Source organism: Telmatherina bonti, assembly GCF_933228915.1.
Source record: "Telmatherina bonti genome assembly, chromosome: 16".
Classification (NCBI taxonomy): Eukaryota; Metazoa; Chordata; class Actinopteri; order Atheriniformes; family Telmatherinidae; genus Telmatherina; species Telmatherina bonti.
Window position 1 is genome coordinate 28,350,307 of NC_136614.1, and position 72,089 is coordinate 28,422,395.

A 72,089-nucleotide genomic window follows, 5' to 3' on the forward strand; every position below is an offset into this window, starting at 1 on the left:
CACGCACGTCCCATGCCTGTTTTGCTTCAAAAAATAGGATCAACACTAAATTTTGCACACGTGAGGGAACATCTTGTCACGCGCACATGTTGGCCATACAAGGTCAGGTGAACACCCCTGATAAATATTATTCGATCTCATTTCCATGACGGTTCTGCAGGGAAAAAAAACAAAAAAGAGGAATTTTCTGGAAAATGAGGTAGAAATTCTAATAGATAAGGTTGTAAAATGTAAAAATATTTCATCTGGTGGAGACGAGATGGACATCACCACCACCAGAAAGCCAGAGGAATGTCAGCAGGTGATGCTGTCAGCGTGTCTCATCAGCAACCGGACTAATCCCAAAAGTAAAAATGAAGTGGTCAGACAATAAAATGTTGGGAGAGAGTGCATCTTCGTCCACAGGAGGAGGATGTTTGCCAGGGAGGAAGGAGGTGCTGCTGCTGCCCACTGCCATAGATTAGAAGCTGGCAGGGAAAATGAAGGAGTCCGGAGATACGCTGGAACAAAATGCACCAGATGAAGCTGAAAGTGATTCATTCCTATGTTTCATATTACAAAATGAACGTACATAAATGAGACGTCTCTGATTCCAGTTTATTTACTGGGAACATACTGGTGTTCCTGTTTGTCCCAGCTGGGTTGCAGCGCTGCAGATGTGGTCGGAGAGGGGGAGGCCAGTGATTCCACCTTGTGCCCTAGCTGCGCTGTCCTTGCAGAGAACACAATAATTGCCACCAAGGAGGAGGTGCAGGAGATGGAGAGAAATAAACACTATCCTGACAGAAATGACACTAAAGATAAACTTGTGAATAAATCAGAATTCTCCACCTCTGATGTGTTGCATCACTTCTAGATGTAAGGCAGCAGCGTTTGATTCCAACGTGAGAGGATAATTGACAACACAATCATTCATATTGGATGATTGTGCAGGTGAAGCACTGACACCATTTAGTACCATGTTATGTAGCGCCTCCGCTATCTTGCACACATTTTTACTGCTGTACAACAGGTTTCCTCCTGTGCATCGAGGCACCTCTGCCAACACTTCATCTGCCTGATGGCTGCTACACCACGGCGTGTCTGGTTGTGGCACACATAGTTCTGTTCTGCACTCTGGGTTGGGAAAAGGAGTGAGCAGCCCTTACCTGTCATTCATTTCCCTTTGGAAGGTGCTACATAACATCGACTCCAAGCTCATCCGCAGGGGCAGATAAGCCACTGTGCGCCTTTACGCATTTGGGAGCATTTTATATCCAACCATCACTTCATGTTTTGTACATCTGCAGGTTGGGGAAACACCCTGATCAGCCTAATGATGGACGACCACGTCATTTTAATGCAATTATTCATTTAGAGTTTTATTAGTACGGCAGCTTCTGTACAACTTATTAACTGTGTGAAATGTAATACTTCATTATTTTTGTGATATTGAGGGGTAGAGGGTAATATTTCAGAGTAAAATCTTGATTCTGGAAGAAATGGCAAACCCTATGTCATAAATTTAAAAAATATCACTAAAATAACTTGTTGGGCTTGATGTTGTGCATATATCATATAAAGCATTTGAATGTCTGATTTGATTTCAGCATTGGTAATATTTCTCTCTCTTAAATGGACATTGCATTTCAGGATTAGTCTTGTTGATCATCCCAGAACAAGGCCCTGCTCTGTTTCAAGCTGACCAAGGAATGGGATAATTCAAGCTCCAGATAATCCATAAAATCCTTAGATTATCTGGCATTCTTATATTGTTAGAGCTGCTAAAGCATGTGCCCTGTGTAAGAGGCTGAAGTGAAGCTTCACTTTAGCATCTGTGAATTTTACATTTGTTTGTGTAGAGCTGTTTTCCTTGCAAGTGATCGGCGTGGGGGGTTGGGGTCAAAGCAGCCTGTAACGGGAGCAGCCAGGCACTTGAAGGGCCATGCTGTTGATAGGTCAACTAGCCACAGTACACCAAGAGGAAATCTCATGTTCCTGCCAGCCTACAAAAGTAAACAGTTTCTGTAGCCACCAAGAGCTGGCACCAGACCTCGGAAACCAGCGATATAACTAAAAGGAATGAATCATATAACATGCTCACTGCTGAATGTGAAGGTACACAGCAAAGGCAGTACTAAGAAATTTAAATGGCAACCCAGTCTTGTCACCTTTCTGTGGATCAGTGTATGTGAAAGCATTCCCACTTAATAAAAGTGATTTGGTTAAGCTTGAACTTCTGCACAACCACAGCACACGCCCCTCCATAAGGTGTAAAGAGAATTTATCCACTTTTAAAAAGCAATCTTCCCTAAAAAGTCTTACTTCATTCAATATGACAGACAACATCTTTTAGCCGCAGTGTTTAACATTTTTTAAACCTCCCCTGTCTTTTATGTTCCACTTTTCTCTCAGCTGCTCTCTTCTGTTTTCCCTGGCCCAGCTTTCTCCTCTGTCCACACATCTGCGGTTATTTATCTGTTATTCTGTGGCAGCAATGTGGTCAACATGTGTCTGGCTTCCCGCCACAATGTACTCATCTGTAGTCAACTAAGGAACCACTTGGGAACCCGCCAAGCTCCATTTATTTGACAACAAAAACCTACGATGGGGACAGATAGACTTTGTTAAATGTGCCCCAATTTTGTCCTAATGTTTTATCACGAATGTATTTCCATGTTTTCCACTTATCCCCCTTTGGATCAAAGAACACAGGAGAATAACAGATATAATGACTGAGTGGAATCATGGAGTATCTGAGGGTACTATTCAGATTGCCTAAGCCTATGGATTTGCATTGCTTTGACCTTTAAACTTTTAATCTCAGTGTAACTTAATTCAGAAAGACTATAGCTTCAGGCAACATTGTAGCAGACATACGTTTACCTAGAAACTATGATAATGTGGGCTGCTAGTAGACATATAAGAGGGCTGAAGAGGTAATAGCTCAGCATATTTTATTTTGAGTTGTTAATCGAAAATTCAATATATTTTCATATCCGGCCTTGCAGGAATTTTCTGCCAATATTATTTTTGTGCTGCAATGGACTGGTGACCTGTCCAGGATGCACTCTGCCTCTCGCCTGCTGATTAGTGGGATAGGCTCCAGAGTTCCTGCAATCCTGGTCTGGAATAAGCGGTATAGAATATAAATGAATTAATGTTTTTGTTTTGTACATCTTTCAAAACTTTGGGCCTAAACTACAACTGAAACTCAAATGTGTGAAAATGTGTTTCTGTTTTTGGGGAATCACAACACATCAGTAAATGTAGATGCATCAGTTTAACCCAAGTGGTAAAAACTGGGCTATAGTAGTTACACACCCTAAAAACATCTGTGACGGCCCAGCTTAACTGTTTTTCTTTTGTTCGTAGGTAGGTGTGCTATGGGCGGTTCCAGTGATCAGAGCATCTGGCTGTAGCGCACCTGCCTATATAAGGCTGTGAGCTGTTTTGCTCTGCCCCTCTCGCTCAGCCCACAGCTTAGTTTGATCAGACACTGACTTGCAATCACTTGACACCACTGATTGTCCACGTTTACACGCTGCATTCACATACTTTGCGTTATTTCTTTAAATAAATATATCTGTGTGTATTTACAGCGTGGTCTTCCCTCATTGTTGTCACGGCTCTCTGTGCCGGTCGTGACAAACTGGGGGCTCGTCCGTTTGTTGTTGTTGGCGTGGTGGCGTTCTTTTTGTTGGCGTGATTCTGCGCGTCGGTTTTGTTCGGCGGGGGAAGGTCTGTGGTTTGCGTGTTTTGATTATGTTTTGGTCTGCGGTTGTGGGGTCTGCTATGGTTGATTGCTACCGTGTGGGGGCTTGGTGGGCTTGATTTGGCTGGCGTGTGGTTTAGGTCTGATCTGGTGATTTGAGTCGAGTGCGTCGATGGTGGGCTGTGTGGGGCGTCCCTGACAGGTGTAGCGGCGTTTCCCTTTGGATTCGTTGCGGTTGGGGGGGTAGTGTTGTGGCCGCGTGGGTGAAGCGTTTGCTTGGGGGCACATCCGTGGTTGTAGGGCGGGTTGCTGGCTTGCTAGTCGCCTGTTCCCTCTCCAGCGGGCTTTAGTGCGTAAATACCTCCCACAGAGCTGCATGAAGACCAGGGGGAGCTTACGTAGAGCCTGGGGTAGGCAGTTTAGTGGGATTGCTCCATACGGTGTCCGGTGTTTGGGGCGCGCTCGCCTCGCTACTGTGGTTCTTGTTCTTGGGTGTTTGGTGTGCGGTTGTAAAATCGTTTTTGGTTATGGCGGATGTGGAGGCGTTTATTGCTGATCCATCTGAGGACGCTTTGAACGCATTGAGGAAGGAGCAGCTGTTGCGGTTGGCGGAACATTTTGAGGTTGATTTGCCTGATAAATCTTTGAAGGCGGACATTAAGGCTGCTTTGCAGACGACATTATTGGGTCTGGGTCTTTTGCCAATTGCTTCGGGGGACCGGGGGTATGGTTCGGAACCTTTTAAGGTCTCTGTTCCAGCGACGGGTTTGTCCTTTGAGCAACAGAAAGAATTGTTGTTGTTGCAGTTGGAGCATGACAGGGCTACAAAGGAATCTGAACTTAGGGGACGGTTGGAGGTGGAGCGCTTGCGCCAGCAGGCGGAGAAAGATAAATTGGAGTTTGAGGCGCTGCGCCTGACCCTGCGTAAGGAGGAACGGTCGGGGGATGACCGGGAATCACAGTCGCGATCGTTGTCATCTGATAACTTGCGATGGGTGCCGGTGTTTAATGAGAAGGATCCCGATTCTTTTTTTGTATTGTTTGAGCGGGTGAGTGAAATTAGGAAGTGGTCGCCAGAAGAATGTGCTTTAATGCTCCCGTGTGTGTTAACAGGAAAAGCGCAGGAAGCTTATTCTGCATTGTCACCCGATGACGGCATCGTTTATGGCAAAATCAAGGCAGCTGTGTTGAAGGCTTATGAGCTGGTGCCTGAAGCCTACCGACAGCGTTTTAGGACGTGGGAAAAGAAAGCTGGACAAACCTATGTCGAGTTTGTGCGTGATTTGTCGTCGCATTTCAAACGCTGGTTATCAGCATCTGACGTAACCACTTTTGACAGTTTATGCAACTTAATTGTGATGGAGCAGTTTCAGAGCGTTCTGTCCGAGCGTGTAGCTACATATATTAAAGAGAATAAACCCGTCACTGTTGAAAATGCGGCGGTTTCCGCAGATGAGTTCACGCTCATCCATAAGACCAGGTTTGGGAGGCGGGGGTCTCCGCCTATGCGCCGTGTTTTAACGAGTTGTGACAGACCCGCGAGAGTGGAGACATTTTTCCCCGGTACACCACATTCTACTGTAACAGGTGTAAATCGGAGCAGCAAATGTCATTATTGTCATGGGATGGGTCACTGGAAAGGTGAGTGTCCTGTGTTAAAAGCGAGACGTAAGACCGAACAGACTAATGTTAAGCCAGCTGCGCTAGCAGCGTCTGTTTCTGATGAGCGTGTCACCATTATGGGGGAACCCTCAGTGTGCGGTTCTGATGTGTCTGCTGCTTATGCTCCCTTCATCAGGAACGGATTTGTGTCGCTGGTGGGTAATGACACCAAAGTTCCCATTAAGATCTTGAGGGATACTGGTGCGTTTGATTCGTATCTGTTGGACTCGGTATTACGGTTGAATGCGGATTCTGATACCGGGGAGCGCATTTTGTGTCGGGGCATGGGTTTAACAATTTTACCTATTCCCGTGCACAAAGTCTGTTTAGATTGTGACCTTGTTCGAGGTAATGTCTCTGTCGGGGTTCGTCCCGGGTTACCTGTGGACGGCATACATCTTATTCTGGGCAACGGATTGGCGGGTGGCCGCGTCTGGACTGATGTATCTTCAGAAGTGTGCGATGGGACTAAGACGGACGTCGATGTGTCTGTCAGCTGGGCGTCCTGTGCACCTGTTGTTTCCATTTTTCCATCCGATCAGGATACTAGCTCTTCTGCTTGTGCAGTCACCCGAGCAGCAAGCAGGGCTGCAAAGATGACTTCCCAGGATGATGCGTGTGAGACCAGTTTAAACTTGTCCGATTTCCCCATATCTGTGTCTGGGGATGATTTGCGACGTGAGCAGAGCAATGATGTGACGTTAAAAGGTTTCTTTGCCAGCGCAATGCCACCATCTGATATAAGAAGTGCCGCATGTGGTTATTTTGTGCGTGACAATCTGTTGTTTAGGAAGTGGGTTCCTTTAGGCGACAAGGCTGTGGGGACCCCGGTTTTTCAGTTGCTGGTCCCCAGGGTATTTCGCCCTTTGGTGATGAAAACTGCGCATGATGAAAGTGGTCATTTTGGTGTAAGAAAGACGCATCACAGCATTCTTAGGCACTATTTTTGGCCTCGCATGAAGCATGATATATCTGAATATATTAGAACATGCCACGTGTGTCAGATGACTGGTAAACCTAACCAAAATGAACATGTTGCCCCTTTACGTCCTATCCCTGCTGTAAGCAACCCTTTTGAACACCTCATGGTTGATTGTGTTGGTCCGTTGCCAAGCTCTAAGTCTGGGTGTAAGTATCTGCTAACGGTGATGTGCCTCAGCACGCGTTATCCTGCCGCATATCCCTTGCGGTCAATAACCACTAAGTCCGTGGTTAAGGCTTTAACCCAGTTCATCTCTATCTTTGGTATTCCTCAAATCATTCAGACCGATCAAGGAACTAATTTCTCTGCTCACATGTTCGCACAGGTGTTGAAGCTGCTGCGTGTTGATCACCGCAGGTCTGCTGCCTACCACCCTCAAAGCCAGGGGGCCCTAGAGCGGTTCCATCAGACGTTGAAGTCTCTTCTGCGTGCATATTGCACTGAGTTGGACGGTGACTGGGAGGAAGGACTACCATGGCTACTGCTGGCTGCAAGGGGGGTGGTACAGGAAAGCACAGGTTTCAGTCCTAATGACCTTGTGTTTGGGCATTCTGTTCGAGGTCCCTTAGGTGTTTTGAAAGACACCTGGGTGCAGGGGGATCCTCCGAAGAACTTGGTGGATTATGTGAACGGGTTTAAACAAAGGCTAATTGTGGCGTGCAATTTAGCAAAAGAGCGATTGGACGTGGCTCAGGATATAATGAAACGCCTGTATGACCGTAAAGCTGAGCATCGGGAGTTTGAGCCAGGTGATCAGGTGCTGGCTTTACTGCCTGTTGTTGGTTCCCCTTTTCAGGCGAGGTACACAGGTCCTTTTGTGGTGGCAGAAAAAGTGTCAGACTTGAATTACGTGATTGAGACTCCTGGGCGCAGAAAATCCAGGAAGTTGTGTCACATTAATTTTTTGAAGCCTTATTATCAACGTGAGACTGATTTAGTCCTGCTGTTGCCATTTGTCGAGACACCGAGGATGACGGAGTGCCTGAACCTGAGGATGGATTACTTGTTGGTCGCCTGAGGAACTCTGCGGCACTTGGTAATCTGGAGATGCTTTTGTCGCATCTCCCAGGTCCGCAACGGGAGGAACTTGGGGCATTGATATGCCGTTATCCTGGTTTGTTTGGGGATGTCCCTTCATGTACAAGCTGGGTAGAACATGACATTGATGTTGGGGATGCATCACCGATTAAACAGCAATATTACCGTATGTCTCCTCAAAAACGGACTTTGTTGGAGCGTGAAGTCGACTACATGCTCCAGAATGATATTGCTTGTCCCTCTTCGTCAAGTTGGGCATCTCCATGTATTTTAGTGCCAAAACCTGACAACACTCCACGGTTTTGCACTGACTTTAGGAGGATAAATGCAGTAACGAAGGCAGATTCTTTTCCGTTGCCGCGAGTCGATGACTGTGTTGACCAAGTGGGCTCTGCCAGGTTTGTTAGCAAGTTTGACTTGTTAAAAGGATATTGGCAGGTTCCTTTGTCCCAGCGTGCACAGGAAATAGCATCCTTCATTACTCCCTCTGGACTTTTTTCGTATAGGGTCATGCCATTCGGGCTGCGAAATGCCCCTGCAACATTTCAGCGGCTAATGAACAGAGTGGTGGCTGGTTTGGATGGCTGTGCTGTCTATTTAGATGACCTGGTTGTCTATAGTGATACTTGGCATTCCCATCTTCAGAGGATTCGTGCACTGTTTGAGAGGCTGTCAGAGGCACACCTCACTGTCAATCTGGCTAAGTGCGAGTTTGCCCGGGCCACCGTTACTTATCTTGGTCGGGTGGTTGGACAGGGGAAAGTGAAACCCGTCGCTGCAAAGGTGGAAGCTATTGCAGGTTTTCCTCAACCAACTACAAAACGGGAGCTTCAGAGGTTTTTGGGGCTGGTAGGGTATTACAGGGGGTTTTGCCGTAATTTCTCCACAGTGGTTTTCCCATTGTCTGAGCTGTTGAAAATGAGGGCTAAGTTTATTTGGTCAGCAGCCTGCCAACAGGCTTTTGACAATATAAAGTCTCTGTTGTGTTCGTCTCCAGTGCTGTTGGCGCCACATTTTGACCGACCGTTTGAGCTCCAGGTAGATGCCAGCTTGGTTGGGGCAGGTGCAATTCTCCTTCAAAGGGATGACCAAGGTTTGGCAAGACCTGTGTGCTTCTTTTCTAGGAAGTTCAATGCATATCAACAGAACTATTCTGTAATAGAAAAGGAAGCTTTAGCTTTGGTTTGGGCACTACAACATTTTGAGGTGTACGTGGGTGCTACAACTCCTCTGGTGGTTTTTACAGACCACAATCCTTTGACTTTTCTCAAGTCCCTGAAATGTCCCAACCAGAGGTTGATGAGGTGGGCTCTGTTTCTGCAAGCCTATAATCTGGATATTAGGCATATTAAGGGGACAGAAAATCTAATGGCTGATGCTTTGTCTCGTGCCCCTTTGCCCTGAACGCAAACGTTTGACATTGTCGTTGTTTGTAATCTTTTTTTGCTGTTGTTTTCAGCCCACTCTGTTCGAAGACTTAAATGTGCTTCTCAGGTACCGGAGTTGCTGTGTTCTGATGGGGAGGTTGTTGACACCACAGCATTGAGGTTATATCTTCCTGTGTTTCAAATGTTCCTGCTCCAAGTGGTGAAGGACTTTACCTTTTTGTGGCCAGGTATTATGTTTTTGGGGGGAAGTGTGACGGCCCAGCTTAACTGTTTTTCTTTTGTTCGTAGGTAGGTGTGCTATGGGCGGTTCCAGTGATCAGAGCATCTGGCTGTAGCGCACCTGCCTATATAAGGCTGTGAGCTGTTTTGCTCTGCCCCTCTCGCTCAGCCCACAGCTTAGTTTGATCAGACACTGACTTGCAATCACTTGACACCACTGATTGTCCACGTTTACACGCTGCATTCACATACTTTGCGTTATTTCTTTAAATAAATATATCTGTGTGTATTTACAGCGTGGTCTTCCCTCATTGTTGTCACGGCTCTCTGTGCCGGTCGTGACACATCTAAGTGTCATCGACTGAAACATCAACCACACTCTCAGCTGCTTTGAAAAGAAATATCCAGCTGAGATCAGGATCTGTTTCAATGTGGAAAATTTTGTTTTTGACGAGAAACAGTACAGGCACATTCTCATTATTTCTCACAAACGCAAGCACTAACTTACAAAACCACAAAAGGTATTTACAGATTATAAAGCATATCAGCCTCCACTGGCTCTGCTTAGTGGACAGAACTCAACATTATCCAGGGGCCTTCCTTTGATGGCCTGACTTTGTATTTGATCATGAAAGCACTTTTCCAGGGAATAAACAACACTTACATGACTACTTTGGCATTGGAAAACACACAAATTTGCCTTTCTTCTGGGAATTTAAGTTGTTTTTACAGCATTTTGCTCTACAGTACTGAGTTTTGCTTGGCTCAAAGACAATATCTGAAGTGTGGAAAGACAGACGACACATTAAAAAGTCAGATGATGAATGCCAAGTCTTTATATATTCATATATATATTTATATACACATATATATTTTGTTCAGTATAATTGCAACAACATATTCATAGAGCACTGCAGTCAAACAAAGAGTGAAACACACACACACCTGTTGCTGCATGAAGTGATATGAGGCATAAGGTTTCCCTTTGTAAATGTTTGCTTTCATTTTTTTTTTCAATTTGATTAGTGCACCATGTTGAATAAAGTCATTTCAAAGCTTCAGTAAACTTTAAAAAACAAACAAAAAAAAAACTGACAAATAAATACTGTACAACACCATATATGTAATACTAGAATCAGAAATCACAAAAAGATCATGCTTTTCTCAACATTTATATGTATATTATGCACCTTCATGTAACAACGCAACATTTCTGGTGAGCTTCCCTTCACTTTTATTAGCATTATGGCAAAAATAAAGTGCCTTCTTTTAAAATTGATTATTTCAAAACTAAACACATATTTGCATCTGGAAGCAGAATTCCTGAACAAAGGTTATGAGCAAAAATCTATAGAATTAGACTGGAGAGAAAGGACAAATCCTGGATTCATTCATTAGGTCTGGTATATAATTAAGTGAGGTGCAGCACTTTCAGTCTCATGCACCACACATACAACAAAATTCTGAAATATTTGGTAGCGCCAACCTGATGGAGTCACCAGTACCAACATCCTTCATCAGCCAGGGTACCAACTGCCTTATTTAAATGGGATTGTCCTTTCTATCCATTGAAGCTCCGTGCAAAAACCCACAGACCAAAAACCAACAGCTTGAAAGTAACATGTTTCTGCCACACATTGCATCAGCAATTGTTCAGTCATAAGGGTTCCTACTACTTTCTAAAAGCACCCAAAAGCATTAACCGTTCATCATCTCCAATCTGGATTACACAGCCAGTACACTTCCATTAATCTTTACTCAAAAACACTTTGTACAAGATCCAGAACACCAACGAGGTAAATAAACAAAATTTGTTTGTCATGATCAGTTAGTCCCCCTGAGAACATTGTAGAGACATATCTATGAGCACAATCTAATCATGGTTGAACATTCCCTACATTTGTACTGTAGTGACTTGGAGGCTGGATTTACACTGGCACCAACAGTCTCACTCTTTGGCACACAGATCATACATTTTCCTGTCTGTGAAAAAAATAACTCGAGGAAACACATGAAGTCAATCTGTGTGACAAAACATATCAAGTCAATGTGCCTTTTTTTCTGTATCATTACTGTCTGAGAGCACTATAGAGCTTCTCATTATATTCCTAGGCAAGCTTGATGAGGACAATAACATGTTTTAAAATCTTTTTAGGTTTGCTTCTGGTTGATATCCCGAATTTCACAACGATTTGCATTTGTAGCCAGTGGCTGAAATATACATCATAGTGAAAGAATTTGCAGAGCTGGATTGGTCATTTTACACACTGAACATTTTCCTGAAGGACCAATACAATATTTTCTGTAATTTCTTTTTCTATGTTTTCTTGAAGACTGATCTGTATGTTTGCCTTTTGTCCTGAAAAAAGTTATTTGATCTTCATGATTGCTCTTCATAAGAAGAGCAATCAAGTATCTTGCCCCATTTCCAAAACTAATAAACCCCAATTAAGACTCAAGGAAATGACAAATCAGAATTTTGTTCTTCATAAATAATTCTGGCTTTGTGCAAAAATCTCAATTTAGCTGCTTCTTTGTCTTCCTCTTTACTTCTTAACCAGCTACAGATTAAGAATCACAGAGAAACATTTTCATATTTGAACATAATCCAGTAGACCAACAGGTGCAGAAATGATTGAACAGAACAGTAGTTTGACTTCAGAAGCTGATGCCAAGTGATAAAAACACCAGTGCTTTTTTTCCCAGTCCAGCCCTGTGCATGAAGTATGGTTTGGATCTACTCATGTGTTGTTCCCCTTAAATCCTTTGTAAAGCCTGAGGGATATTGTAGCAGCATAGTTAGAATATTCATCTGATGGACTCTGTCCATCTGCCCCATAGCTGTGTTTGTTTCCTCCAAATAACCAGCCAGTATTTCTATAGTACTTCCTACTTTAAAACCTACAGAAAGCATGATCAAGATGTAGACTGTATGTTGCTACCATCAACCACAAGCGCTCCAGGAGACCACAACAGAAGCTAGTTGTTAAACATCATGCTTACATGCAGCCAGGAGTGGAGCACATGTAGTTTGATGTAAAGCCAGATGTGTAAGAGTTTGCAAGCAACGAGACAACAATTCTTCCTTTTTATGTCCATTCATTCAAATAAGTTTTGCTCAAAATCAGGAGAAGATACCCAATCCTAATTTGAGACTATCAGACTGCATCATGATTAAGAAATCCAAATGTCTTTTATATGTGTTTAATATCTGATGTGTTGTTTTTAAGTGTTATTTTATAACATTTAAGTTAAACTGTCTCCTCTCAAATTAGGACTGGGCCCTGTAGGTCTCTGATTGAAGTGGAAGTTTTGGCTGTGGCCTCTCAGTACTCCCTGGCCTCCTCTAGTTCGTTCATGAATACATCTTCATGGGGGTTCTCTGGGCAGTTCAATCCCTTATTGGGTGGCCGCACAGCATGGAAGCGACTCCAGTCCCCTTTGCACAGAATCCAAGGCAGCACATCCACTTTGAAGTGCAGCTCATGTGAGAATTCTGTGCTGATCAGGTTAGGCGTGCCAGCGCCTTTACCTCGTGTGATCAGCCGCCCACGATCGTCGTAACAACAGTGCTGTGCTGCAAGTGTTGAGGAGTCGCTGGAAAGTGCCGAACGAATGCAGCTGCGGGCTGATGGCTTGTAGATGTCCAGCCGCTCTTTGGGGCTGCTGGCATCACGCCAGCGGAATGGCCGCTTGTGAGTTTCATCGTAGACACTGACCACAGTGTATGCCACTTCTGATGGGTAGGAGCAGGGGCAACTAGGCAATTCAGACAAAACCTGGTGGAGGTACCGTTGAAGGAAGTCACTCTTGCAATTGAGCCATTTCTCACAACTGTCCACATCTGCAGGGAAAGAAGACAAGCATGAATCCTTCTGTTGGAATAATAATAACCATCTACATAACTTTCTGAGCCTTTGTTTTTACCAGCCTTAATCCTGCAAGTAAAAACAAACAAAAGATATCTCACCGGTTCCAAATGCCTCTGTGCCATTTTCCATTTCGAAAGGAAAAGGCTCTACCACAGTGTTGACATCACCTGAAAAGAGCAGAACCATAAATCAACTTTAAATTAGACATTACATGACAATGTCAATATTCTGCCTAGTAATTCTTATTCTTAAATATATGCAATATCTTACCAGGGCAAGGCTCCAGGTCACACTTAGAAGCTTCTGTCAGAGTGCAGGAGTAGCCACAGGACTTCGTTCTTTTCCTCTCGCCATGTCCACATGTCACCGAGCAGGGAGACCAAGGAGTCCATTCATCGGTGTCCTTCTCTGTGGGGAGGTAAAAATGTAAAATATGCTTGACTACAACCCAGCATAAGCTTGTGATTCATTCCATGTTTCACTTTTATTTAGGAAAAAAAATACTGCATTTATGAGGTGGTGAAATCACAATTTTTGCCATACTATATCATACTTTTAAGCATAGGTGAAGAGTAGTAGAGCTCTGGATTTTCTGAAGTCATTTTAGGTGTTCACGAGTAAAAAAGAATTTAAAAAAAAAAAAAAAAAAAAAAAGTCAAATAAAAAAAAAGCTATCCTAGTTCCCATAATGTCTCAGTCCATACAAATGACAATTTTCTCCTGTTTTAACCTTTCCCATGCAAACCCATGATCTTTCCAAGCAAGCTTCAGTAAAATTAGAGGGAGAGAAGCTGCACTGTGGCTGTCCGCCTCTGCACCACATTTCCTTTGTGGTGTTAATAATACTAAAAACAAGTTATTCTTGATTAAAGGCGAGGTGGGTGCAGAAATACCAGTTTGGGTGTAGCAAGCACCCAATTTGACTTTGTGGGCAGTGCCAGCTCGCTATTTGGCCATACGAGTATGAAGTCTCAGGAGAATCATAATTACAGAAGAAACTAAGGTTGGCATTCTAGATTTATGTTCACTAAGTCTGTAGATGTGACCACTTAATGAACATTGTTGCCCTTTGTAGACTTGCCTGCATGCACAGAAGTTCATGCACAGATAAACGATGTACACCAGCTTCAGGGGTAAAGAAAAAGGCTTGGAGTAAAACTAGTTTCAGACACTTGCTAACAGAAGTTTTGAATCTACGGAAATTTTCTTTGAAGAATGAGGGCTTCCTGCTGTAGTGACTCCATGACTGCGCACTTCTTTTTTTCTCCTCACTCTATTGGTGATAAAGTCCATCTCACCTCTCTGTTTATCTCATTAGGGACTATATTTATCACTGAATAAGTTGTCTGTCCAGCACTGAGACACAACACAAGTTATGAAGCCCCCTTAAAACCATCGAAAATTCTTGAACTCACTCAAAAGACTGAGCCGCAGAGGGCAGTGAGAACCGTCAGGGTCCGAGGGGAGGAGGGTAAGGGGTCCTGGGGAAGGATGAAAGAGCCAGCCAAATGGCCCCTGTCATCCTGTGTTCCCAATCTGCCCTCTAATTGTTCCGCAAGCAGAGGGATGTTTTGTCCCGGAAAACAGTGCCGGCCTCACGCTGCCATTAGTGAGCGCATCGGACCCATCTTCAAAAGGCGGCCCTCTGCGACCAGCACTACCAGTGTCGACATCAAAGTCCCCATAACTCACAATGTCCTCATGGTCGAGTGCTCATGCTGCCTCGCATGCTGGCATCATTTGGCTCCTGTGACTGTGAAGACAGTTATCAGGCAGTCTCCATACCCCTCTTCTGATTTTCCCGCATTATTTCTCCATCTCGTTTCCATCAGTCGCTTTGATCATGATCTCTTTTTTAGATGATAAATTTGGCTCTTTTAATTCAATAACTTCTGCATCACCTTTTACATTTTTGTGAAAAAAAAATGTCTGATGAAGTCATATCTGATAAAATTGTTTTAACAAACAGATGAAGAGTGTGCCATTTGGCAAAACCTACCGTAGTAGCTCTGCATTGGATCCCAGCCTTCATTCCAGCGAGTATCCCAGTCTCCACCTACCCCACTGGGTAAGGGTTCTTCACTACCGTAATCCAAAGAGTAGTCTTCCTCCCCCTCTTCCTCGCCAGTTTCCCCTATCCCTGAGCGGTTGTTGCTGTCCTCGCTTGATTCTGTGTCGGTGTAACTCCAAAAGAGAGGCCAGAAAAGCTTCTTGCCTCCAAGCCAATCTACTGTAGAAGAGGGGGAGGAGGGGGGCAGCCAGTCTTTTTCACTGGCCAGGTCCATCTCTACCTCCATCTGAGGGTCGTCAACCACTTCTATTGTTACCTATGTAGGACAAAGAAACATGTTCACCCACACTGGAAGTATTCCCTTGAAAGTGAAGTGTACGGAAATGTCGAGACTTGAAAGAAAACATTCTTAACTTCTTGACTTCTTAATAATTTGTAGAAGAGAATGATAAACACAAGTATGGGGTTCAAGTGTGCTGCATTAAGTCTGCCTTTGTAGTCAAATGTATTCAGAAAATACATTTTTGCAGCTGTAGCGCTTCCCTTACAAACTTTCCTCAGGAAATCAGCCATGTCAAATCCTTGGAAGAGCATTTTAGCAAGTGAACCCATTTCCCTAGATGTAAGTCAGCCAGTGAGCATGAGCATTCAGCCAACCAAATGCTCCTATCAAGGAGAGAATGTGAACCTTTTTTCTGGATTACAACCTCTCATTACTTCAACATGACTCATCCTTGATGCTACAGTATTTCCAAGGGCTCACTTCAGCTGGTTTGAAGTCCAGGTAAGAAAATTAGGCAAAAGATCTAAACTATGTTCCTGTAATTCCTGGGACATAAATGTCAAGAAGTGCATATTCTTGTCTTAATTAGTCTGTCTATATGTTCTATGAAAACAACAGATTTAATCAGTCTCTGTGCATGAAATAGACATGGGTCTGAATCATTATTCCCCTGAACACATCCTGATTACACTCATAGAAGTTGAAAATAATAAGCGCCCTAATAATAAGTTGAACTTCTTGAATGTTTTGAGCTAATAGAAAGGAACTGTTGAGGACATAGACGTGGATGATCACAGATCTGTCTTTCCTATCTTACATTTCAATAAATCAGAAGCAAAAAAAACAGCTATGTCTCTGAGGTTAGACAAAGTGCTAATTTTGACAGATATTATGGTAAAAGTACAATAACAGATGCAGCTGAAATGCTACAATACTATTATACAACTCCTCTGTCCCAAACTTGCCTGTATGTTTGGATTCTGGGAGTTAATGTCAGCGTTGGCTAGGTCTGGAAAGTTGTTCAGGTCCAAGATGAAAGGTTTGGTCTCCTCTTCAGGCTCAGGCTGTGGAAGAACACCAACTGAGTGGTGTTGGGGATGAGACCATCTCCTCTGGTGGCTGTGAGGCTCAGGAAGAAGACTCTGAACCTGGTTCTGCTGCTCCAGAGCCTCGGAGACATACTGGACCCCACCACTATGACCTGGATGGCCATGAGCCTGATGGAAAGAGTAGGGAGATTCAAGAGTTAAACTGTTTATCTTGACCACAAATAGTGTCTCTTAAATAATTTAGGAAAAGAAAAACAGATGTAAGAAATGTGTTATAGTCTGGTTCTAATCTATGTCAGCACACTGTTCTTAATAAAAGACCAAAGGTGACAAAATCAGAAAGAGTAAACAATTTACAATGTCTTGATTGATACAAAACTGTGCTGCTTCCATGAAAAACCATGGTAACCTTCATAGCTTTGTCAGCAAATCCCTGCCTCTGAAAAAAAAACAAAAAACAAAAAAAAACCTGAGGCATCCAGCTAACCAGCCAAGTGATCAACCAGCCTTCATTTCATTTTCTTTTTTTTTTTTCCCACAATAGTCATGGCATCCAGGCTGTGGACAAAGAAGCTCCTGTGCCAGAAAGATCCTCTTTTAGCTTTAATGAGAGGGCCTGGGAGGCGTGGGACCCCTGGTCTGATGCGTCTGTGTCTGAACCTGCTGTGCTGCTGCCATTATGGCCGCCGCGTCATGTGACCTTTCAGCTTATACAGATTATCAGTAACAAGACTGAATGGAGAATGTTAACCACTGAGAGTAATGGTGATAAACAGTGGGACATGATATATATGGGTGCTGTAGCTGAAATAAAGTCACTTAAATTTTATTTTTGGTCTGTGTCTTAGGCCAAACTGGCCAACACATATGATTGGAGAAGAATTTGAGATTGGCCTTGAGCCAGTTTGTGGTCTGCCCAGTAAAAAATGGGCAGCTGAAAGACTAAAGAGGAAAAGAAATATCCAAATTCACAGGTAGTCAGTTGATTTATGGTTATGGTCTCCATGGGGTGTATTGTACGGTGACTGCCTGTGATTGATCCATAAAAGCCTTGCGTCTTTGGTCAGATGTAAGCGTGTGGATATGTAAAGCCTGTTTAGAGGAGAAACCTGTCAGGCTTGATAAATGATGTAGGTGGTCCCCCTTTCTCAGATATCTGTAAACTCATGGTGTCAAACATGCAGACTTTTAGGAATATTTCATCCTTTCTCTCTGTAACTGAATACATAGTTTGGAAAGATTTGAAGCAAACGTAACATCTAGTTCATTAAATCCATTGTGACCTGAGCCTCACTGATGCAATACCAATAAAATAACAGTCACAAAAATCTATAAAACTACAGGAATTTTCAACATTAAAATTCATAAACCTCAGCTAAACAAGTACTAAAAGGTTTATTGTAAAAGTTCTCTAACTTTAAGTCTAGATTTAACTTCACTGTTGTTTTCAATAAAAACATGGCCGTTTTAGTGCAGCTTTCAGCACCTAATAAATTGAAATAAGTACAATATTTGCATCTATTTGAAAAATTCAGTTATGGTTTAATTTTATTTTAGTGTAACTTTTGTATACCCTTTTAATTGTGTCTTGATGTGACTTAAATGTCTGTGCACTGTTTATATTTCTTTTTATGTCTTCTATTATTTAAAGTAAATTTGTTTTTTGTTGTTTTTATGTACACAATATGCTATTAAAAAAAACTTGCCTTGCCTTGGGAAAAAATAATAGCAAACAATTTAACTACTATTAGACATTTTCCTCTGTTGATTTACTTCTTGCCTTATATTTCTGTGGATAGGTGAGCTCAAAAGGTCAATGTGGTGCATTATTGTGCAAAAAACTAAATAAATGTTTGAAAAAAGGTTGTATTTCTTTGTATGAGCATACTGGCCAAATCTTCCTTCTGTCATGTTGCTAATGATGTTTGGTGGAAGATTTGGACTGGATACCTGGTCCATCAGCATCACGGTCAAATCAGCGAAACTGTGATCATAACGCTCACACACTTATCATAACAGACACAAACACAAAATGACTAAGTCCAGAGTCATGAAAGAGGCCACATACTTTCACACCCTCCTCATCTCGTGTTGTTTCACATCTGGATCCTGTATTCTTTCGCCCTGTATATCACTCTCCTCCTCCTTTCTTCCTCCCCCTTGTTCTCTGATCCTACTCTCCTCCTCTTGGTAGTGAGGCTCCTCTGATCAAAGGCCCGACGGCTGATGGCACGCGGTGCATTTAAAAGGGAAGCTACATGGATGCAGTGGGGTACCTTGGTCTGACTTGACACAGCTTCCTGCTTTCTAGTGGCATATAACAAGTAGATTCATATTGTGTGAATGTAATTGTTAACTGCTAATGATGGCACACATTCAGGTTGGAGAGAAGAGGTCGGGACACTGGATGAGGCCAGAGGGGGCTGAGGTGAGGGGTAGGGATGAGATCCGGTGGGATTGGGGGGCGGGCTGGGAAGGCATGCAGAGTGGCAGCCCTGATTTATGTGCATGCAGATATCAAAGGCCCCTACACTTGGCTGTTTCCAAACCATTACAGAAGAACAATAAACTATGAACGCTCTTTGATCGCCATTTTTTGCAAATGGAAACGGGACAACAAATGCATGCCGAGTGGAATCGGGGCGAGGCTGTGGTGACTGGGGTGGTTAACGGGGGGTACAAAGCAAAGAGTAAACAGGGCAAACAGGTCCGAATATTTGGGAAAGAGGCCATGCCGACACAATCCTCCTCTGCCGGGAGATGGGGGAGAAACCAAAAACAGGAAATTCCACATTAACACAAAAAAGAGCCAATGTAAACAATCAGATGAATGACACTTGACCTGAGCTCCACTGTGAGAGATGTTGAGGGGCTTGCCTTATTCTGGTTACATAAGCACCTCGTTACTGGGCACCGTTTTTTTTTTCCCCTTTCTGATCTACTTCTCTGTCAATCTCCCTTTTCCATCCACATCATATGGACACACACCCAGGCAGGTCACAGGCTCATCAGACTCATCCCTTAATCACTGTTGGTGAAATGATTAAAAAAATAAAAAATGACCCAAGCCAGAGTGAGATTTTTATTCTCTCTTTTAGGAAAGATTTCCTTCTTTACTTCCTCTCTGTTTTCTGTCTCTTTCTTTTTTTCGCTTTGACATCAGTCAAACATGATGAGAGGAATAGTCTCAACAGGGCATCCATGGGAGGCCACACAAGATGGGGAGTTCAAAGGCAAAAACTGAATCCTGACAGACAGACACACACACACAAACAGACTTTGATATCCAAATATGTCTCTGTGTAACACAAACATTCCCTTAGACACACACCACACACTGCAGCATGTGGATGACGGGAGTTTGGATTTATGATAGCAGGGTGTATGCCCAATGATGGCAAACGTTACTATACATGGAGACAAAATAGGAGCACAGGGACAGATGTGGAAATCCACTCATTTAGGCAAAAAATTTAAATATTGGTTGTGAATAAATGTTGGGGGAAAAAGTTAGAATAGTAATAATATAAAATACAATTTGATATTTACATTTCTTCAAGCCCCTGTTCGTTGGGGGATGCTTGACAGTAATGCTGCTAATGACTGGACTTCAGAGGAAATACATGACTACAGTTTCCACATTCCCCCCCCCCCCCAATAAGATGTTGTAAAACTAATATTAGCTCATTTTAATGTCATATTCTTCAAAAAATAGGATATTAAAAACACAGGAGATAACATTTAAGAGGTAAATAACAAAAGCTTAAGCTAGCAGCACGAAAGAAGAAAAAGAAGAAACACCTTCAGTCGGCAGCAGGTGTGTTTTTAAATCTGATGCCCAAGTTTCTTAACAACTGAAAAATGAAAAAAACAATCAAATTTACTGCTAAGAAAGGTATAGCTTACTTTGTGGGTGAAACTCTTGCGTTTTGTGGGAAACCCAGATCCCAAACTCATGAGAAGTATGGACCAGAGCACGAGTAGCATCTGAAATCTCCTCGCCACCTCTTGGCGCATCTTCTCTCACCTCAGTGTCTCTCGTGAAGCTTTGAGGGGGAAAATAAAAACGTTTTTTTTCTTTAGGTGAGCTCACTGTTTGGGTGAAATGCCCGTGTCCTCTTTGTTTTCCTTGTAAGTCAAACTTAAGCTCGGGATAAATGCAGTTTGAAGCCTCGTCTGGCTCAGAGCGTTGCACTTTATGAAGATGCGCACCGGCGTCCAGAGGTGTTCCGCGCACTATCCATGTCTGGTACCAGGGTCTCGTGCAGCAACTGTCAGTCTGTGAGACGGCTTTAGCTCACCACTTCTCTTCCCCATAAAAAAAAACACGGTTTGAGGGTGCTTTAAATACCAAAAGAGGTTTAAAAAAAAAAAAAAGACACGCAGAATCTGTCCGTCCGCACCGGTGCTCGCTTATTCAGCTATTTTAAACCGTGACTCACTTGTCGTGAGTGGGTGGGCGTTTTCTTCCAATACATTGACATCTGGAGTTCATAGTTTGCTTTTTCTGATAGATTTTTTTTGTCTGATGCGTTAATCCATTAATCAAGCAGAAGTTCATCCAACGGGTTTACAACGCAAGTGTGTGCGTTTCGCCCCGCCAAGCGGCCTCGGTAGACTGCTTTTACGCACGCCTTCAGAGGTTTCATGCTGAGGGAGTTAGGGGTGGGATTGCTCGCAGCTGTGTGGAGGGGGGGGTGCAATGGGGCCACTGAGGTACTTGATAAGGTGCAAGGCTTAGTTTCGTAGAACTGACCGTATGCAGATTTTTCTTTAAGGTGGTTTTGTCGGAATCTCAGCGCTAAATTCATTCTGAAGGCTGCAGTGAATGACAAGCCAACGTGGAATGCTGTGTAATTCGGCATGCCAGTGACTTCTCATTTACTAAGGCTTTGTTTGCTGTGAGTATGAGTTGTACCTTCAGCTTGTGTGTACTAGGGGTAAATAAACAAACCGATTCAAAGACCGCTTTCAAATTGGATGATTTAATCTTTGCGGCACTCTTTCCAACATCATGGTCAACAAACAGCAGGGCTTCACAAACTTCTCCAAGAGGTTTAACTTCAACCCAAAGCAAACTCCAAAAAGGTGGGAAAAAAAACAAAAAAAAAACAAAAACCAAAAACCAGCTGATAAGTTTACACTGATCACAGCAGGACAGTTTACATTAAAATGTGTTGTAGCTTAGGAGGAGGATGTCACCATGCATCAAAGAGCCGCAAACATTTGAACAATCTCCCTGGATGTGAAATCTGCATTTTCAGTGAGGAAAACCTGGCTGTGAAAAAACAGCCATGTTGCTGTTTGCAATTACATTTCTGCCTCCACAGACAGAAATGTAGAGACCTACTGCAGTCTGCTTGAGAGGAAACATTGACTACAAGAAAATTCTTTGTTGGTGCACTTTTTAGGAAGTGCATCCAGATTTCAGTCTAGATTTCTACATTTTATGTTTCATTAATTAAAAGCAAATGCATCATGGACTTATTGAGACCTTTTTTTTTTTTGGAGAAAAAAACCCCCAGTGGCATTTATCTTATAAAAGTATCATTGCAGTAATAAGAGAGGGGAAAAAAAACCCCAACAAAAAACAGCTGTCACGATGCACTTAAATGCCAAAAACAATCATTTATTGTTTTTGGCATTTAATATGTTGAGTTTCATCACTTTGAAGTCTTTTCTTTCTTTTAAGAAGGGGGGGATTGAAACATCACCTAACAGGAGCCAGTTTTCTGAATATAAGACACAGCTTCATGTTCACATCAACAGAATGAGCATAAAAACACTCAAATCAACATAACAGTGGTGTGTGTGTCAAGAAATGTATGACCAAAACAAACACTGAAATCTGAAAACAGGCTGATATGGAATGTTGTTCAAGAGAATCACAGATGGTAAAATACAAAGAAAAGAAAAATATTTCAATTTCTAAACTTTTCTTCTTTTTTTTTGCAAATGACACTGCATACTTCATCTGGGCATTTAATGTGCCCGTCAGTGGTGCAGCGCTGAAGTTAAGACATGAAATCAGTTCAAATATCCTCTTCACTTGGGCACATTTGGAGCTGCCTTTCCAACAATAGTGTATAAAAAAATTTAAAAAAAGGAAACAGCTAAAGGATAACAAGCACATTATAAATAAATAAAGCCGTCTGTACGTCAGATGAGCATCGTCATACATACAGATTTAAGTTGCAGCGTGTCTTCATGCTCAGATTACTGATTCACATGAAAGCACTTGAGTGAGAATGAGTAGAGGGAAAACAAAATGCATGTAGATCATTGGCTTTTAGAAATGTTAAAGACACTAGTCTCAAACTTCTGAGTGCAGGTGTAAACAGTAAATAAGGCTGAAATCTATTCTTAGAAAATGAGCAGTAAAAAAATATTTGTCAGTCTTGCTCCCTGGAATTCTTTCCCCATTACACGTTTTCTTTCAGAACATCTGTTTTGCATTTTCAAGAGAAAAAATGTAGAAAATATATCTATACATTTATATCCTTTGGTTAGGGAAAGGAACCAATAATCTATACTCGCCATTCAAGTAAATGTGATTAAGGAAATCCATAGTTGATAACTGTAAGACAAATACCATTCAGATCAATAAATATGAAGAACACATGCTTACGCCTGTCAAATAACCTTGCATCTCTTTACAACATTTGGAATACTATTCTAAGGCAGTATGATAAACATTGTGATAAATAATATTTACATATGTCATGTTTTCTTGTTGTGTGCACCACAGCGATGGCTATGATAAGATTCCTTTTCCTCCAGGAGCTTTGCTTACACTGCTCTTGGTTGTTTTGTATTACAAAAGAAACTCCACATTGTTGTTGTTGTTATTGCACAAATAAAATACACATTCAGTGTGCACGGAGGAAATAAGACTTAATGTGAGACAATGCAATCAGCATAGCACATAATGCACTTTGTTACAACAGGCAGATATGTGGTTGAGTTGTCTGGGCCTGCCAGGGTTTGAGTGAAATGGCTGGACAGGTCACAAACTGCATGGGGGCAGGATGTGGGAGTTTAATGTGAGAAGATATGGAACAGTTGAGTGGAGGAACTGGCTCAGAGGAAGACAAGGGGGCGGTGGGTGTTATCAGATGCATATGCAAGCAAACTGGAGGTACAGTGACATAAGAAGAAGGCTTGATATCAAAAGAAGGATGAGGCTCAGTCCTGGAGCAGGCTCTCCTCAGACATCCATCCCAGTGAGGGAAGGGGCTGTTCATGTCTGGAGTACTTCAGCTGCAGCAGATCACCCACTTCGCTGATCACTTCCAACGCCTGACAAAGAAACAAGAAGATTGATTTTAATCCGAATCTGAAGAGACTTTATGTGCTTCAGCCAAAACCAAATGAAGACTTGACGTGTTGGAGTGAAGGACTCCACAAACAAAAGGTGAACAGAAGGCTCGCTATAAAAACCACAACCGAGCATAACCCCCTCCACTTCTTTCCACCAGAGACTGTATCAGCATTGCAACACACTGCAGGGCACCTGGAAACAATTTACCTTCCTCCTGACCTTTTTTTTTTTCCCCCTCCCAATTCCACAGTTTGAGAAGTCTTTTCCAAAGACGGAAAAAGCGGCTTCTCCATGTGCTCTACAAAAGCAGGCTGATGCCCTTTAAATGGATTATTACAAACGGTGCTGACATGCTCCTCACTAAGATGAATGAAGTGTCTTTGGAGAAACAGAGCAGCTCGAATAAAAATCAAAGTCTGAGCCACGCTGTAATTTTTAAAGACAGTCTGGCCTGCTAGATTTTTTTTAATAAAGCACATACTGGAAGCTTTTATTATTCAACAGGTACTCACACACACACACACTAACATAATAGCACATATTTCAGTCAGTCAGCAAGCAGGTCTAGTTGATGTCCATGGCGTTTGGATCCATCCACAGTTATGTGGAACATAATCTACAATCCTCACTCGTCTGTTCTGAATTTAATCCAGTGGGGAAGGAAACTGAACTTACTGTATCGAGCATCTCTCGTGTATGTGCAGCCGAGATGCAGAAGCGCGCTCTCGACTCAATGATAGGAGTCGCCGGGAAGCCGACAACCACCGTTCCAATGTTCCTTTTTAGCATCTCCCGGCCAAACGCCCTGAAAAACACAGAAATGATCATATGCAGAAGGAACGCAGATGCGGTTTTCTTTGTTCTTAAAGTAATCCCCCCCGTCTTACAAAAGAACAAAACAAAAAAACTGGAGGTTAGTAGCTAAAATAAGAAGAACATCTCCAATGCCCTCAGAGGAAAGACTTTGATTGCATAATAGAGGATAAATCACATACCCGATTTTGGCAGGCATGTAGAGCATCATGGGTACCACAGGCGAGTCATCGTTGCCATAGATAATGAAGCCCATGTCACGGAGTCTTCTGCGAAAGTAGGTAGTGTTCTCTGAAAGCTGTCGGAGGCGATGAGCACCTAGAAAAAGGTAAAGAAACAATTACTTCAGAGGAGGTTTTTCTTTTCCACGTCTACTGCATTGCACTTCTTAAATGCATGACCCTCTGGTGGCCATTGTGGCCAAAATATCTGCAACAAAAAGTGATTAGAAATAATCTTTTGTTTGTTTTTACCACTCAAATAATTTCTGACCTTTTCAAAATGACTAAACATTTAAATAGTTTTTTTTTATTTGAAACCTTACATGGCAGTTTGGTTATTTCAAGTATTGCATTATTTGCTACAAAAAAAAAAGTGGGCGATAGCTCTTACATGGTAATTTAAATCTTGGAGATGTCAAAAGATCAGCAATAAAATAGATTTAATTACATTTGTAATTCTTATGTAATGTCAGAGACTCTCGTGATATTTGTGGTTAAAAAAAAAGTCCCCATTGACTTCCAATAAAAACAAGTTGTTTCATCTCAGTCTTTTCAGTTTAAAACCATTCATCCTCTCAAGTCAGAATTTCATTTGGAAGAAAAGTCATGACAGCGTTTTTACTGGTTTCCACCAGATTCAAAGGTTTTCTTATTATATGAAGATGCAGAAAAGTCTTGTATTATTGTAAACTTAAATACTTAAATTTACCTTATATTATTATGATCATTTTTATATTTTTTTTCCCCTAGTTTGAAATCCCAACTATTTGCTAGTTTACATCTCAACAGCCATGGTACACCGTTATAGATGCTTTCACTAAATTTGCCTGATGAGGCTTCTGTTCACCACGTCTTTGTGTTTGAGTCACTATATATGAAAAGATGGACAGAGCCTTGGTGACATCACCCACGGGTTTTTGAAGAGCTGAATTGAAGCTCGGTGGGCGGTTCCTACCATCGCCATCTTGGCAGAGGCATGCGTGTCGTCTTGTCCGGAAAATACAAATATGGGCAAAGAGGTAGAACTGAGAGCAGGGCTGTGAGCGTCATGGTGGATGATTGACATCGAGCAAACTCTGAGCTGCCTGGAGCTAAGAGCTAACCGAGCTAACCTGGATAACAGGAGCTAACCAGCTAATGGAGGTAATCAGGCTAAAGCTAAGTCACGTTGTTAACCAGCTAAAAACCACGGTTGTTCTTCTTACTTGAAGCGGGAGATCGGGTACCTGTCAATCAAAAGGACACGCCCCTAAATGTGGTGAATTTTAAGATTAAATTACTTTTAAACGGGCGAGTTCATAAAAAATTCACTCCCGCTACAGTTGTCATGAAGGTAAACTTGACCTATAACACATAAAATCTTTTGAACCATGCTGTAAACATGTTTATTTCTGCTGTGAAGTTGGCCTTTTTAACATGGGAGTCTATGGGGATTTGCTCTGTTTTGCAGCCACTAGTGGATGAAGGGGGAACTGCAGTTTTATGGACTTCCGCATAGGGTTCACTTTTAACCACCAGAGGTTGCCGCTTGGTTTGAGTACAAACTAGCCATATTGTCATGTTCCAATCTTCCATGTTGCACCTGTTTAAACAGAACGCAAGTCTAGGTGATCTCACACATTGTGGTTAACCTGTCAAGACATTTAAATCAACCACAGAGAGAGCATCTGTGAGGCTTTTTCCGGTTGTCTTATGGAAGGGGATATTCATGTACAACTGTTTAAATGCAAAGTCAAACAATAAAATCAAAAGTCAAGCTCACAAATATATCAAAACAAAAAAGGAACAAAACTCTCAATATGATGCATTTTTACCATTCCCTGCATTTATTTGGAGACTGTCTTTGAAGGCAAAGTTCCTTCACTTTGAGGTCAAAAGGGCAAAACTAAACAGACATCAATCGCCATGTGTCAGTCTGATGCACGCTGCGGATTCCCTCTGAATCCTCAGTCCATGCCTCCAGAGATAGCATCTTAACCAAACAAATAACCATATGCATCACAGCGCCAACAACAACACACATCTGCCTGACTGCACTCAAATAAATCACTGCTTCAAAGGAGGCTGAAACGCAACAATGTCTGCCATATTTACCGACACACTGTTAATAAATTCACAAGGTTTGAATAATATTTAGCTTTTACCTTCTTTTCTTTTCATAGACAGTATACTTTGTCACATCATGTCTCATCAATATGTTTAATCATTGCTTCCATTTGAAACAGACCTGTTTCTACTGCCCATTCCTTAGCAACGTGAAGAAACAACAAACCTTTAGTGGGCAGCTCAGCTGTCACTTTGACTTTGTGTCAGCATCTGAGTCTTCAAAGGCTTGAATTGCAAACAGCGCCAGGGCTGCAACCAATCAGACGGCCACTGTTACTCTTCTACAGGGAAAACTTGTCAAACCAATACTCATACTGCAAGGTCAGCCAGTTTGGCTTTCCCCTCTCAGAGTGATACAGGAGACGAAAGGCAACACAAAAAAAAGGTTACCTTGGAGTCGTTATCTTTGCACACAACAACTGAATGGCCGAGAGGCAACGTAACCTGATCTTGCATCAACGTTTTGAGGGAGGCCGAATCAGTTGAGTTCTGTAAAGAGCAATGGGGTGCTGCCCTGCAAGAATAACATGACTGTCGGGTATTTGTATGTTCAGAAGAGTCCAGCAGAGTTTGGTCTGCACAGATCGCTGGTTCTGAGCACCATGCTGCTCAGCACCTACAGTGTCAACGCAGAAAAAAAAAAAAAAAAACCCAACACCCATGTGAAAGTGATAACGACCATATGTAGAAACCCTTCCATCAGTCTGGCCTAAATCTGACACAGAAAACGGAGTTTCCATCATCCTTAAGAAAAATGCACCACCAAAAACAAACAAACCATAAAGTTTACTCACTGTCACAAAGGCATTGTCCCTTATTGTCAATGTTTGAAGGAAGTTATTAAAATATGCTTGACGTACAGGATAAAGTTGCCCAACACCCTTTTAACTGTTGGTAAATAATTGCTTACTGGATATTGACACCAGCGCTTATCGAATGGCTTTATATGATAACAAACAGCCTCACTCATGCACAGAAACCAGCAAAACTGGTGCAAGCTGAGAGAAACAGAATGCAGTTGTCTGATTGGGAGTCAAATCTCAGCAATGGATCTATACTGCCACCATGTGGCTGAGCCTAGCATGTGCAGAAAGGAAAAACAACCATCATCAGTAATCGTGGGTGACATTGAAACCTGTTCTGAATCTTTGGCATTTACAAATGAAAGACAAAAGCAGACAGAAAAACCCAATAAACAAAATATGTTGTTTATATTTAAAAAATGGATTGCTTCATATTTTGGGATTGAAAAACAAACAAATGAATTGAATCAAATAATAATAATTGATAGATTTCATTTTTCTTATTGTTTTTTTTTTTTTTTTAATTTTTAAAAATAAAACATTTTATCTTTCATCTTTCTTACTATTCAGGCTTCCATTTTGATGTCTCCATATTTTATTACACTATTTATAGTTTATATATATATAGTTACACATAAAAACTTTGTGTGTCTTTATGGTGGACACGCTGACATTGTGCAGATACCATAAAGGTCAACGTTTACATTGTAGTTACATAACCAAGAAAAGTGATTAAAGCTTCTTCAAGTTCTGCATGAGTGCCAACATTTTCATTATAACAAGGTATTTGTTGATTTTCTTTAAAAAAAAAAAAAAAAAAAAGGTCTTAGTGATGGTTTTTTGGCACTTACCCAGCGATGTCCCGTCCTCTCCCATGATGATCTTCATGGAGGTGATTATCTGCTGAGCCACAGGAGGGGACATAGAGGTGGCATACAGGGCACTGTGAGAATGGCAGCGCAGGTAGTCGATCAGCTCCTGAAGGAGAAATTGATCAAATAATTTGTTGTATGTCAGTTATAATAACATCAATCATAAATAGCAGCAATAAATATGTATTTTCCTCCAGCATAATGACTCCTTATAGTCAAACTGAATAAATCAACTATATGGTTCTGTTAAATGTGTGCAACTGTGTCAATGAACAATTTAAGTCAAAGTATTCTAGCTGAAAAGCCTTGTCCAATATAAACTTAATATTTTCTGCTAAAAAAAAAAAAAAAGGAAGCACAATAAAAGTAAAAGGAACTGAACTGTGTTTGCTTTTTCCTTAACCTCATCTGGCTATAGCTGCACAAAATTAGAGACTTAGTTCCATCTTTACTCTACTTCAGATTGAATCAAGCAGTGGATCAAATCCTTCCCAGTACAAACAGGAAACTGAATGAGTTGTTACTGTAGATGTGACTGGCCAACAGTTTCAGTAAATGACACACCAGCGGATGGAAAATTGCTTAAACTCCTGAAAATGAGTCAGAGTTTTCTTTTGTAATCAATGTGCCTTAATACTTCTCCCACCAGGGAACTGGTTCACTTTCTTCTGTTTTGCTTTTGTTGCCGGCTTCTCACTAACCTTTTTGCCTCCAATGTATCCACCAGCAGCTCCAAAGCTCTTGGTGAATGTCCCCATCATGATGTCAACATCTTTGGGATCCAGGCCAAAGTAATCAACAACTCCTCTGCCGTTGGGTCCAAGGGCACCGATACTGTGAGCTTCATCCAAGTACAGATATGCTTTGTAGCGCTTCTTCAGAGCAATAACTTCAGGTAGACGCACAATGGATCCCTCCATGCTTTGGGATTTGAAAATAAATAAATTAATTAAATCAGATAAAAACAATAACTTGACTGATTTTCTCTCTTAATTATTCAAGTTTCCATTTTTTTTTTAAAATGTCCAAAAACACCCTGTTTCAGAAATTTCACCTCATAGGAAATCTACTGCTTTAGTGTAATAAGGTGGGAGAAGCAAGGAGCACCGTTTATTTAAGCAACTGAAATATTTGCTGTAGAAATTCCAGCGAAATGGAGACTTAATCAACATCACATTCATAAAAAGGCCACCGGTTCTGCCAGAAAGTTCCTCTCAGACCTCAATAAACTCATCACATTTAGAGTGAGCACACTTTAAAATGACCAGTTAGCTGGTATTTTATGCTGGAAAATGTCCACTAGGAGATGTGCATATTCTCTCGCCACAGAATACCTTTTGGAATCAGCCTGTCATATGATCTTTACCAACTGAACTGTAATGTGCTGCAATAATGTTTCAGCTGTGTAAAAGCGTCACACTGTTTTACTGCAAATTAGTTTGCTGCGACAGTAAAGACAAGGCAGTGTTCTTATCGTAAAACCAACCTCCAGGAGCCAGGACCGATCCTCACGTTCAAACATCAATATATTTGCACCATAACCTTAATGTGTTTAATGAGTTTTGCACAGACAACAAAAGCAATGTCATGGTAGAGAATGGCTCTTGTAATGTTAGCTGTGTGAAATTGACTGCATGCCCCCCTCCCCCCCCAAAAAAAACCACAATCACAGATTTATGGGACTTCAATCACATGAAAGGTCTCAGTCAAGTAGTTGGCAAGAAAAGAAGGTGTACTAATAATGTCAGAAGCATTCTCTGTGATTTAGAGAAATGTCAGGTGTATACCTGTATATTCCCTCCACCACTATGAGGATTTTCTTCCAAGGCCTGTGGGTTCTGGGCTGCCCGTGTACAATGGCATCTCTCAGCAACTTCTCCAGGCTTTGCATATCTATTAAGATACACATAAGAGTTACGGAGTTAGAGACAAAACTTATTTTCCTGACAGAAATAGGATCATTTTCTTTAAATACCAGGAAACGAAAGACAAATGTCATTTTGCACTGCAGGTGACAGATTAGGTGTTAAATAAGTAAATATTTTATGAGCACAATGAGAGCTTTCTCCGTAGCCGGGTAGTTTCGTACTTGCTATCTTGGTTTTGATCTCCATGCTGTGGTGTTTGGTGACCGGCAACGTGCTCTGTGTGTGTGTGTGTGTGTGTTTTTTTACACCACACCCACTGCTGTGTGATTCAGTACAATAAATAAAAAGACAAAAAGGTGCAGATGGAAATCCCGATCTGTGTAACATGAGTAAACAAGTGTATAAAAGGCAGCTGAAGTTTTGTAAAAGCAACACACACCCATGTTATATATATTTACTGCCCGTTTGGGTAAAGCCAATTAAATCTAATTGTTTTCAAGTGTTGAAAGAGGTTTTTTTTTTTTTTTAATCCTAAATGTGTCCTGTTTCAGCTTGTTTTGGGTGTACGTTAAGTCAGAGCAAGATTCCTTTTTATGAAACATAAAGACATAAAGTCACCCACTGTTGTGTTTGAAGACGCGGATCGTGGAACCCGATAGCCGAGCACCCAGCACGAGTGATACGTGATTCAGCTCGTCACTCAAGATGAGACAGCCCTACAAGAGGAAGACAAAGAATCAAACTAAGAGTTCAGACATGCTCATAGACAATACCAGTTCCTATAAACAGAGAGCATTACGGTTTCTACAGAGTTTTGTTTTGCAAGATTATACAGGATTTAAAATGCTGGCAGTTTTAGTGTTAAGTAATTCCTCTACAGCCCAGCATGTGGTTACTCTTTCTTAACACTAAATGTCTCCACCCAGTGTGTGTTAGGACAGTTGCTGATTTCATCCTTCTGGAAGGCAGAGAAATGTTTCATAACATGTGTAGTTAACATTATCTTACTAATAAAAAGGTGTTGTGCTCAGGGTTTTTACGGAAGGTGTTAAACAATATGAGACAAAAAATTTTTTTTTTAAAAATCGACTAATGAATAAAGCTCACAAGAGTGTGATTGTTTATATACTGTGAGCAAAAGAAATTCCCATGTTTCAGATTCAAATGATACAAACAGGCTGGCTCCATGCACTAACAACAAGCTTTCAAGCTGTTCCATCATCATGAAAATGCTTTTCTTGTGAAAACCGGGATTTTTTATGCTGTGTATATTTCACATCTCTGCTGTTGTTAACATAAATGTTGATCTTTTTGCCCCATGTGTTTTACTTGAGCTGATGAGACCCGTCTATCAGACTGTTATGTCCGTGTCTGCACAGTACAGTCTGGAAACAGAAAGAACTGATCACTTTATTGTGATTTTGAAGCCTGCTTTTGTTTACTTGATTGCTTTCATCATAAGGTCGGCCGGAGTGGTAAACATGATATTTGTCTGTGATGTAACAAACTCTGGATATTGATTTATTTCTGCTTTATTCAGACGAGTGCATGGTTTGAAAATGATTAGAAACCAATAATGTATCATTTATACAGACTGGATCTGAACTTCTTAAAAAAATAAATAAATAAAAAAAAAAATTACAAAACATCTTATAGCTAATAAAGTACAATCGAGCCTGTTACATAATATAGCGTAATGCTATGAGGCCATGTGGATATTTATTAGCAGAGAAGAAACTTTCACTGCCGAAAATTTATGAACAAAGGCACCTAAAGGGCTCAAACCTCTGTACATCCCAGTACTTATGTATTTTCTCTGTCTGTTACCACTTGGGTAAGAACAACAGCAAAACGGGATGAGAAAAAAAAAAAAGAAAAAGAAAAAAAAATCAATGCCCAATTCTCTCCGCTGAATGTTTTGAAAGCCTGTACCGGACGCTGGAGAACAGCCAAAACTCTTCCAAGTTTGGCAACACTTTTGAAAACATCTCGTTTTAACTTTACTCAGGAAGCAGTGTTTTTCTTTCACGGTTACAGGCTGGAGCAAACAACTTCTAGTACAGGAAGAATGTGCAGATATAAGCACACATACAGACACACGTAATGCTCAGGAAAAAGAAAAGAACAAAAGGAAGCAAATAAAATTCCTTACCTTTCCAGTAAGAGCAGGAATGTTCATAGAGTTGGTAGCAAAGCCCATGCCAAAGGCCATGGATGACTCAACACCCAGAAACCTGGCAACCAGTCGCTCTAAATCCTCATGGATATCCAGGTTCCCTGAAAATGGCAACACTGTTTCAATCAGATTTCTCTGCATTTTATTTCAAACCGTGTCCTCATAGGAAATCGATTATTAAAACAGAGATGGCGGAAGTGTGCATTTCCCCCCTTCGGTTAAATCCAGAACTAGCCCCTGCTTTTTCTTTGGATGGTAAGAAAAAAAAATTAAAAGATAAAAAGTCAAATTGAAGCTGTGGCAGAATAAGCACTGCGCTGAGATTCATACAACCAACAACTCATCCTTATCCCTCAATTATTCAGTCCTTGACACCTATTTTAGTCTGTAGCAACGAAAACAGGGGGAGCAGACGCTAACATAGCATTCACTTTTAAAAAACCTTTCAAAGGACAGATTGCAAAAACTTGTCAAAATCCTGTTTTATTCAAAAGATGGCCTTCCTTACCCATTTCACAGCGGGTGCTTCCTACTCCTACTCCGTACAGTTGCGTGGCTTCGACAGCAGCGTCGGCACAGGCTCCAGTGTTTTCAGCAAAGCCGAGGTAGTTGTATGAACCCATGTTGATAACATCCTTCACCACTTTACCTGTGTGCCTGACAGAAATTAGGAGTCACAGACTGAAAATTGAAGCCTTGACTTCAGGTTAATACAAATAATCATCTTCCGTGTGTGAGGCACTAAGCTCTGGTTGCTTGGCAACTCATGTTTACTGCTCAAAGCTGACCCTTTACATAGCAGAGTCGCTACGCACAGAACGTTGATAAAATACAGTGTAAACAGTCAGTCATGGAGTCCAGCTGCGTATTAGATACTTCACATAGCAATGTGATCAACCGGAATGATTGATACAGTTTGTCTCAAGAAACATTAATAAGCTCTCCCCATTACTGTTGAATAGTTCATATGAAGCCTTTACTCATAATAATCAGTTTTGCGTTCATGTACGATATGCATGTTTGGCTTTTAAATAATCAGAGAACTTCAGCGGTACTTGAGGATCATTAATTGAGGTAATCTCAGGTATAATTCAGGCTGCTTTGCTTTGCATACTAATGTTGTCATTCCCATAAAACACATTTATAATTTGTTCATGCTACACAGTTTATCATGTGTTGTTTTTACCATGGAACGCTGTCTTCCTTGTTAAGAACATGACAGATACTGGTGCTTTCAAAATAACCCTCTGAATCATGGCTTACGTCACACTTATCAGAAATACTTCAGGGTGCAGTATATGACTTTCGGAGAGCTCTATTTGTCGTTTAAAAGTTGCATCATCTTGAATCGAAACAAACTGATCATTAACTGATGTCACTTAAGTTGGCTAATTATAATTATAAATTAAAACAAATGCATATAATGATAATGATCGTATTACACAGCTCTAAGAGAAACATGTACCTCAGATTCATCAATAAATTTTAAGTGAACCACAAATGTAAAAAGAAAATAGGCTGACTGATGTTTCACATACAGACAGAACAGAAAATACATAACCTACTCAAATGTCCAGTTGTAGTTGTGAGTAACTCTCTCTACCAAGTCCATCTTAGCACCCGGGACGCTGCAAATAGGTCGGTTCCAATTGTCTCGGATCCTCATGTACAAGTTCCTTGTGTAAAAGTTCTCAAAGTCTTGATAGAGAGGAACAAAGTCCTGCAGAGTAAAGTTAAAAGAGAAAAGATTTACTATGAATAAGATATGAATTACATATGATTATGAATTCATATCATTTTGAAAGTTTAGCAAATGCACAAAGAAACACTTAATCAGGTATTTACCAGATAAATTGTGTGTGAAAGAGCAACAGAAAATGCTGACAGCTAATGATGCAAAAGAACTGGGAGATCTGCAAAACACTGTCACTGTAAATATAAAGCTATATCCTAAAACAAGCCGACATTGAGTAAAAAACTAGTAATAAGTTTAAAAAAAAAAAAAAAAAAGTATTTTATATATATATATATATATATATATATATATACACACACATATATACACACACACATACACATATGTCTTAGCAGCATTAATTAACAAAATAATACTATGTTATAGTTTCCTGTAAAGAGCTTTTATATCAAGAAGAAATAAAATGTAAAAACCACTTTACCTTCTGCTCCTCTCTCTCGCTCGCAACGTGGCACTTCTCGATGTTCCAGTTGCGGAGAAAGTCTCTGAGGTAGCCGAAGATGGTGAGGATGCCATAGCCCATGTAGGTGAGCACAGCCACAAGCAAAGGCGTTTCCTCAAAGGACTCCGTAAAGGGCTTTTTATACAAGCTGGAATTATGTGGGACATTTTGATTCTGGAGAAGAGCAAAGTAAAAACTTTACGATCACAAATACATTAAATACAGCCACAAAACAGAAACCAAAGACCAATATTTGTGCCATGTCTGGGACCATAGAGCCTTTATTCATACATCACAAGTAGTTTATTCTGTTACAAATATAGTATTTTACAAATACTCAATAGCTGTTTACTGATTAAATCTTCTATCATTAAACTGGAAAAAAAAATCAGACCACACCAGTGAACAAAATAATATATTTGAGCAAATTTACTTGGAAGGAATTCAAAGGCTAAAAATAAAGGCTGCAATAAATAAATTCACTCATTCATCAAACAAGCCCTTAGGAAAGGGGTCAAATGGGCATAAATCCAGAGTATTCTGTGAATGGTCATACTGATCCTGAATTACATAACCTTAGAAATGCAATCACACTCTCAAGGAGCAGTAAAAAGCTAAATAGTAGCATAATCCCATGATAAAATATTCAACTTTAGTTGAGGGCAGTCACTCATTACAGGCTCTGCCTTGCAGCTTAGCAAACACGCCTCATGTGACTGGTCATGCTTCTCCACGAAATACCTCTGAGCTAGGGAACAGTATTGTGTGTGTGTGATTAAAATCTGCTACACTGGTTCCTCACAAAAAGTTCCAAGAAAATGAACTGAAAGACCAGCAAGCCAGTAGCCACTACAGGCAGAGAACACATGTATATGCAGAAATATGTCTCAGTGAGACTTTAGCAGACTGATCTCACCACAGTGGCTCAACACGGTTTGTTTGACGTCATATTTGTTTAATTTTCCAAACCTGTATTCAAGAAAAAAAAAAAAACTTTGAAAAAAGCAGGTATTGGCCATCTTTTTTTTTTTTTTTTAGCTCCCCCAGCTTGCTCTGCAGGTCACTGGATAATGATCGTATTACACTGTATACACAATAAGAGAAGCTGGTGGTGTAATCATAAGGTGTATGGTTCACATCAGGTAAAACAGAGGTGAAAAATGCTGTTCAATCAACACCTAATATCACAAAATCGTTTTCTAAATGAGACATTTCTTGTGAAAAGTGATCACACAAAAGTTAGTTCTATGTTGCTTAACCAAGTTAACAAACACTAAAAATACTTCAGAAAGGGGTGTGTGAAGTTCTCAGTTGGTTTGTCAAGAGAAAACAACGATCATATCACAAGATCAATGAAATATTACATCAGATATGAATTGATTAAATTACATTTCGGTCTATTTATGGCTTCAAATATTTCTTCTTAAGTACCACAATGATTTTTTGATGCCTGTTCAACCTTTCAGCTATAATCTGTAGACCTGCCTTAACATCTTGCAGATAAAGATAAGATTGGTGCCACAGAATCTGGACTAAATTGAGTAAATCTGTTGGGTGTTTGAATCAGCAGGTCTACAACTCAGAATTCATAGAATATGATGTTTCCTTCTATGTTTGTCCTAGACTGGGGCCAAAAAAATAGAATAATTAAATGTGATTACCCAATCTTAAATGTAATACCACATACATTTCATCTTAAGGGTGTTAAAAAATTCCAGCCTTGGGAGGAACCACATCCTTTAAAAACTGTAAAACGTGACATGTGACTGCACACTAACCCTATTCTTCCTCTGGGGACACCTCCTTTAACCCATTAGGATTGTGGTCTTCTTCAAACTAGAGTCTGTAAACATAGATCTGCCTGACCTCCCCACATATATCACGGAGACAACAGGGTGTAAGGTTACAACAACAACAACAACAAAAAATTCACCACTACAATCACCCCTGATCAGGTATCATGGTCACCAACCAAGTTTAAAGCACAAAAGTTAAGTGTAGTTGTCATAAACATCGATAAAAAATAAACTTACTGTTAAAATGAGTCATTACTATAATAATACTCAACTATCTTAAGCGAGGTGATTATAAATTAAATATTAACTATGTAAAGTATTCAAACTAGATAATGACAACATTAATATCTGGTTTCAAAACAAAACCAATTGTTTAAATATGATAGGCTAACAATACGAGCTAATTATATTAATCTTAACGTCAAACAGTATTTTTAATCCAGCGTTGGTTCACATTTCCCGTGTGCCTACTGAGAAAACCACCCCACACACGACCTGGTAGTCACAACACGGGCACAGGAAAAACATACTGTTAAACCAAGATTAACAACATTAATTTATAAAATGTGTTTCAGCAGATGCTAGCATTGATGCTTATGGTCTTCCACCCCTTCCCACAGACACACTTCACGGCTGGGCCTCACCTTCTCCCTGGGGCTCCGATACTTCTGCGGTTGTTGAAACAAGCAGCTGTTCTTCACGAAGCCATTTTTACTCGCATTTTTTCCGTTTGACGTCCGGTGGCAGATATCTCCGTTTAGCAGCTTGGTCGCGGAGCTTTCTGTCATCTTCATTGGCCGGCCGCGCCTGGAAATTTCACCAAGTGCCACAACTTGTGTAACGTTAAACATGAAGCCGCGTACGAGATGTGGGGAAGACGGATTTAACGCCCACCATACGCTGAAAGAAACTAGCTTGGCGGAAATCCACGCCCCTGACTGCGTTATTTGACCAATAGTGTCACGTCGGTACATAGATCGTCTTTTTTTTTATGCCAAATGAATAACATTTCCAAATTCTCTGCGTTTATTTATTTTTTCAGATGTAAAATGTTTTTAAAAGTAATATTAAAATACTTACTTTGCGAAACATTGTGACTACAGTACCTATGTTTTTTCCTCTCTTGTCCATTTTTCCCCACACACAGTTTTCTTGGTCCTCTGCTACTCGAATTTCGGAGCAGTGTAAGACCTCTTACCTCACTTAACCTTCTCTGCTATACGTCACTTTCTCCACGGCGTGGGACGTCCGGAGGCCAAGCCCATGGAGCTAACCTAGAGTAACCTTTGCCCAAGCCAGCTGAGCAACCTTTTCCAGTGACGCTGCAACTCACCTGAGCTAGGAAGACAGATAGCAAGTGTAGTCGTCAAGGTGTCTCTCATGAGGAAAATAAAGATATGGAAGTAGGCTGTGGGAAAGGATGAATTAACAGCCAATTTATTTACATTTCATTGCGTAAAAATGATATTTAACACCCTAAAAATGGCTGCTTTTTGTCTTAATGTGTGGGTGTGGCTTTTCAATTAAATATATCATGTCGATTTACATCCCATACAATAGTATTTTACATGCCCTTCTTGTGATAGACCTTTCCTAAAAAGCATAAATAAAAGAAAAGAAAACAAAAAGAAATGTTTGGCCCAAATATGGCATAAATGCATTTTTGTTTGGCCAAAATTTGGCTGCCAAAACTCAACCACATGACCACCACATCTGGCTAATAATGAAATAGACATAATCTATGTTTACGCAAGCTTTCTTTGTAAGGACCACTTAGCCCAAGAAATAATTGCCACAATCTACATCCAGACCAACATTTGTCATCTGGACCACATGTGGTCCACAGGATACTTACCCTAATCCAAGCCAGGGTGGCAACTGACATCTGACCCACTCCCGGCCAGTACAACACTGGCCAGTACCACAGAGCCATAATTGTTAAAAGTAGCTGAGATTTGACCCAAACATGTCCGTTTTCTGTTTTTATTGGATCCCTCTTGGGCTTTATAAAAACCATGAAGTTAGTCATATTGTGTCCTATAGAATCTATAACTCTGGACATCACCCTCTTTCATCAAAGCATTTCAATTCATTACTGACACGCTGCTTATGTGTTTATTATTTAACAGAGAATATTTCCCAAACTTCATAGTACACCTCACATCAGAGGCTTGTGATCACTGATATTTTGGGTACACAGATAAGAAAAGTACCCCTGCAGTGTGAAACTGCAGGAACAACAGAATTTCCTGGAATTGAGGCCAGGGTTTTGGATTGGACCTGTAAGTTGTTCTTCCTGTCCTCTTCCTGTTTGTGAAATGTGTTCTGGTGAAACGTGCCTACTAGCACAGGCCCTTCTGTGTTGTTCTATGTGTTTCTGTGATGGTGTGATTGTTTGTAAGGCTGCAATATCCTCCCCACATTATTTGCATGTATTTGTTTGTCGGCAAATCATTTTCATGTGTAAAAAGTGAACGTTCTCTGCAGGCAGTGAAATCAACTCTACATTTCCAAAAAAGCAGTTTCTCCTGCCACCCTTCTAGATGGCACTGTGGAGCTGCAGAAAGGGTGAGCCTCTTTTAACTGAATTGCAATCCGACAAGGTTACATTGGTGCAAAGGATAATAGTTCAGTATAAAGTAGGATTGGTGTCACATTCATGATTAAGACGATGACGATAACATCTGATAATTTGATTCTCTAATCAATTTTAAACCCCCCTCTCAAGGTTTTAACCTTGAGTTTGGGAATGAAACATCAGTCTGGTTAGCTCTTACCAGTGCACACAGAGGCTGTTAATAACCTATCTATTCCCAAACTGATAGAGCTGATAAGGTTCCAGTTAATACAACACTAAATAGAGGGTAAAAGACAGAAGGGACACAATCTAATTGATACATACACTGCAATCAGCTTCAACAAACATAATTCATTCAGATGAGACAAATTTATAATAACATAAAAAGCACAGGCAATTTATTTGTTCATGGATTCATTTAAGGACACTTTGCTACTATGTTTCTGTTTGCTATGTTCAGTTATGTTTGCTTGTAGTTAATATGCAGTCCTTTCAGGAGATTTTATCTTAAATTGAACAAGGGTTTATGAGATCAGATGAAGTGACAAGGGATTAATTCCTCATATAATCCTAACAGCCTGTATTACCTGGTTTTATCTAGTTTTATTTATGTTATGAATAAGAAATAACTAAGGAAGCAATAAACCAACATATGTCAGTATCAGTATATGTGTATAGTTTTTATGTGTATGTGTGTTTATGTGTATATTTGTGCATGTGCAATTCCAAATGTACACGCAATAAGGCATTTTAAAATCTGAGTTTATATGAAATCAACCCATGTTGATTTTTGGACTTTTTTGTTGGTGTTAGATTTTATTTTATTTTTTTTGTATTTTTTGTCATAGGACTATGGATAGAAATGAGCATTTTGCTAAATCTCGTATATTTACAGCTATTTTTTCCTGTTCATTAATGCACTGTCACATTCAAATAAATTTAACAATTTATTAATCTTTCAGCAACATGCTAGTTTTAAATCCCTATTTAAACAGAGGATATAGCACATTTAAGCTTGACATGATTTGTACGGTTGTTTTAGTAACATTTGAACAAAAAGTTGCATTACAGCCAAGTATATAATGCCAACTACAGCTGGCAGTCTTTTGGATTTTGTGTGTATATTTTCTCTGTGAGGGAAAAAAGTGCTCCAATTTGCAGAGGACTGCAGTCTGTTAGTTTATCAAGGAAAGAAACAACCTTCACACTGAAAACAAAACAAAAATGCCAATTAAATTCCAGTAGGATGTAAAGAAGTCTGCAATCCCGAAACTACAGAATGATGAAGATGGCTCAGGTTCTGGTGGATATCCTTTTTAAATTCGGTATATTCAAGCTTGTGATTAGTCTTTGTAACTACTACTAACATTATCCCAAATGAAATCTCAGTAATATGCTCTTGTGCTTTGAAGCTTTAATTTTTTATGTTTCAAGGAGTTCATTTGATTATTCTTATGTAACACACTGTCCAGGACTACTCTGTGCCTAATTGAAAATTTTTCTTCTCATATCTAATTTATTTTTCACAAGCTTTTATATTTTATGAATTATTCAGGTCCCCTAATGCTAAAAGTGGAGTGTAATTTTACTCCCCCTCTTTTTTTTTTAAGAAGAACTTTTTTGTTCATCGTTTTTCTACTGAAAATCTTATTCTTTATATCGAGTAGCCGATAGAAATTAACACTCCCCCATTAAACTATTTTCATTAAAGAGAAGACTGCTTTCTTATACGTTTAAAAAAACTATTTCCACATATATTTGAGGTGGAAGTGGAACTAAAAAATTAGCTCATGATGTTCTTTTCAGTAAAATATTTAACGTTGAATTAATGCCACATGGATGTCTTTGTTTTTTAATTAAATAAATAAATAACTTAAAAATCTCTTTTTTATTTAAAACAAAACATAAATATTTTTCTGGCCCAAATTAAAAGATAACTTTGTTAAAACCAAAGACAATGGAGCACTTTTAAGTTGACTATCTTAGCCAAGTGACTGATTTTCAGTCTTCTTTCGAGGGCTAAAATACATCCTTGGCTAAATGCTAGCATTAGCCGTCTCTACAAAAAACAATTAAAGGCAGAAAAAAATTAAGCAGAAAACAACATGAAGCTAAAGGGTCATTTGTTCTAATCAAGTACGTTTTAAATTTGATACTTTAGCAAAGCTATGACACATCAGATTTAGCAGGTGAAATAAGAACACCTTGTTTGGCTAATTATGTTATAAGCATAATAAGCTCCCTGCACACTATCTGAATGCTAATACTTTGCACTTTTAGCCTCTAAGCTAAACAAAATAAGTAGAAAACACTACATAAAGCTAAATATATATTTACTTGATCAAACACAACGAGGTAGATTTAAATTTAATTCTTTACTAATTTGTAATAGTTACAACATAACATCGTTGAAAGAAGCATAGCTTGCCAGGATTACAAATGCTGTAACCACGATGAAGTGGCAGCACACTGGAGTGGATTGCTAAAACTTAACATTCACAGCTTTTTGGGAAAATAAAATTAAGCATTAAATACAAACTTCAGTACCTATGTACTAGCAAAATGCCCATTTCTAGATGCAGAGCAACATTAGCATTCATTCGCAGTCATGTTCCAAAGTGTGTCTGAAATGTTTTGTCCTCTTTTGAATCCTCTTAAAAAAGTTAATGACTCTGTTATTTTAATATTAAGTTATTTTTCCAGGTCATGTTGTCATGATGCCCTGCGATGGACTGGCGAGCTGTCCAGGGTGTACCCTGCCTGTTGCCCAAAGCCGGCTGGGATAGGCTCCAGCTTCCCCGCGACCCTGAATTGGAATAAGCGGTTCGGAAAATGAATGAATGAATGAATGAATGTTGTCATGATGTGGTGGTTTGTGTTAATTCAGATTTCCTGTTTTATTTTGTAGTTTTTCCTGTTTGGTTCGCTTGTTTTTTTTTTTTTTTTAGCTTTATTGATTTCCTGTTCATTGAGTTCACCTGGTCTTGTTTCAGTTTATTCCGTACACCTGTTTCTTGTTTGGTTCCCCAGTGTATTTATACCCCTCAGTTTTAGTTCTTAGTTGCTGGATCATTTTGTTGTGCTAGTTTGTTTGTTGTAGTCCCTGGAGATCCTTGGTTAAAATAAATCTACTAAAATCTGCATCCCTCATCTCTGCGTTTGGGTCCACACCTACACCTTCCTCACCGCCACCCCTTGACACACGTATTAGTGATGACCCATCTTTGGTCTTGCACCTGTCACTATTACATGCGGATCATGTTAAGCTGCATGATGAAAATAAATGGAAGAACACACAAATTAACAATAATGAGAGTAAATTTAACTGTTAAAAGATCACAATTATCCTACATGATGATCTATTATGCAATTCAGTTGTGAACTGTGACCAACCTATTTGTGTACATGGAAATTGCTTCTGAGGCACTAACATGTCTATATGCATTTCCCAATACCCAGCTATTCTAAGCTATGCTGTCTGATAAACAGTCAGAGGTTGTTTTTGGTTCATTTAATGGTCTTCCACTTCTGCTGTACTGAAATCAGCAAGGATCCTTTCACAGCATGCATTATGTCCCTAGAGTAGACAGAGAGAAGATGGTCCTACTGCAAGCATTCTCACACCGTGTGGTGAGAGGCCACAAGTATCTTCATTTTCTATGATTACTAAACAACTCTATTCACACAAACATATTTTTCAAGTGATTGTAGAAATTATAAAAACTCCTCTCCCATTGCATCATGAATCTGAATATTACCAATGAATGTAACGCCAATATGATTTCCCTGTTGGGTGAAACATTATTATAATATCATAATTGAAGTGTCTTTGTGCCACAACCGATGCACTTACAGGAATATTCAAATGGATGCTATCTGTTGCAGTTTCCCTGCTTTGATGTGATCTAATGAAATCATCAGGAGAATCAATTTCTCCTCCTATTCCCCTGACAGCCTATTAAGACCCATCGCTACAGGGAGTCTTGGCAAGCAGCCATTTTTCATCCTTCACTGGCATCTAAATGCGGTAAATAACAAATGATGAAATCACAATAGTACACAAGTAACCATGTAAATGAGTTTTGACAAGTACAATTGCAAGATATTGTGCTTATGATCAGTGTATTTGGATGTTGAGTCCTTATCAATGGCCCATTCCAGCTCTCTGGAAGTTCCTCTATTGTTTTTAAATTACTTTTACAAGGTTTTAATCACTGTTTGCAACATTGCACATGGTCGAGTGAAGTTAAAGTGTAGACATTAAAGATAAACGCAGTGATTACATAATACAAAATGAAAACTGCATCATCGACATGACAAATACTGCTGTATCCCACACTCCTGTGCAAGGCGTTCCCTCTGCCACTTTTCTTAAACAAAGACATTGACAGAGGCATCAATCAGGTCATGAACTTAAAAATCCCAAAGGAGTCATGCCACACTGTCACCACAGTTTAACAGGCCCTTTTGGCAGTATGAAACAGGGAAGCTGAATTCTTACTGACAAAACCATTAGTGCTTGTTACACCTGCCTAATCTTACTCATTTTTAAGATCATCCATTTTGGAAGCCACTCGGGAGAGGACATATTCTTCTCTCCAGGAATCAAGTAAGGCAGACAGATTGACAGGCAGACTATTTCACGGAGCGCAGTAGAGTTTGTCCAGCTCTTGACTTTCAGTATAATGATGAATGAGTTCCGGCTCTGCATATGCACAGGTGAGGAACTAATGATGAAAAAGTGCCTGGGTGACATTGGAGAGACAGGTTAGTCAGGTGTGTACTGCTAGTGCTGAATCTAAGTTTGACTGATTTAATTGACTGATTCTGACACCGTATCCTGTTTTCACACAAGAAATTCACACTATAAGTCCGAACAATCAGTAGATTGTAGTTTTAAAAAAAAAATGTTTTTATATAAATGCTTGCCATTTTTTTCTTTTACTGGCTACTTTCTAACTTTAACCTGGAAACTAAATCCATAACAAGTAGCTATATGAGAGTGAAATGCTCTGTAGCTGTGAAGAATTGCAAAGTTGGGAAATAACTTGGGTGTTGGTTGAGCTCTGTGTGGCTATGAGAAAATATGTCAGGACTTTTAAAGTGGGAATCAATCAATCCCAGCTGATTTTTTAAATAAAATCTACACGTTATATCCTAGGAGAGAAGGATGCTATTCATTCATTCGTTCATTCATTTGTTTGTTCATTCAATCATTCATTCATTTTCTTTACCACTTAGTCCAATTCATTCATGGGATACACCCTGGACAGGTCGCCAGTCAGGGATAAAGCTGAAAATGTTTACAAAAGCTTTATCTGATAACATTTCAAATATTTTGCTGTATCTATGCTAATAAAGTGCATTTTTCTTGTCCAGTAGTTTCCTTATGAAGCTGACTGAGCTGTTCATTCAAAGAAAAGTTAAATAGTAACATTACTCACTAGTTTCTGTGACTCATTTGAATTAAAAAGCAAACAAAGAATACTCCCAAATTATTAAAAGAAAAGAACGCAAAACTCTACAAATTGAGCTGTGAAATATCTCTGTGGATAGAAGTATCTTCCCTACAGATACCTGTCAAAGTGCTCTTAGTTTGGAGCCAGAAATGCAAACCTTGAGGGGTATCCAGGCTAATGTGAAAGCAATTCGGAAGTCAATCTTTCCCCATCGATGGAAACCCAAAGCCAAAAAATTTCATAGCATTTGAGCAATCTTAGTGTTATACTGTCACGTCCGTATGTTTTTGTGTTGATAAAATGTTTGTACAGTGGAATAATGTACCCATTTTTCTACTACCTCCAATGGGCTTAAGTTTTTCAACCCTCACACAAACAGTTTTAGCACTAATTCACCAGCCAGTCAAAACACTAAAAATATTTTTAAGTAGGCTATTATGCTGCGTTCAGTTTGCACTCGGAAGGAGGATTTTCTATGTTCCCAGCTGGAAATGTAAAATGAATGCCTTCTGAAGTTGGAAATTTGATTCAGAAAGTTGGAGCTGACCCACCAACCCCAAAATAAAGATGGCTGCCCAACAAATCAACATTGATTGAAACCAGGAATAAAAATACATTTATGTCAAAATGTACGTAGTTAATTGTACATAAATTGGAGTTAAAGGTTGAGCTTTGTAACTTCTACACAGAGATTAAGCTTAAAAAATTTGTGCATGTCTATCCATTCATCTATCCGTTCATCTGTCCGTTCATCCGCCCATTCATCCATCTGTCCATCCATCCATCCATCCATCCATTTTCTTAACCAATAGTCCAATTAAGGGAAACTTGAGCAGATTCTTTTGAATGCATGTCCAAAACACCAAATGAAAGTGCTGGATGTGGTCTCTCTGTTGACATTATGTTCTGTTGCAAATGTTTGTATGCCAAGTTTTCTGACTTTGTTAATGTAAATGCTCTCAACTTGGTTATGACATTCCCGTTCTGACTTCCGACAGCACTGGCACGGTCAGACTACAAAAAACAACAGCAACAAAAAACAATAACCTTTTCAAACTAGTCTATTTACAACCTAAACTAATTAACTTTAGCACCACGACTTTAGTGAACAGCCATGATGTTGTGTGCTAATAATCAGTGAATTTGACATTGGGTACACAATTTACATTCCTTACATCACAGTGGGTATTTTGACATCTGAAAACACTGCCTTAAACCTCTCCCCACCCACCCCCCTGAGGAGATATAGGAATTCTTTTTGGCCGCCAACTTCGACAGGTCAACAGCAGCAGTAGCAAAATTTATCACCAAACTTATTGCTTCACTGCCACTGGACAGAGAAATGAAGGTGAAATATCACAAAAGGCATCTGAAAATAAACCAAGCTATCCTCCTGGAAGTCTGCAGTGTGGAAAGATGTGCTGCAACAACTCAATATACTTTATTATTTTTGGGTTTGTTTGCTTGTAGAGCAGAGATAAGGAGTTATCCATCATGGCCTCCGTCGGAGACCTGAAGATTCCATTATGGCCCGAACAATATGTCCAAGGTTTACATCGAACAGCACACAAAAGCAATGCCAAAGAACCAATTTCCTCTTACCTTCATGAATAAAGAATCTCATTCATCTTCTTCCGTGTGCATTTATAAAGGCAGACAACAGCAGAGAGGAGGCCCATTATCAGGCTGTCTTCAGCAGTTCTGTTACAAAATGAGCACAAACGCAGACTGATGGAGGCCCGTCTTCTCTGCTGTTTTAAGCCAGGAAATCCACTAAATGGAGAAGCTTGGATTGATTTTGTTGACTTTTGGACTCTTACCAATCTCCTTGAGTACTGCAAGAACTTTTTTTAGATGTATATCTAATCATGTGCAACTATCAGGGTCCCTTTATGATTCAGTTACACTGGTCCTATCACAGCAGGCACCAAAAACCAACAAACAGCGGAATACTACACCAGGTCATGTCCTATCTTATTTCTTTCATTTAGATGTATTGAAAAGGGGTTGGGGGTGGGGGACTCTTTGAGTCACATGTTTTAAGTTGAAAAGCGCTTCATAAATAAAGTTTGATTGATTGATTGATTAAAAAAACAAAGAAAAAAAAAGACAGAAATCTTGGGTGGAAGTGAAATCTAAAAAGAAAATTTTTTCTGCACAGTTTTATGGTTTGGTGTTTAGCCTGTTTTCTCAGAAACACAGAAAAAATTAGGACAAAATACAATATTTTTGCCCCATGCTGATTAAGAAGCATGTCAGCTGTTGTGCACAGCTATAGGTCACTGCTGAATCACTTCAGAGCCACTAAGCTTCAGCCGAGTGAAGATGTTTTGTTTTTAACCAGGCTCCTCATTTGAAAGACGGAAGGCAGAGAGAAGTCCGACTGCTTCAAAGTGTTTCTCATTTGGCCCAACGGGTGGTGAGAGCTGCGTCGACTCTGATCATTGACGGTGAAAAGAATGAATTTCGAGCTATAATCTGTTTTACTTCCATTCGTTCATGCTCTGCTGCAGACTAGTGCATTTACATTCATCACTAGCATCTCCTTACAGCAGTTTGAATGGCTGGACACCATTCCTACAGTGAATCCAAGTTAAGAAGAAAATCCCAGACATTTTGAAAAGATGACAAACTTGTCTCCTGACAGAGTAACAGAAAAGCTAATATGCTGTTCTGGGGACTTGTGCATCATTGGGAAGGTCTTTAAAATAAATTAATAAATCTTTCATGATCATTGCTAAGCTCATATATTAAGGGTGATGAACAATACATATGTGGTAAACAACTCTGGCTTTAAACACAGAGTTGTGCAGAAATTGTGAAGATTACAGGGTCACTTAGTTCAATTTGGCTGAAATTATTTCTGGTTTAGAGTAAGAATCATATTTTTTCTTCAGTATCACCTAACATTTATTGCTGTTAATTAGTCCATCAGTTCACACAGCCTGCACTGCTGCACATTTTACATCTGCTTTGTTTAATGCAACCAAATACAGTCCAAGACTTCTTGTTTGATCCTATTCTTTTGTTTATATCTACTCAACAAGCTCATCAGGGGAGCTGGCTCTGTCCTGGGAATGGAGCTACAATCCTTAGAAGAGGAGTCTGACCACACTGGTCTTCCTTTAGACTGAGAGCACCAAGGTGCTCCACAGAACGCCACAGGAAGTCTTTCCTGCATGTAGCTATCAACCTTTACAAGTCCTCCCCTTCCTCCACATAGGACAGTACCAGTAGATTAAGTGCCACAACAGACACTTTAAGATCTCTTCATCGCACCTTACCTACTGTTAAACTGCACATTGTATCCATATGTCATATATAATCTTTTATACTCTATATTTATCCTTTTTTTTTTTTTTTTTAAGTTTCCCAGATTACTTCTTTCTCTTTGTATATTTTTATTGTTTTTTTACTGTATGGTAACCCTGCACAACAATTTGCTGCAGGTTTAATAAAGTTCTTATCTTATCTTATTTAGACAAATGATTATTTCATATTTCATGAGACGTGAACTCAACATGCTGAACATATTTCCGTTTTCATAGTATACCACAGGAACTCTGCTGCATCTCGTCTAACTGAATCATGGTATGGAGAGAAGAGATGGACATATTGACACTCTTAAGTCACAACTTTGACATCTGCCAGTCAGAATCTCAGATTCAGTTCTGTTTTTAATGTCAAGATGTCACTGTGCTAATACAAAACACAGTATTTGTTTCACATCTGAGTTTCAAGCAGTGACATTACATGTCAAGCCCAGCTAGTTTAGCTCTTTCATAGCTTCCATGTCACATGATCAAGGCAGCCAATCAGATAAGTTTGTCAGCATTAGTGATGACTTTAATGTAGGTGCTGAACATTGGTTAATTATATTCAATTTAAGAGAATTAAAAAAAAATAATTTTAGTATATTCAAAAGATTTTTATTCGTAATGACTGTACTCTGTATTTTACACTCTTTGCAACAAAAATATTAAAGCATACTGCACAGTTGTATGAGCGGGGCAATAATGACCTGTATTGGAGCATAAGTTAATGGTATCGTACAAACTTACTGTAGACATTTAAAAAAAAAAAAAAAAAATCTAACATCTTTAGAGCAGTTTGGGTGGGTGGGTGATGCACATCAAACTAACATCCACATAAACGCAACATCTCAGTTTCCCCATAAATTATTTAAGAAGACTGACACGATCAACCTTATTCACACCATCTGGGGTTTTAAGGTGTACTTTTAGTTTAATGCAACTTACTGGAGCAGAGCTGGGTCCTTCTGAAACGCAGGCGACACTCAACTTGACACTGCCTGAACAGATCATGTGTTGACAGTGTACTCATGCAGTGGCAGTGACATGCTGTCCACGCTTCGCCTCCTGAGCAGACACAGCTTGAAGCTATAATATCTCAGAAGCTGGTGAAAGAATAAAAAAAAAAAAAAAAAAAAAAAAAAAAGGAAAGCCAATAAAACACTGCAGTCAAGTCCAGAGCACTGCACGAACACAGAAAACTACAAACACTGCCACTGAAGAAAGCATAAATCTTGTGCATGTAACAACTGTCTGGGCCCTACTGAGGCATGACTGAAGGATGGCTGCGTGCAGACTTTACAGCCTGCTGGCCTGTGTAATGCCATGGTGATTATTTTCCAAAGCATGGGAAAATAAAACTGTCAGGCTGCATAAATCAAAATTAATTGTAATTAATTAAACCAGCACCAGAGTAATCATCGCACAAATCGCAGGACCACTTTCTAAAACAAAAAAAAAAAAGTGCAACTACTCCGGCTTTGTAATTGATGGCTTTTCTGAACGCACTTCAGGCATTTAATCATCCGTTTTAATGGGCTGCATTACTCAGGAAATAATTGAAGTAATAGGAATCTACAAAGAGCAAACTACAACTGCAAAACTGATGAATTCTCCACTATGTAATAACTTTTAAGCAACTCATGGACTGGAAAAACTGCAGACTCAAAATTCAGGCTGAATAAATACAAGTTTGTTTGTTCAATAAAAATATGCATTCAATAAAGACACAATATGAAATGAATTCTACTTTTAATAATGTACAAGATACATAAAGCTGGTCTGCTTTGCATCCTCAAGGTAAGTTTGTGACACTGTACAAATTCTATGCAGCGTTAAAAGAAAAACACCGGGGTTTAAATGCACACAAAAAGAATGGAGAGGGTGCAATTAAGGAAAGATGTTAAAACAAAATCCCACAAAAATATGTTTTTTGTGGTTAATTTGTAACTTCATTACAAATTAACGTATAAAAAAGAAAAAAAAAAAAAACAAACCCAAAGAAAAACAACCTAACAACTAGGCCACATCTGTCATGTCACTGGCTGCACTGTACACACTAATGAATATTTTACACATTATCATTTTAACCCCAATTTATAGCATGCTCGGCTCAACACGTGAATTTCAATATATATTAAAAGAGCCAAGTAAGTGACAAATGTGAGAAAACCAAAACGGGGTAAACAAAAGGGGGAGAAAACTGAATTTCACACAATCTTTCATCATCAATCTCACTGAATGTCGGCAAAAGTCCCTCAAGTTTTCCTGACAGACGTATTTTACAAGTTCACTCAGCCACAGAGAAGGTAAGAAAACTACCCTCCCATCATCTAATAGTTCATCAGCTGTTAAACGTAGACTGTGCGTCCTGCTGCTCTCACTCCTTCCTGCGTTTCTTGTCGTGATAGTCGTCCTTGGAGCGGTTGCTGGTGGATGGCCTCTTTGAACTGCCGCCGTGCTGCTTGGCTTGCTCCAAGAACTTGTCCAGACCGAAGGGATCTTCATCCTTCTCAAACTGGACTGGCCCTTCACGCCTCTGACCATGGTCAGCCCCGGAGAACTCTTTGTCTGGAGCAAACCTGACAAATGGAAAGAAAAAGATTTCCTGCTACTTCCTACTTCAGTGGATTTACGATCTTGCATAAGAGTATCAAAAGCTCTGAGTGTTTGAGAATTTGCCGCAGAACTAAAACAAAAAATGTGTAATGTATACTTGATTAAATTAAACTGATTAAGGGAACGAAAAGAGAAATATCTTGGGTTTGTACTCTGCAATGTAATTAAAATCAGTTTAGCTGCAAATGCTTTTTCTAAAAAGCCTTATTAATGGTCTTTTATAAGTTGTATTAAACACAATAACTATTTTTATTTCACTGACTGAAATATGCTTATAAATTACAATAACATTCTGAAACTAAATGAAGATATTTTTTTAAATCTTGCCCTGATTTTAATAAAAAACCCTTAGCTTTAGCATAAGCCCGTTAAATAAATATGCATCTTCTCCCCTCTGCAGCGTTTTATCTGTTGGTATTTGCTGCACTGAGTTTCATCACAACACTGGAAAAAGTTTCTGAATTAAATTCTTCTTGTTAAAAAAATCAGGTAAGGCAGCCAGTAGGTATACATCACTGTGAAAATACACATGAATTTTACTAAAGACACGATAATAAAAGCAATACCTGTTGTTCCGCATAAATGAGTCCAGGTCATCTGCATAGGCATCTTTGTCGGTGTTCTTGGTGGGCCTGTAAATGTTAGCGCCCATATCTCTGCCGCTGCGGAAAGGCTGATCGTACACATTGTACGTTTCATCTTCACCGCCAGCAAAGCCACTGTCCATACCCTGAAGAAACGACAAAAGGAAGGCCGAGTTTTACTCAATTCTTGAAGTAAAAAATACAACTGAACACCTTTTTGCGTTTGCATTTGTTAACCTAGTCTTGTTCTTTTTATTTTACAAAGTGAAACATTGGAGATGTAAGTGCAGAACACCTTTTTCTCCTCCTAAAACCTCCAAACATCTCCCAAATGGGCACCACTGCATTATAGCAGGACTGAAAACATCCTGACCTTGTTCTGATTGAAGAGCCGCTGGTCATACTGGGCCTCGCTCGAGGAACGAGGGTTGGGTTTTCCCAGAGCAATGAGCTCACTGATGTCTCTGTCCTGATCTCTCTGGAGCTTCGACCTGGAGCAGATGACACAAAAAGAATTCAGCAATGAGATTAAAAAGAAAAAGAAAAAGAAAAAGTACATTCATTCTGGACTTAAAGCTTTAATAAATGCTTAAATATGTTTGTGCATTAAATCAGTCATTTTCCCCCAGTGTACTTAGTGACTTTAAGATTTTGTTTGTACTTAAACACCCTCCTCAAAGTGAAGCGAAAGTCATTTTCAAATAACAAGGTTTCTACTCTGACAACTGGAATTGTGACTGTAATGAGTTCTCACTCCCCCCATTTCTCCAAGGACTCCCAAACCCATCAAGTGACAATTCGACAGTGCCTACAGAGACTTCATCATTCAATCACACATGTGAAGACGTTCACAGACAAAGAGCTACTTTAGCATTCTGCTGAATCCTGCTGTGACTATTTAATATAACTTCTACCCACATAAGTGATTAGAGAGGAGTAGGTGAGTTCACATGTGGTGTGTTTTTAAGTGTGCGTCCCACACCTCTTATCAGGAGCTGCTCTGGAAATATTTCTTTCATGCTGTCTGTCTTTCCTCCTGTCCTGGCGGATCACGTCACGATCCCTGGCTTCGCTGTCCTCACCACCTGCCACACGAGAGCGGGGGATGGTGGATGGATGAGAATAGGGACAAGATGGAGTAAAGGATCAGGAGGCACAGAAATATAGAGGGGAAAAAAAAGGTGAAAATGGAATAGTATCAGAATACAAGAAATATAAAGTAGAAGACTAATAGACAGCAGATGACAGGAAGATATGTGAGACAATACACTGCCAGGCTAATTAGCATATTTATTATGGATAATATAAAAACTAAATAAAAACAAGTAGATTAATCATTTTTTTATAGTTTCAGTCAAAGTGCTGCATCAAAATGATCAGTCAAAAGTGAAGAAGACATACAAAGCTGACTTCTTTTTTCCCTAAATATTAACTCATTAGCTGCCAAAGATGTCTTTTGGGCTCTCGCGGTTTCTGTGCGTGGAAAAACAATTTTTGGAGGGGAAAAGACAACTCCAAAATGCACCCCTCGAGCATGCATCCAACATGCTGTGAATGTACTCCAACTGTGCACCCTGAAGGTGCCCCAACGCGTGCACACAGCCAAATCAGTCCTTCACATTCTGCAGTGTGGGAGCCAAAATGCTACAAAATGTGCAGGGCTCTTCGCAACAACAATACCCAGCAGCCAGAGTAAAAAAACAAAAAAACAAAAAACAAAACAAGAACTGTTGGGATGCGTTTCTTCACAGTTTACTGTGCACATAAACAGCATGAAAAATGTCACTTCTTATGGCACTCGTGTTGCAGATTTTGATCCAGCAACGGCAGAGATAACAGTCTGCTCTACTGGCACAAACAAGCCTGCACAGTTATATCTCACACACAGATTTCTGAATATTAACAAAGCAGAAATGTAACCTTTTCCTTCTTGGCTCTTTCATTCGGGACTCACCTTTGTCACCGTGGCTTTTGATCCCTGCCCTATGGTCTCGAGCCATTTGAGCCAGCTCCCTGAGTTTCTCTTCTTTCTTTTCCTTCTCCTTTTGAGCCATCTTCTTCTCCACCTGGGCTCGCATCTCCACCGCCTCTCTGGCCTAAAAACACAAAGGCAGTGTTCAGATTCATGTACAACCAGTATATTTCAAACTGTACAGCATTTCAACCCCCCCCCCCAACATGTTACCTTTCTGTCCGCAATATAAAGGGCCTCGGCCAGCTTGGCAAAGTTCTCATTGATGTGAACTGTTTGCAGACCCCTTCCATCAGCAGCCAGACGTTTGTCAAGAGGGATGGTGTAACCCTGAAACAAATCAAGCACAAGCAAAAGAAGTGAGCAAAAACAAAACAAGATTTCAATGCATTTCTGTGTATAAAGCCAAAATCCTGCAAAAACAACTTACAATGTCTAATTAACAGCCAAGTCTGATGTGAGATTACCTTAGCGTTCTTCCAGTTGGAGATGCATGGAGGAATCTTCCACTCCTGCTGCTCCTTGACTGTCATCTACAACAATGTGACAAAATATTAGACACACAAGAAAGTCAGCTTTGATCTAATATCCAACTTGAGAGGGCCAACGCTACCTTTCTGCTTGGAGAATGCATTACAGGAGCAGGGGGAGAAGGTGGTCCTCGAGGAATCTTCTTATTAATTCTGAAACACACAGTTATCCTCATGACATTAAATGGCCTTTATGAATGAAATATTAACAACCCGTATGTAAACTTTATATGTATTGGGGGGGAAAAAAAAAAAGAAAAAAAGAAAAGGATGAAAAAGGTACAACACTATTTTTTTTTTTTTTTTTTTTTAAATGACCTTAAAATTTTTAAGTGATTCTTTTTGTTACATCTGGGCTTCAGAAGATTTCATTTGCCCATGTCTTTGTGGTTAATTAATATTAACATAACAGAAATATTTGTAAATCCTTTCCACAGAATAAAACAAAAGTGTTCTAGTGATGGAAACGTGTTCACTTACTTAAAGCGAGGAGGCTCCATGGGGTCTTTCTGCATTTCCACCATACGGATCACCCTCTGTTTGGCTCCAGAATTAAAAGCCACTCCCTGCTGGGAGGGGGTGTATCTGAAAAGAAACAGAGAAAGAAGAAATATATTATCAATGCATCTCTGTTTTCAACCACATATACAAATGCAGGCAAAAGCAGCATTTGTCTGTGCAAATTTAACACATTTCAAGTAGTTTCAGATGGTTTTTAAACAAAGAAACTTGGTGTCTTAAACAGTTATCTGACCTAAGGGAGATCAATGCTGTTTGGATGAAAGGAACATCAACATTTTGCAGTCTGAGATGTTAAAAAGCTGGTAACAATATAATGCAAGCCTTCAATAAAAACTGTTTTTCTACATTTCTACTCCCAACTGCCTTGCTGACTTAGTTTAGGAAAAATAGTTTTCTTTGATAATTTTCCAGCTGAACTCCATACCTGATGTACTGTGCAGGAGCTTGCTTATCTGCAGCTCTTACAGGCATGGCAGCAGCAATCTTCTGAGACACCTGCTTTTCCAGTGCAGCGCGAGTCTTCTCTGTCAGCTACAAAGATAACATAAAACTGAACATTATAAACTATGAACAATTAATCCAGGCGACTGGTAAACATAAGTCAGCTCAAAAGAAAAGAAGCAGCTTAAAAATCAGTGTGTCAGGTACTGTAGCGATAAACATCTTAATGGTTTAACAAAAGGCCACTAAACATTTCTATGCTTATTAAAGACAGATGTGTTCTTGGCTATTACAGACAGATAAGAATTTCATACAGAATTAAATACAGTTACATATAAGACTGATAATCTATGTGGAAATAAGGTCAATTGAAAAAAAGCCTCACTTAAGGTATATAATTTATCAATATTTTATAAATTCAAGCATCACCCAAGAGACTTAATGCCCCGGAAACATGGTGCAGATTATGTCGAATTACTTTAGTTAAAAAAAAAAAAAAAAAGTCTAAATAAATATATTATTTAATCTGCAAACAACTTTCTACTTGAAAGACTTGTAATGAATACCCTTTGCACAAAATATTACCTCTTGTACAGCCTCTTCATCAGGCCTCTGTAGTCCTGCGGCATCATCTTTAAGAACTTCTTTTGGAAGTAGGTCAGTGTACTTACTGAAGACCACCTATAATAATGAAACAGGACAAATGTTTAGAAACAAATCCAGAAAAAACACTCCTCTTGGAAGCACCTCAAAGAAGTTAACAAGGATATGGGTAAATGACCACACATAACCTAAAAAACTTTCTATTGACATAACTCTAAAGGTTGGACAGAATATTAGTAGCTTTACTGCTTTGTCTCAAGACAACAACTTGATAAACACTAGTATTTACTAGGGGTGTGACGATATGCTTTTGTCCCGATTCAATTCGATTCAGGATTTTTTGGGTGCCGATTTGATTTAAATTGCGATTCTCACAATTCTCCGATATTGCTGATTTTTGTAGATTAAAAACAAACAAAAAAAAAAGTAGAACAATTTTTTGCTCGCCATTTTTCTTCATTTCAATTAGGAAAAAACAACACAGTACCCAAACCATCACTCTACTGCTATAATGCCTAAAAAGACAAGTAAAAAGATCAATTAAAAAAAAAACAATAAAAATGACAAAAAATTTTAATAGTGCATACATCTTAAAAAATTTATTTTAAAATTTGTGGAGAACAAAAATCCTGATTTCCGATTAGATTTTCCCACCCCTAGTATTTACACATAATCTGGCTGTATCGTGCACAGTGCTGTTGATAAGTTTTGCAAAACTAATTTCTGAAGCGATACCACACAAATCACAACACAGAGTTCTGAAGGTTTTGCTTTGCTTTAATTGAATTTCCCTTTGGGGATTAATAAAAGTATTTTTCATTTACAGCAAAGTCATACCTTATCTTTCCCCTGTCCTTGTCTTGCGATGGCGTCATATTTAATCTTTCCTTCTGCATCCACCTGCACTGCCAGGGCATTGGATGTCCTCTTCTTCCTGCCCATCTCCAGAGGAAACTGGGCCACATGGATCTCTGGGAAAGCTCCTCCATCTCCAAAGTCCTGGACAAACAGTTAAGTTTGTAGTTATGTTTAGATTGTGTCAGGCTGACATAATGTAAAATAAAATGTAATTTGCAGAAAATGAGTTTAAGCGTGACTTTACCTCAAGTGCGCGTGGCACCCAGCCTTTTCTGTGTCCGTAAAGAGGGGGGTCTCTACGGGACGAGACCAGAGCGGTGGAGTGGGATTTCAAGGCCCGGAGCCTCTCCTCTGTCTCCAGCTGGTCTTGCGACAGCTGCGTTGGCGCCGGTAAAAAGCTTAACAAACAAGGTAAATAGACTTTTAGCGTTTTCACAACTTGGTATTTTAACCAAGAGTTATAAACAATAACTAGCATTAGCCGCTAACAACAATGATTAGCTTGACGTTAGCGGTGATAACAGCGTTGCTTGAAAGGTTATGACTCGAGTCAAACTTTAACTAATTAGTTTATAAATTGTGCAAAATCAGACCGAAGTAGATCACAACTTAAAACATGATTATATAATCGTATCCATGTGTCTCCTGACCACAGTCGCGTGATGCTAAGGTAGCTAACGCTACGTTAAGCTGACGACATTTTGCTAGCATTAGCTAATACCGTTAGCAGTAATCATTACCAACTAAAAGTAGCGGACAATGAAAGTCGATATAAAACTCTAAATGTGTTGTGTGTGCTACACAGAACCGAGTTCAGGTTATTATTTAGGAAATGCTTGGTAAATGTTAGGGAATATAGGCCCTGATGGTAGACTCACCTCGCGAGTGACATTTTTCTCTCTTCTTCTTCTTCTTCTTCTTCCTTAGCAGTGAACTGCGCATGTCCAGTGATAGACGAGGTTTAAACCGAGTAGAACATAGTAGAGTCTGTACTTCTATGGTAATGAAGTACTGAAGGTAATTGTTAAATTCGAATTATTTCAGTTTTATTGAATTAAATAAGATATCAAGTATAATATATCCTACATTTGGTTTACAGTCTAACAGTTTTCTACCTTGTTTAATGTGTTTTATTAAGTTCACGCAATTGTTATTGTTATTAATACATTATATATACATATATATATATAAAATTAAGTTCACACAAATTGTTAATAATACATTATAATATGTAATATGTACATGTGTGTGTGTATATATATATATATATATATATATATATATATATATATGTGTGTGTGTGTGTGTGTATGTATAGATATATGTATATATCTATATGTATTTATAGATATATGTATATATCTATATGTATGTATAGATATATGTATATATCTACATGTACATGGGTACAAGGAGTAATTTCTATCATCAGTCATAAGCCGTCAGAGCAACATGATTGACAATTAGATAGTTTTAAACATCAAAACCTAGGACAAAATCATACTTCCCCCTCAGGGATTAAGACCGTCTGCAGTGGTTTTGCATCGTCTGCCATGGTGAAAAAGGAGCTGAACCTCAAAGCAAAACTCTAGATCTACCAATTGATCTATGTTCCTACCCTTACCTTTGGTCATGAGCTGTGGATAGTGACCTAAAGAATGAGATTGTGAATGCAAGCAGCTGAAATGAGTTTCCTCTAGAGGCTGGTCAGGCTCTCTGTTACAGTCAGGGTGAGAAGCCCAGGCATCCAGGTTCAGAGTAGAGCTGCTACTCCACCGCAAACCGCATTGAGATGAGCCAGATGAGGTGGCTCTGGCTTCAGGTATCTGGACAGGATGCCTCCTGGACCAGATACCAAGGAGGGATTATATCTTTCGGCTGGCCTGTGAACACTTTAGGATCACCCCCGAACGAACTGGCGAATATAGCTGGGTAGAGGAAAGTCTGGGCTTCCCTGCTTCAGCTAAGCCATAGAAAACAGATGGATGGATTAAGAAAGTATTTATTTTTCATACATCTGATATAATTACCAACTACACAACAACATTTCTCAACAAATTTGCTTAAACTATACAATAAACTATACTAATTGGTTTTAAGAATAAGTAATGAAAATGTTTGCATCCATGAGTGTTTCATCACTATGGTGCAGAAATCAGTGTACTATTTCATGTTTTTTCTGTAAAACAAACAAGCAACAACACAAAAACAACATATGAAAGTGTAAAATTAACATAAAATTTTGGCTTTCAATGAAAACTCAGATTTTGTTTTCTGGTTTGGTTTTCATTCAAGTCCTTTGGTTTAAGGAGTTAAATTATGAGACATGAATCCTCTCATTTTAATGTACCATTATCATTATGGTTGTATTATTGCTATTTCTTTATTTATTTACCATTAAACTATGATGCAATTCCTGCAAATTAAAGCATACAACAAATCAAAAGAGCTTTGATGTAGATTCAGTTAATTGAAATTCAACTAGTAGAACAATATTGTTGTGCAAGCAAAATAAATAAACAGCACAAGCAGGAAGTGCAGCCAAAGGATCCTTTGTTAAACAGCCAGTGGGAAACTCCACACCGTTTCAGACTATTGACCAAATGGAGAACATAAAAGCTTGCAAAGTGAGTCTTGTCGTGAAAGAGAGGAGTTACGTAATGTCACCCTAATAGACTCCGCTACTATGATGAATGTGATGAATATCTTTACTCGGACTTTCCTGCCATAATGATCAGCAATAAAAGTGACAACCCTGCTGTAAAAGGTTGGTGTTGTGATGTCCTCTCATTTTTCTTTTTGCTGTCATTGACTTCTTACTTTCTTTCTTTTGCTTCCCATCCCATCTTTCCTCCCTCTTCTACCTCTGTTTCTCTGAGGAGGAGGCAGTCTGTCAGTCTCTTAGAAGAGCGATAGTTTATTAATGTGACACAGGGTAAAAGGACACGTCAAAGGAGATCAATCACGCTCGGCTGTGGCACCGGACAGGAAAGCTTTTAATAAACCCAATCATTATGGTGCTCCTCTTTTTTTTACGGGCTTGGCATTTAACACTGAGGAGCTTGACACCATTGTGCTTCTTCTAACTTGACATGCAGGATCGAGATTACTGATGGAGAGAGAGAGTATTGTTCAGCACTCAGCTGAAATATCCCTCGAATGAGTTCGTAAGTTAGACTTAGTGAAAGTTTCCTTGAGTTTAACAATGGATGTTAGGTTTCTTTTTTTGGGAAGATAGAACAATGGTCTTGCCATATTCTCCAGGCAGCAGCTTCAATGGTTCATTGCCTTTCCTGATGGGAATAAATGAAATATAACCAGCGGTAAAAGACTTGAGTGGGCTTTAGAAATGAAAGATGAAGGCTACTGAAAAGGCAAATTCCTTTTTATATGAAAATCAACATTTAATGGAATGGACTCATCAGCTTGAGGTCAGACCAGGGAAAAGAGGTCATTATGATGGTGGCGCATGTATGTGCTGCTAGCTGTGTTTCTTAATATGAGCTTGTTATATAGGGCTTTGATGCAAGCCGACAAGGTAGCACAGCTACTGGCTCTGTAGGAGCTTCCAGCGGTTCCACCGTGAGTGAAGCAAAGGAGGGTGACGCATGCCCTGAGACACCTCACTCTACAACATCTCCATTGTTACTTGAGCATGAAGGACCAGATCTCAATTTTGGAAATCTGAAAAAGCACAAGATCAATGAGAAGAACATATTAAGGAAAAGCTGTTGTTCACCCATCATAATACTTTCCACTTTACAAGCATCACTTTACTGTATGAAACAAATGAATTTCAGAATCAGCTGCTTACCATGGGAAGGGGCTGGAGTCTGTCGAGATTCATTAAATTACATTTACAATCATTAGAGAATCTCAGATTCGTTGCCATGGCACATTTGCATTGGACCAATCAATGCCAAAACTGCGGGAAGTTTATGTGTATGATTACATGTACATGGATGGCTCTTTACAGTGTTTAACACATATGCGGGTATAGCATCAGTATTTTCTGGATTGTATGTCTGCACTGAATTGAAAGGAGGGAAAAACACTGATGTCTGTGATCTTTTTGCAACTGCCCTATAGCAAGACTTTAAACGCACAAATAAGATCAAGGGGCATTAATTTGATTTGTTAAAGGAAGACTGTAATAGATAGTGACAGACAGGTGTTTAATTTGATCACCTACCAAGTAGCTTTACAAAGTCTTGTCCTTTTCAAAGAGTTCTGACAATGACTTCCTACAGACAATAAATGATGGTTAGCTTGAAACTTTATGTGACAGAAACAAGTTATAGGTATTATGGTCAGTCTGTCCACTGGGCAACTTCATTCTATAAAGAAAATATAAACAAATGTAAATTTTCTGATAGCATATTTTGAAAATGTTGGAACTGAAAAAAAAGAAAGAAAAGCCCATTGCTGTACATGCACACTCACACACAACACTACTCTTGGAGACTGTATAGTCACTGGGTTAATTTGTGACAATTGAGGGTGTCAAGATTGGGTATAAAGGGAACATCTACCAAAAATGTTCTCTGTCTAAACAAGGATGAGATTTTGACACATATATCCCACCATGGACCCACCATAGACCATAGAGAACTGACCACTACTGTTACTTCATACATACCTAGTCAGGACCATGGGCACATATGCCTATACATATATTCTTTCCCTTGACTTTTTCATTGTTGTTTGCCTATTGGTATTTTTACACACACCTTGCTCCCCCATAAACACCACCACCCCCACCGCACCCAACTCCGGGCACCCCTAGGGTGGTAGGTGTCCCAGTTTGGAAACCACTGATCTAAGGTAATCAGAAGAACACTTTCCTTTCTCTCCCTAGCTCGCTGAGCTCCTCCCAGCTGGAAGTGATTCATGTCAGAATTATTGCAGGTAAATGCTGGGAGGAGAATGGGAATATGTTAAAACGGGATGAAGAGAAAGAAGGAACCTTGCATCTACTCACAGGGAAAGAATGAGAAATGAAAACAACTCAAAGTGGGTCAGCAGACTTAACTACACAACTCCCTGTGTAGTTAATGCACGCACGCGCACCCACGCACACATATTTGCATGCATAATATGCACACACACACATAATTTGAGATACTCCAGAGGACGTTTACTGCAGGAGGCACAGCACATTTGACAAAGTGAGGCAATCCCAACGTGGCACTTTGTTTATTCATTGCTGCACTGCAGTCCTCCAGCTGATCTTACAATCTCATATGGCTTTTTTTTTACTGTGTCACCTTTTATTTTAGCGGGCAGGGAGATGGTCTTAAACCAGTTTAATTCTATTTCAGTTTAGTCCTTAGCTGTCAAATGAGGTTACACAGTGAATCAGTGCTGCTCCCGTCTGCAGCTGTTGGATCAAGGGAATCAGTTTGAATTACATGGATGTAAAGTCCTGTACACTGGCAAAAATATAATTCATAAATCCAGTGGACAGGTGTGGAGAGATACTGTTTCCTGGCCTGACTGGTTTCCCCTGACCGGCCATTAGTGCATAGCATTCGCTACCATGTAGCTGCTCCTGTAATATGATGCCATTTCATTAGCTGCTGAATATCCTTCAGCTTTTTTCACTGAACTTAACCAAGTGTTGGTTAGGGGGCAATGTTATTTAGTCCTCCTGCAGTGCTGTCACTCCTGGTCAGTGCTCCCTTTTTTTGTTTTGCTATCAGGAGTCCAAAGACAGGCTGGATCAAATGAGGTTAGCAGAGGACTTGTAGAGCTTAAGAGGGCCAAATAAACTCCAGGCACTGAGAGTAGAGCCTTTAACCTAAACGATTGAGAGCCACCATTTTGATGTCCAGCAATAAAAATGTTGTTCTCACAGAGCGTAAAAAAATTTGTTTTAAAGTACTGATAATTAAATCTTAAACAAGCTATTAAACTTTTGCAGAGATGCCAGAAGCAAAATCAAGTTTACACATCACAAAGCCTTAGTTGCCTGCTTGTGGTTGTAAATAACGCAATTACTTTCTCTCCATCAACACACAACAATTATACACATTTTCTCTTGTGGCTTAAGTGCATGAAAAAGAGCTTTTTCATCCTGTAAAGCACACATTTTATCAATCAAAAGGGAAAATAACTCATAATGATTGAAAAGATGATTTAATCAGTACACATGTTTACCACTAGATGGCAGCTCCACCCAAAGAAGGGCTGTTAGTCCTATACATTGATTCATGCCCAAATCCAAGCAGACACACTTTCACAAGTGACAATAAGGATGCCTGTAGGTGTTTTCACAAGCCTGAGATCTACTGTGTTACATCTGCTTTGCATTAGACAGACGCAGGCAAGAAATAGCGAGATGATGATGTGCCGATGAGCTTGTGCACAGTGCTGTGCCAGTGCCAGAAAAAGCATTAGCTGAGAGTGAGGCAGAGGAAGCCAGCAGCGGCCAGTCAGGCCCTTTTTACATCAGCAGGCAGGCTGTCGGAGATACTATTCCCTGTTCTCTATTTGGGCACTCTCCAACTTGGACGCTGCACATCCCATTCAGGATGTTGGGAGGGGAAATTAACTACCATGAGCAGCAGCGACATTCTCATCATTGGCTTTCCCAATTTGGAGAGGAGGTCATTAATTTCCCAATTGAAAAAAAATATTGCTTCGTAATTTAGAGAGAGCTTGTTGCTGAGAGCTAATTAAAATGCTCTTTGCACACTTCGACTACCACTTTCAAGTAATTGCTCAGAATATATAAACAAGCAAGCAGAGTTGCTCTCTGTTGAACCCCATTTTGTGCTGTGTTCATGCCTTTGCACATCTCCGCCTAATTCTCTGCCCCTTAACGTTTATCTGACCCTGAAAATGGGTAGGGGAGATGCATGCAGAGCTAGTGGAAGCAGCAGCACAGAGGGCTGATCTCAGGAGCCTGTTGCTTGATGAAGAGTGCTGATAGTAAGCAGCAGCAGCGTCTCCAGCAGGGGAGATATGTATCGCTCCAGATTTAAGGCAGAGCCCTCGAAAAGAAGTGAAGGATTTGAAAGGCAACTTTTAAGCATCCGCCGTTTAGCCTTATTTTCAGCGCCTTTTGATGTTCAGCAAAGGTAATAGTTCAGTTTGAGTAAAGAGAGCTCCTTGTTGGGTTTATTGAAAGGTACGAAAACTTATAGAGGCTACCATCCTCTTTCATCCATGAATGTGTTTCCTCCCACAAGGACAATATCACCCTAACAGTGATAGCATGCATCACTAGTGGGGGTAAAGTGACCTAGGGGAGTGAGGTAGTGAATTTGATGCCATAGTGTGAGGACATCAACCTCACCCTCAACCCCACGTGCACAGACAAGGCAATAAAGATGATCATGGACAAGAGGAAGTGAAAGAGACATTATTGGCTATCAGGTATTTGACCTCAGGACCTCACTTGCAGTGGTGTAGTCCAGGGTATACAGGGGTATACAGTGTATACCCACTTCTTTTTCAGTCAGCATAGAGTATACCCACTTCTAAATTTCTAAGCTCCCTGTCATGCTGCTTTTACAATTACAAACGTCCCTACACATGTACCGACGTCGCTCAGCAGCTCAGCTAAGGTTACCAACGCTACACTGGTGCAGTTAGCAATCAGCTGCAGTAACTTTAGCTTGAATATATATGTACATAAGCCTGTTTCTCACCAGCTCTATGTGCCAGTATCAGTTTAGTAATGTCATAACTCTTCCTCCCTGAATATACGAATGGATTTTTGGGGTAAACTAAATAGAGTAATCTTAAATGTAACTTTTTATGAAACAATGTTTTTCTAGGCTATTGTTTTTTATTTTGTTTTTCAAGTTTCTCGAGGGACCACTACAACACTGCTCACTTGCACATTTAACACCACACAGGTGGTTAAACTAGCCTAGCAGCTTAGGAGGGTACAAAAGTTAGGTGTTTAGCTTAAAAGTATGCTGTGTAAGAACTACTGTCCTTTTGAGGCAAAGATGGGCTTAGAAATGACTTCAAGTACCAAATTGTGAATGGACAGTAGCCATGAGTTTTCTTCGTAAGTGGCCACAATTATTCCAGACAAAAACATGTTTTATCAGAAAATGGATCCAGTGGGTTCACGTGCAGTGATGACTGCCTGATAACTACTTAACTACTTCAGAATTGTGTACGTTTTCTTCTATGTGCCCTTTAAGGCATTGCTTATGGTGCTCAATCACTTCTCACACAAATAAAGTAGTTAAAGTTTTAAAGCTTTGATGATTCTTACTTCATACACATTTTTTTTTTGTCATTTCAGAGACACCATAAAACAGTGGCATGAGTATGGCAGCTGCCATATATGTGGACCCATGGCATGTAGATATAAAGGGTTCATTCTGAGAGAATAAATCCATTAGTTATTTTTGTGAGGTGATTAGATGAGATGATTAGATTAGATTAGTGAGGTTATATTGTATAGCTATGTCACTCACAGCATCTTGACCACTGAATCTTGTTATGGCACACAACACAATTTTTATGGACCACAAACACCTGCAGAGAATGGTAAAGACTTCTGAGGACTCCCCCATGATCTCTAGTCTTCAGCCAAATAAAAAAAAGGTTCAAAGTTTAAGTAATTCAATTAGCAAACAAGCCCACAATACAGACCCATACTTGTTAGCATGTCCAGCCTGAGATGAATAGAAAAAAGTCCTGCAAAGCTCAGGTGAAAAACGTTGGTTTCACACATGCCATTCCTGCAGTACTTGAGTTATTTCCAAAACAGTGCCATGCGAGAACTGCAGAGATTTCCTAATCTCTTGCAAGATGCCGTGCAACCGTGCAGCAGTTTTTGCAACAACCGAGTACGTTGACTGTGTCTGTGTACTGTTAAGAGTTGCAGCTTTACTTGTCTGTTTGCTGTCTTTTTTTTCTTCTACTTTCCACTCGCTCTACGCCATAGTATGCACGCTCAGATACACTTATCGATATTAATGCCAACAGCCTTCAGGGAGCTTTGTCAAATATTTTTTATGTGTTGTAAAGAAAACAGTTACTTGTCAGTGTTCTTTCTGCATCATGTTTAGCCTTTTCCTTTATTGACCCTAACCCACATTCCCAGCTGTGAGAGCACTTTTAAAGCATAGATCTCCCACTGAGAGGTGCTAGTGTTAACAGCAATTGGGTAAAGAAAAACAGTGGACCAAATCATCTACACATTTTCCTGAACGTCTCTGGAACTCATGTGAGGAAACAACGTTTCCAGGCTGCAGCAATGTGGAGAGATACAGAAATCCCTGCTTTATGAAGCCAGTTCATAGATTTTTTCTGTTCTTGTTGGAGGATTTTATTTCCATTATTCTGGAAAAATATGATTCTATATGATGGAGATTCTTGGTTCATCTTGCATGCCCTGCTCTTTTGAGATCTGTCAACATATTTTTTAATTATGTTTAAGTTTAGTGACTGTAAGAACCGCAATAAAAAAAAATCTCCAGCTTGTGTCTTTTGTGTATTTGTTGTTCCACTTATATTTATTTGATTTTCAGCTTATTTTTTACTTCAACTTCAGCTTTCATCATTTTATTCAGTTAAATAAAAAGTTTTTCTGTGCAAATGACATGTCTGCTTTACGACTTGATGCAAATTCTAACCTGTACAACGCAGGTGGATGTTGTGGTGGTGAAGGGACTGAAAATGTGTTGTTTCGTAAGGGTGTTCCCTCTGTCTCCAACCACGTTGTATTTGCCAGGCAGAAATGTCATTTTTTCCCCTTTGATTTATCTTTAAACATCCTTTCCTTTGCAGGATTGCAGCAGTACAGCAACAGGATCAGTAAATGCACATTTTTCTCCCAAACATCAACAAGAAAACAAAAACAGCAGCAGAGACTTTAACTCATGCAAATGCATTCAAGTGGATTTGGGCTTTGTGACATGGTGCATGATCCTGCTGGATGTGGTCATAAAGGTTGAACACAGCCAACTTAAATAGGCTAATAAATGATGCTCAACTTGTTCTGATGGGCCCAAAGTATAAGAAGAGAATATCCCCCACATCATTACACCACCAGCCTGAAGGCAGGATGGAGCCATGTTTTCATGTGTGAAATGAAGCCTCGGTTTCTTGTTCTTAGCTGACAGGAATGGTACATGTTTGATCTTCTGCTGCTGTAGCCCATCTGCTTCAAGGCTGGACACACATCTATTCAGAGATGGTGTTCTGCATACCTTGTCTAGTGGTTGAGAAGTGTACCTAATAAAGTGGCAGGGGAGACTGGCTCCTACTGAACTCAGAAGGACCCAATGAGTCCAAAACTGTGGGAATTCTCCAGTGTTGTCTTGTTAGAAGAAAATCCTTCCAGTCAGAAAATTCTCAGTATTTCTGTTTATTGCTTCAGCTTGGGTGGATTACTGGAAATCCAATATTTCAGTATTGGCTTTTTTTTTGCAACAAACAACAGTATTTCAATAATAGTTTTACTTCTCTCAACCGTGAATGGACACAAGTCACAGCCCATCATTATCTGAGGCCATAACAGAGTTACAGCGGCGCTCAAAGCTCTTGCATTTTACTTTAACGTGAAAGTAAACAGAAATCATACATGTATCCTGCTCATGTTGAGAGGAGAGTATCATATCATACTTAAAGGGGTGCTATTATGGTATTTGGAGTTTTCTGAGCTTTCTACGGTGTTACAGTGTTGAATCCTCATCAGACATGTGAACGGCACCGTTTTTTTTATCACCTAAACACATGTTTGAGTTTGAGGTTGAGTTCCAGCACGCTCTCTGTTCGCTTTCCATGGCGACGAAAAACGCGTCGTTTTAGAGAGTTTTTTCTACTTGGAAATCCTTGTGACGTCCTGGTCGGATAAGGTTCGGTGATTGGTTACCTTCTACTGGTTAACAAGGGCATGTACAAATACATCAGGCGGGTGGAAAACGTCGGATAAAGTTATTTCCAACGATGGCTGGTGAGTTTACCAAAGAGAGACATCCTGCTGCATTCGTTGCTGTTTTCCACTTCGTTTTCAGGCTCTGATTCAGGTTCCAACATGTAGGGCTGTATGCTATGTGTTGACATTGTATTTTGTATTTTTTTATTGAGTTCATATTAGCCTAACCCTTCTGTTTATGAGATGTTACAATGACGGCGAAAGCAGTTGCGGTGCGCGCTCCCAATGTAGTGCAGCGGCGGGAGGCGGGGCTTAATGCGGAAGAGTCTCAATCCACTCGTTTTGCCCGCCGGCTGATCTGACAGCCTATGGAGAGGGTCGGTCTGAAGTAAATAAAGCGATTTGTGACAATAACTCGATCAATCCCAGCCCTTCTGGTCTCAGAAATAAAAATAAATTAGCCTGAAATGCACATAATAGTTCCACTTTAAATAAAACTCTATAATATAATTCATTTTAAAGACTGGTTACATTCCTTACATGGAATATTTGGACATCTTCTGGAGGAATCTGGTGCTACTGTGTGCAAGTGGACATGATGACAGAAATCTGCTCACAGTCAAGTGTGCAGCTGTATGTTGGACGAATTCCTGTGTGTACGGTGAACCGCTAGGCCAGCTGCACCCTGCAACCACTGTCTGATTGATTTGTTGGAGCAACATTAGCCCCTTTGCTTTCATCTTTATGCATGGAGGTTTCCTGAGGCGGTCCACCCCCCAATTTTCTGCATTTTCCTTCAATCTGCGATTCATCCTCTTCTGCTCATGCACCCGCAGCCAACGCTTTGCTTCTCCACCACAGGCAGCCAGGGTTCTGAAATGGACCTCATTATCATAATAAGTGCTGGTGAGGTTCACTGAGGGACTGCTGTAATCAGACGGCCTGCTTTGGGAGTGGGTGGCATGATGGGGCCTCTCCACTCTAACTGTTTTCGACAGTTGAAGGAGACATGAGGTGGGATATGCAGCTGTGCTCTACACATACCTAGCAGTAGGTCAGCTGGTATCATCTCCTGAGGACAATGGGACACAGCTGGGATGTTCAGGTTTTCTTCCTCCAAGAGAGTCAGTATTCAAAGATCTAATGTTGGACCATGCAAAGCAAGCCAGCCTTACCGACTGGTTGGTTATTGTACCATGTAGGACACAAATACTATGTTTAAAACAAAACCCAAATTTGAAATAATCCATGTTTGTATTTGTTCTTTTTTCCTTTATTGGTAGTAATTGAGCAACATATTGATAATGTTATACACTAGCCTGCCACTTTAACAAAATAACTCATCAGTCAATCACATGGCAGCAACTCAGTGCATTAAGCTTTGCAGACATGTTCAAGATGAGTTGCTGGTATTCAAACTGAGCATCAGAAAGGAGAAGCGAGGGGTATTTAACCTTTTAGAAGCAGTGTTTTCAACCCAAAAGAACCCAGTGTGACATTTATGATACATAGAGTTACTGAGACATTTGGCATCACTTTATGGTACTTTGCTCAAAATCTTTGGGAACACAATATAATCTATGTCTTCTGCCCTTTAATGGACACCAGAAAGCAGATAATTGCACTTTAACAGTTTGACATATCACATGAATGGTAAATATCCTTAAAAAATGTGGGTACTTTTTAATTTACATTTTCTTTAAGGGACAAAGACCTCATATATATATATATATAAAAAAACTTGGAATTATATGATCATTTTTAATGGGTTGGGTCTTTATGGGTTAAAGTTCTTTAAGGAACTTGTAAATGAGAAAAATGTTGAATATGAACCACAGTTTATGATGGCAGTAAAATTACTCATCTAGTTTTATGGTGTACCATCACAGGTTTGCAGTTGCATTAGATTCCTTAATTTTGAGACTTTGGTACTGAGAAGGTCAAGAGAATTTGAATAAAGCATTGTTGTTGGTGCAAGACGGGCTGGTCTGAGTATCACAGAAACTGCTGATCTACTGGGATTTCCACACACAACCATCTCTAGGGTTTACAGAGAATGGTCTGAAAAATAGAAAATATGCAGTCAGCAGCAGTTGTCTGTAGGAAGTCGGAGAAGAAAGGGCAGACTGGTAGGAGATGATAGATAGGCAACGATAACTCTGGTTCCAAGCAAGGTACGCAGAATACCTTTTCTAAACACCTTGAAGCAGGTAAGATACAGGAAACTGAGGCTACAGTTCACATTGACTCACCAAAATTAGGAATAAGATATTGAGAAAAAGTTTACCTGGTCTGATGAGTCTCTGTCTTGGTTGCAACATTCAGATTAGGTCAGAATTAGTAGAAACAATATAAAAGCATGGAGCCTGCCTTTTGTCAATGGTTCAGGTGGGGGTTGCTGGTGTTATGTGTGGGGAATGTACACTACCATTCAAAAGTTGGAACATAAGGATTAAAGGATTAGTGTCCAAACCTGACTGGTACCATACCTTTGTCCCACTTTGGATCCCTAAGGACCAAAGCATCATTAAATGCCACAACCTACCTAATTACTGTTGTTGATCATGTAACACCCCCAAACACATTACTCTGGGCATCATTCGATGCAGAGCACGAGGCGGTCCTCCGGGGCCACTGTCCTTGTGGTTTTTGATGTATTCTTGCTTCAACACGCCTGATACAAATAATATAGTTCTAACAGTTTATAAACTTCAGCACAAACACCCATTAGTTTGTGTCAGGTGTGTCTAAACAGGGATACATAAAAAAAACCTGCAGGATTTTGGCCCATAAGGACCAGAGCTGGACACCCCTGTAGTAAAGTTTACTAAATATTGTCTTTTTTTATGACATCACAACATTTTGCTGCCACCTACTGGCCAGAATACACATGGCTTGTGAGTCGTTTGTGTTTGCTGATGCTTCAGGCTAGCGGTAGCCAGGATTACCGTTGTTCTCTGTGATCCAGGTTTTAACATTATTTATGGTTGTACCAACAAATCAGACAACATTTCACTAATGAACTGATTAATGAGCTGGTAGTTTTGATCCAAATTTAACTGAGCCTGAAATGATATAATTTATAAGACATGCTTGAACCACCTGATACTTATCATAAATTTACAACAAACTGCCTCTGGCCACTTTTTTGCTTTAATCTAATTAATTTTTAAAAAATGTATTTTTAAGTACTTTTATTGATGTAGTATTTATTATATTTTTCTGTCAACAAATATTTATATTTATTGTTACTCATTTCTTTGATAGTTAATAATAAATGTATTTAATTCCATTCATTTTTTCTTTTTGTTATTTCCCCTTTATTTGTATTTTGTTTTTATATAATTATTTATAAATTCAGGCTCTGGGCAATTAAGAATAAACATATTTTGTATAAAACTGTATCATTTCTATAAGATAAGATCAAAACTGCAACTGATCCCCTCTAATCATAATGATGAATATTTTAAGGCAAAGGAATTACCAGCAGCAGCAGGTAAACACATTTCATTAGCTTTGGATGTGGATCTGAAGTAGGAGGAAATGATTGGTGAGCTCTAACTTGAATCATCACAATCCAATAAATACAACATCTAACAGAAGCAGAGCGAGGGACCGCAACCAGGAGTATCCCATAACCATTCCCCTCAGCTATCCGCTACCTTGACATTTTAGATTAATTGAACTTGCTGTTTTGTTGTTTTACAACATCTTAGGTTGGTATCATTTTCTTCTCTGACTGATCTAATCGATTTCACTGTTACCTTGGCATAGTGGCCGGAGCAGATATTGTATATAAAGATGGAAGATGCATCTCTGCTTCCTGCTAATTCACAGAAGCGAGGTCAGTGTATCTTTGAATTGCCGTCATGCGCCAATGATGCCATTTTTAACTACTGCAAAAATCATGACAGCTGAGATAAGGTATCAATGACCTTCCAGGAAACTGTCATGATGTCCATCTTTATATTTAATCTATGACCTGGAGATGTGTTGTTAGCTTCTATAAGTGGAGTAAAACAACTCCTGGTCAGAAACTCTGTATTATGTCTTTTACAGGAGATGAAAACACTTGCATTTAAACTAGTGTTGTATTTTAATTTCATGCCACATTATTTTATCTTTACTATATTCTACTCCATCAGGTTTTTATGATAGCTTCTTTTATTTGGTACTTTTTATATGAATACAACACATTGTAAAAGCTGAACTATAGGAAAGAAACCACTTTAGATTATTGCATAGCTACGTTGGCTATCTGATGTATTCTGCAGAGATAAGTGTGTGTTTTCCAAGTGTGCAAGAAGAAATATGGAGGCAGAAGCAGTGTAAGGACAAATGTGACTTAATATCCAATGCCCTTGATAAAATAGCTTAAATACCATCAATAGTTGAGAAGTTGTGATTTTTTCCAGCTTTAATCACAACTTATAGCACATACTCCTTCAACATACACACACACACACACACACCTCCACTTTTTGTGCAATAAGTCAATCACAGTCAATTTGTGTCATGCTGTTAGTTGTATAATTTTATGTTTTAACTTGAAAACTAAAAGAGGAATTCACAAATATATTTGTATTTTATTGAAGTGTTTTTACAATGTAAAGGGTTTGATTTACTTTCACTATTACGAAACAGCTGGGTTTTTATTTTAACTTGAGGCTGTATAAAAGTGTGGATATATCACATTGGAATGAATTCCATCTTTTTACTTAAAAATAAATGTTTTCCAGCACAGAAGTGGTATGCAGGACTGCAGGCTTTTGGTGTTTTATTGGAGCCACAATGAAAATAAAACAAAACAAATAAGCAAAAAAAAAAACAAACAAAAAAAAAACTACCTCATATGTAATTATTGCAATAACTGTATATAGAAATAAAGAAATGAACCTAGATAATGTTAATTAAGAATCTTTGAGATTGTTTTTGATATTTTTTAGCTGTGCCAGACAAACTCATATCTTTTGTTCCCTTTCTTTGACCTCTTTTTATTTATTTATTTATTTTTGTTCAGTGAGGGCATTAAAAGGAATGAGGAGCACACAAAACACATTGGACATTGGAGGTGGATAGTCATTTACATCTCCAAGCCAGTCAAGGGTGACAAACCCAAATGGAACTGCCACTACTATCTCTTACTCAGTTTTATCTGACTCTCTCTGAATTACGACCATGTGAAAGTAAACTGTAATATGGACTTTAAAGGCTGCCACGCTTAAAGGCGCCGCCGTTTACGGTTCAGACTAGGGGGGAACCGTGAAAGATCACAGGGCATACATTCCTTTGCACTGACCACAAATTAACCATGCATGACAAGAAAATACAAGGCATGAAATTAGCTACAGGTCCCTTCCTGTGTGATGCGTTTCTCCAGAAAACATTTGC

General features: G+C 39.7%; 3 protein-coding genes across 3 annotated transcripts; all 3 read right to left on the reverse strand.

Annotated features, from left to right (window-relative positions):
• Positions 1-12,309: 12,309 nt before the first annotated feature.
• On the reverse strand, positions 12,310-20,215 carry ism2b (isthmin 2b; the record flags this gene model as incomplete). Its single annotated transcript, XM_079255033.1, has 6 exons — positions 12,310-12,827; positions 12,954-13,022; positions 13,126-13,263; positions 14,855-15,182; positions 16,115-16,366; positions 20,105-20,215. The coding sequence occupies 6 exons, from the start codon at positions 20,213-20,215 to the stop codon at positions 12,310-12,312; spliced, it is 1,416 nt and encodes a 471-aa protein (XP_079111159.1).
• Positions 20,216-21,290: 1,075 nt separating this feature from the next.
• Positions 21,291-37,215, reverse strand: sptlc2b (serine palmitoyltransferase, long chain base subunit 2b). The gene is made up of 12 exons (XM_079255009.1): positions 37,017-37,215; positions 34,556-34,750; positions 33,944-34,098; positions 32,887-33,035; positions 32,355-32,479; positions 30,825-30,918; positions 30,122-30,227; positions 29,036-29,255; positions 28,314-28,440; positions 24,515-24,650; positions 24,195-24,324; positions 21,291-23,497 (listed from the first exon to the last, which is right to left on the reverse strand). The coding sequence occupies exons 1-12, from the start codon at positions 37,164-37,166 to the stop codon at positions 23,384-23,386; spliced, it is 1,701 nt and encodes a 566-aa protein (XP_079111135.1). The 5' UTR covers positions 37,167-37,215; the 3' UTR covers positions 21,291-23,383.
• Positions 37,216-49,607: 12,392 nt separating this feature from the next.
• snw1 (SNW domain containing 1) lies at positions 49,608-56,765 on the reverse strand. Its single transcript, XM_079255951.1, has 14 exons — positions 56,728-56,765; positions 56,094-56,247; positions 55,829-55,990; positions 54,974-55,069; positions 54,372-54,478; positions 53,906-54,010; positions 53,509-53,578; positions 53,363-53,428; positions 53,109-53,225; positions 52,878-53,019; positions 51,906-52,008; positions 51,297-51,414; positions 50,906-51,069; positions 49,608-50,302 (listed from the first exon to the last, which is right to left on the reverse strand). The coding sequence occupies exons 1-14, from the start codon at positions 56,739-56,741 to the stop codon at positions 50,101-50,103; spliced, it is 1,620 nt and encodes a 539-aa protein (XP_079112077.1). The 5' UTR covers positions 56,742-56,765; the 3' UTR covers positions 49,608-50,100.
• Positions 56,766-72,089: the final 15,324 nt, after the last annotated feature.

Excerpts from the sequence above, each read along its gene's own strand:
- sptlc2b (XM_079255009.1), bottom strand. The coding sequence starts at position 37,166 with ATGAAGATGACAGAAAGCTCCGCGACCAAGCTGCTAAACGGAGATATC. Across the intron at positions 24,325-24,514 it reads TACATGCCTGCCAAAATCGG|GGCGTTTGGCCGGGAGATGC; the intron begins GTATGTGATTTA and ends TGTGTTTTTCAG. Across the intron at positions 23,498-24,194 it reads CACGAGAGATGCTCGATACA|GCGTTGGAAGTGATCAGCGA; the intron begins GTAAGTTCAGTT and ends TTTCTTTGTCAG.
- snw1 (XM_079255951.1), bottom strand. Across the intron at positions 55,991-56,093 it reads GGGTGCCACGCGCACTTGAG|GACTTTGGAGATGGAGGAGC; the intron begins GTAAAGTCACGC and ends CTGTTTGTCCAG. Across the intron at positions 51,415-51,905 it reads AGAGCAGCTCCTGATAAGAG|GTCGAAGCTCCAGAGAGATC; the intron begins GTGTGGGACGCA and ends CATCTGCTCCAG.